The sequence below is a fragment of the Fundulus heteroclitus genome, chromosome 11, assembly GCF_011125445.2.
Source record: "Fundulus heteroclitus isolate FHET01 chromosome 11, MU-UCD_Fhet_4.1, whole genome shotgun sequence".
Lineage (NCBI taxonomy): Eukaryota > Metazoa > Chordata > Actinopteri > Cyprinodontiformes > Fundulidae > Fundulus > Fundulus heteroclitus.
This window is the reverse complement of record NC_046371.1, coordinates 3,836,666-3,890,963: the sequence shown is the minus strand read 5'-3', so window position 1 is coordinate 3,890,963 and position 54,298 is coordinate 3,836,666. Positions and strand designations below refer to the sequence as shown.

The 54,298-nt window shown below is 39.4% G+C and overlaps 3 protein-coding genes across 6 annotated transcripts; 2 read left to right on the top strand and 1 right to left on the bottom strand.

Moving 5' to 3' along the window:
• Positions 1-6,941: 6,941 nt before the first annotated feature.
• On the bottom strand, positions 6,942-37,597 carry LOC105929039 (hepatocyte cell adhesion molecule). 2 transcript variants are annotated; one of them, XM_036142745.1, is made up of 7 exons: positions 37,293-37,597; positions 20,459-20,800; positions 16,972-17,253; positions 11,182-11,275; positions 11,000-11,067; positions 10,842-10,915; positions 6,942-8,556 (listed from the first exon to the last, which is right to left on the bottom strand). In XM_036142745.1, exons 2-7 carry the CDS (start codon positions 20,778-20,780, stop codon positions 8,407-8,409), a joined length of 990 nt encoding a protein of 329 aa, XP_035998638.1. In that variant the 5' UTR covers positions 20,781-20,800; positions 37,293-37,597; the 3' UTR covers positions 6,942-8,406. The 2 variants fall into 2 exon arrangements, with proteins under 2 accessions (XP_035998638.1, XP_012722091.2); XM_012866637.3 differs by lacking the exon at positions 37,293-37,597 and adding an exon at positions 23,548-24,125.
• Positions 25,042-32,573, top strand: styxl1 (serine/threonine/tyrosine interacting-like 1). Of its 2 annotated transcripts, none has more exons than XM_036142746.1 (8): positions 25,042-25,403; positions 25,521-25,582; positions 26,504-26,603; positions 26,674-26,807; positions 28,146-28,300; positions 28,389-28,480; positions 30,894-31,006; positions 32,187-32,573. In XM_036142746.1, exons 1-8 carry the CDS (start codon positions 25,301-25,303, stop codon positions 32,316-32,318), a joined length of 891 nt encoding a protein of 296 aa, XP_035998639.1. In that variant the 5' UTR covers positions 25,042-25,300; the 3' UTR covers positions 32,319-32,573. The 2 variants fall into 2 exon arrangements, with proteins under 2 accessions (XP_035998639.1, XP_035998640.1); XM_036142747.1 differs by having other exon boundaries at positions 25,283-25,399.
• LOC105929041 (ion channel TACAN) lies at positions 33,486-43,237 on the top strand. Of its 2 annotated transcripts, XM_012866639.3 has the most exons (12): positions 33,486-33,852; positions 35,689-35,807; positions 36,647-36,778; positions 36,860-36,919; positions 37,009-37,104; positions 37,239-37,328; positions 39,157-39,222; positions 39,328-39,389; positions 39,831-39,923; positions 40,406-40,470; positions 40,638-40,706; positions 42,289-43,237. In XM_012866639.3, the coding sequence occupies exons 1-12, from the start codon at positions 33,775-33,777 to the stop codon at positions 42,400-42,402; spliced, it is 1,044 nt and encodes a 347-aa protein (XP_012722093.2). In that variant the 5' UTR covers positions 33,486-33,774; the 3' UTR covers positions 42,403-43,237. The 2 variants fall into 2 exon arrangements, with proteins under 2 accessions (XP_012722093.2, XP_035998641.1); XM_036142748.1 differs by lacking the exons at positions 33,486-33,852; positions 35,689-35,807 and having other exon boundaries at positions 36,591-36,778.
• Positions 43,238-54,298: the final 11,061 nt, after the last annotated feature.

Sequence of the window (54,298 nt, the reverse complement as noted above, 5' to 3'; positions counted from 1 at the left end):
AACTCAACAAAAATACGCGATTTAGCAAAACTTTACCGGACAACAATGGCAGAAAGCTAACCTAGTTTAGCAAAAGGTAGCGACATTAGCACCGCTTTGCTGCTAATTCTGGTGCGTTCAATTGATGTCGGGTTTTCTGCGTATCCAAGTTACATTAGCCAGATATTAGGGGGGAAAGCTTTGAAAACTCTGTATTTAATAAAATTAAATCTGTATTTAATTTTGATAAAGAACCTGAGGTTCTTTATCAAAATTAAATACAGATGAATTTCAGCAGTTGAATTATATATATATATATATATATATATATACATATATATATTTCCCAGATGTATTCATTAACACAGAGTGATATACACTATTTTGCTAAAAGTATTTGCTCCTCTGCCGTGACTTGCATGTGAACTTAAGTGACATTCCACTCTTAATCCATAGGGTTCGATATTATGTTGGTCCACCCTTTGCAGCTGTAACAGGTTCAAGTCTTTTGAAAACGCTGTCCACAAGGTTCTTGAGTATTTATGGAACCCCCCCTACACTCGTCACAGTACAGTCAGTTGTAGGGTGCCATTCTCCTGGCAACCCACAAACCCAGTCTTGTCCATCAAAAATAAGTGTCAACCCATATATCATCAGATGGTTTCACTCATTCCTTATTCCTCGTTCCCAGCAGGTCAGGGTGAACAGCACCTTATCTGATCTTCTTACCATAAGTACTGGCGCTCCCAGAGGGGTGTGTCAGCTCACCTGTTCTGTTCATCTTATATACCAAACAACTTTATGTTCAAATTTTCTGATGACAGCTGCTCTCTGCCTCATTTCACATTATACTTAACTAGTTAAGGACAGCGGATTAAAACGTGTGTCCAGTGGTGTGAGGAACACTTTCTGACTCTTAATGTCTGATCTTTGACCTGAAGGCAATTGGAGACCGCTTTCCAGTGATCATCCATAACCAATTAATTGCCCAGGTAGATTCCTACAAATATCTTGTAATACAAATTGACAAAAAACTATCATGGATTGCTCAGGTTGACTATATCTGCAACAGGGCCCAGCAGCTGTAACACATTTTTTGGTGCATGTTGCTCTTTTACCATGCTGTAATAGAGAGCATCTATCTATCTATCTATCTATCTATCTATCTATCTATCTATCTATCTATCTATCTATAATTAGCCAAGTTTATCAATTAAAAACAGATTATCTGGGCTGTTTACTTTTAGTAATTTTCTCACCACGGGCAGCATAAACCTAGCTGGTCAGAATAAGCGTTTAAAGGAATATATTTTATATAAATTGAGTTTATAACAAAAGCAGGAAACAAAAAAATAAATGCAAACCAAAAAAAAAAAAAAAAAAAGTCTAAGTTCAGATAGACGTTTTATTACAGAGGCTCACACAGGAAGTCCTCTACATGCTCTGCCTGAACTTGACGTAGGTCCTCATCTCAGCCATAGAGGATGTTGCGCTGGGGGGGTGTTTAAAGGATGGATGGTAGGATGCTCACTGCGCATGCGCTCATCTCACAGGCCTGCCGTAATCCCCTCTGACACAAACAACCAGAGGATGCAATATGCTGTAATTAAGGAAATAAAGTATCCGTCTAATTACAGTCTTCCACGTGCTTTACCTCCGTCTGAACGTAGCATCCGGGCATAAATGAATGGAATATAAACACATACAAGTCTAGACTTATTTTCTGCGGAAAAAAAAACAACAACAATGGCAATCACTAGGTGATAAAAGTGAGATACAGATAGAGTGCTACATCAGTCTGACCAACATCATGTGTGGATTAACAGTTATAATTAAAAAATCTAAATATTATTTAATATTTTTTGACCTCACATCTCCAAATGAAGCCTCTACATTTACCTGTTTAAAGCGAAACAGGACATATTTGAGTTCTTTATGAGAAATACTTTTAAAGCAACATACATTGTTTCTACATTTCTAGATGGATCAATGCATGAATAATTGATTCACATTTGATGAAAAATATTAAGAGTTTTTTGGCGTTTGATGTGACCCACATTACATTTTGCTGTAAAGCTTTTTCATGCTGTAACGATTTTCTCCTCAGGCCCTTTGGAGCTGTTGCCCAATTTCTTTAATGCAATTTATTTATGTCTTATTTATAATTTATAGCAGTTATAATTATAATTTTTTTTGTATAGTGGGCCGACAGGAAAGGGGTACGAGAGAGGGGGAGAGACATGCGGCAAAGGACCACAGGTCGTATCTGAACCCGGGTCGGCCGCGTTCGAGGACTAAGGCCTCCGTACATGGGTCATGCTAGCCAAACCCCCCCCCACCACCACCACCACCACCACCCAAAGTCCTTTTTGAATAACCATATACGCAAGACCATCTCACCTGCTCTTTCACTCTTCAGGGGGGTCGAGTGAAAGAAAACTCCCAAATCCACTCTGGTCTTGTTTCTTTCTACTGAGGCCTTCCTCTTCTTCTCATGAACATTAACGCGGTTCGCTTCTTACGACTCTCAGCCATGTTCAAAGTTAACGGTGAGAGCAGCCAAGCTACAATGAACGGCTAACACTGAAGCTAACTGCTAAGCTAACTGCTAAGCTAACTAGATACATAAACACTAGAAGTGCGCAGCCAGCAAGCAGAAACTAACAAGGAAAGAGCACGGACACTGGCGTTACGTGAGCGCGTCAGAATGATAGTATGTGGGACAACCAATAGAAAAGGTGATTCCCCCAGAACCTGAGGGACAGAATGGGGGTGAGAGCAGGAACAAAATTATGACCAATCCCTGCCATTCAGACCGAACAGTAGGGGTTGGTTATAGCTTTTACAGGCCTGCAACTCCCACAGAGATACAATTTTTTAACTTCCTTTTTCTAAATACATAATATATTAACTACTCTCAGGATGGACGGACGATTTCACCCAGTATAACAAAAAGTGTTTCTGAACATGATTACCAAATATAGCTTTAATGAATTTAACTTTAATGAAATTAAAACTTAAAACAGCAGCATACAGGCTAGGCACAAATAGAATCTGGCAAACAGCAATAACGACTGTTTACTGAGCAGGAGAGTAGAAGGGAAGGCGATCAGTCCATCTGAATCCCTTAATTATAGCTCCCGTACCTTGATCTTTCATGTGGTCCACAGTCAGAACTCTATCATGGGGAGGAAAGAAGCTTCGGACTGCTGTTAACCCTAGTTTCACAAAAACTAAAAATTCGGGCAGACCACTATGTCCCTTTTAGTCAGAAATGGTTTCCATCTGGATGCTCTATTATAAAGCCCGCGAGAACTTTATCAGCAATGGTTAACCTTGTTCTCCAGTCTCCACAAGGGAACATTGGAGCCTTAGTGGCTGACTGTTGTGTATTTGGTACAGTTTGGTCCAGTGGGCAAATCTATGAAGGGTCCTTATGGTTCCAGAGTTCTTCCTTTTTCTGAATAGGTGCTTTTTGGGTCAAATGATGGTATATCCATCCCTAGATTTACGCCCTAACACAATTCAAACTTGGAAGACCAGAGAGAGAAATTTATCAAAGTCTAGAAAAGTGAAAGAATGTTCTGTATAAAACCTATAGCTATTATGAATGTGCACATATCCTCTAAAACAGCCAACAACCAGCTGTGAAATTAGGCTTCAGGCGCCACCGTGTGGTTACTGTCCAAACAGCTCAAAAAGTCACGTCCACAACTAAATCAAGAAATACTTTTATGATTGTACATCATCCAGAAAAAAATAAAAGTTATTATTATTATTATTATTACATTGTATTGCAGCAAATATTTCTAGCTCAATTCTGAAATAATTACATAAAACATTTTGGTGTATTGCTCCCAATACTTTTAGCCTGTCTTTTTCAAATCTTACATTTACTTGTCTGTTTACTTAACGATTTTCATTAAAAATAAAGTTTCTTTCATAATGTCAATCCCTTTATTTTGTTGTTGGAATGTGCTGAGAGATTTTATTTCCTCCTCCACATCTTGCTGCTTCTCATTGGGTGGCATTACTTTGTCCGTTTAGCCATGTTTTGTCTGCTTCTTCTGTTTATGGAAGGAAAATTGGGAGATTCCAACATGCTTTCAGTAAATCACAGACAACCCAGTGAAGAAAGTTCAAAGGAACTGTCAACACGCCCAGGTGTGACCATCAAAGCAAGCTCACCCTAAAAGCAGACTGCAAGAGGCTGAGAGAAGTTCCTAAAAACCCTAAAATGTCATCACAGGGATCTGCAGCAGCTTCTCACTAAGCTCGACATGAAGTGCTTGACTGTACAATCAGGGAGGGACAGCACTAGTTCAGGTTTTTACCAGAGCGGTGCAAAGAAGAGCATCTAAAAAAACCTGCAAGTATTCAGCTTTAAGTCTAGACAAAGACCCAGACTCCTGCATCTTCAATCAGATGAGTCAAAAGTTAAAAGTATCCCCATGAGAGAGAGCTGATGTCTTGATGACATCAAAACCTGCATGATTGGATTTTCTGCTTTTAAATTCTGACAATACAGAAGTTAGAATCTTTGGACCAGAGTTCTTAAAAAAGTAAACTTCTTAATCAATCACCTAATCTGGATGGCATTAAATTGGCTTCTGGTAATAAAGTAAAAAATCTTGGTGTTATTTTCACCAAGACATGTCTAAATCCCATATTAAACAGGTTTCCAGGGTTTATTCTTTTCACCTCAGGAATATTCCCAAAATTAGAAACATTCTGTCCAGGAGAGATGCTGAAAAACTAGTCCATGCATTTGTTACTTCAAGGCTGGACTATTGTAATTCTTTACTATCAGGAAGTCCACAAAATGTAGTTCAAAGTCTTCAGCTGATCCAAAATGCTGCAGCAAGAGTTCTGATGAAAATCAACAAGAGGGATCATATTTTTCCAATTTTAGCTTCCCTTCATTGGCTTCCTGTTAAATCAAGAATAGAATTTAATATTCTCCTTCCCACGTATAAAGGCCTTAATAATCAAGCTCCATCATATATCAGAGCTCTGATTACCCCGTATGTTCCTAACAGAGCACTTCACTCTCAGACTGCAGGTCTGCTGGTGGTTCCTAGAGTCTCTAAAAGTAGAATGGGAGGCAGATCCTTTAGCTATCAGGCTCCTCTCCTGTGGAACCAACTCCCAGTTTTGGTCTGTGAGGCAGACACCCCGTCTACTTTTAAGACTAATCTTAAAACTTTCCTTTTTGACAAAGCTTCTAGTCAGAGTGGCTCATGTTACCCTGAGCTACCTCTATAGTTATGCTGCTATAGGCTTAGGCTGCTGGAGGACACCAGGGCCTATTTCTCTCTCTGCTGAGTTCTCCTACTGCTCTCCAGTTTGCATTGTTTGTTATTATTTCAGCTTTCAACTTTTTGTTCTCTGTCATTTTTCTCTTCATAGAAGGTACACCTGGTCTGGCGTTCTGTTAGCTGTGACATCATCAGGGGATGCAGATCATCCTCTATCACCATCTAACATAGAAAGTACTCCTGGATCAATGTGAGCTTCTGTGCTTTCTGTGTCTCTGCTCTGTCTTCTCTAACATAGAAAGTACTCCTGGGTCAATGTGAGCTTCTGAGCTTTCTGTGTCTCTGCTCTGTCTTCTCTAAGCCCCAGTGGGTGGAGGCAGATGAGCGTTCACACTGAGCCTGGTTCTGGTTCTGCTGGAGGTTCTCCTCCCTGTTAAAGGGGAGTTTTCCTCTCCACTGTCGCTTCATGCATGCTCAGTATGAGGGATTGCTGCAAAGCCATCAACAATGCAGACGACTGTCCACTGTGGCTCTACGCTCTTTCAGGAGGAGTGAATGCTGCTTGGAGAGACTTGATGCAACCTGCTGGGTTTCCTTAGAGAGGAAACTTTCTCACCAACCTGGAGGATCTGATTGAGTCTGACTTTGGAAAAAGCCTTGAGATGACATGTGTTGTGAATTGGTGCTATATAAATAAAATTTAATTAAGTTGAATAGATGTGTATTAACTCTTCACCTTTCTTCTTTTTGTCCTGTGATTGGTTAGTTTGCCTTGATTGTAAAATAAATGCTTGTTTTCAACTGATATTAACTATTCCCTCAACATTATGCTTGCTGTTTAGGTGTTGTAACACCAGAACAGACGACAGCTTTCAACGCTAAGAACCTCAAAGCTACTAAGAAACATGGAGGTGGAAGTGTTATGGTTTGGGGATGTTTTATTGGAACCTGACCACCTCAGCGTCAGAGTTTTCACCATGAATCTTAATGTGTATCAGAGGCTATCTGTAAAAAATGAAATAAAGCAAAAGGAAACCCCTGGACCAATTCAAAGCCCAAAAAGCTGTGGGGTGACATGAAAGGCGCTGAATATTTAACAAGTGTCCTCATTTTTTCCACCACTGTACATCATTTCACAGATTTCTAAGTCATCAAGTAGGACTAAAATGCACATTTTTATTAACACACAAATTGCTTAAAAGTTTTGAATTTCCTCGTACACAATACGATACGTCACACATGGTAGAGAAGTAGACCCATAGTGTTTCATTAAATGACGAAATGTCACGAACATTCTGACAACTGCATCTACTGACTACATCTTTATGGAAACAGACGGTAGGGATATTAGAACGTGTCAAGTGCAGTTCTGCCCATCATTCAGCAGGAAATCCGCTGAAATGTGTAATTTTAGTCTTCCCACTGTCTGCAGCATAGCTCTTAGGAGTGTTTGCTGCAGTTTTCCACAACACTACCAACACGGTCAACCTGAAGGATGCAAAGGAGACAGAAACATCTGCATAGCAAAAGTATTCATTCCCCTTAAACCTTTTCACATTTTATTCCATTACAATCACAAACTTTGAATCTTTTTTATTTGGATTGTTTTGTAACAGAGCATCACAAAGTAGTGCATAATTGTGACATGGAAGGAAAATAGTTGCATTAAAAAAACAGAGCAACCTTTTTAGTAAGCAGAGTCCCCTTGTGTAATGTAACTGTGGTATGGGTGTAGCTGTTCTCTAAAGGCCTCAGAGGTTCTTCAGAGAACATTAGAGAACAATCAGCATCACAGAAACCCAACAGACAAGTCAGGCGAACAGTTCGGGTCCAGTTTAAAGCAGGTCAGGTTCTAAAACAATCTCTCAAGCTTTGAACATCTCCCAGAACTCTGTCATGTTTGGCATCCGGTTTTCTTTTGTGTTCGTTTTCATCATTTTCTATTTGTTTATTTATGTTCAAATGTTTTTGCCATAAAAAAAGTTAATTTCTCTGTGTTTGGTATTGTTAGAAAGGTGTTGCCATATATACACTTATTCTTTTAGGTTTAGATTCTTAGTTATTTTTGTGTTCTGTTTGGTATATTTTAGTTTATCCTGAAGACCAGTGTTAGCATATTTCCACTCTTTGTAGATTCTTTTGAGTTAATTATAAACCTTTCACCAGTTCTTTGGTTTTGATTGGCTCACCTGCATCCGATGTCATTCTCCACCTTTCCCTCTGAATACAAGTTCTTCTTTTTCCATTAAATGCTGGTTCTCCACCCATTACTCTGCCCATCCTGTTCTCCTCGTGCAAGTTTTCCATTTCAATTATCAAATTTTCCCCATGCTTTTCCCAAGTTCCTGACTGCATGTCGGTCCTACTCTCAATATACAAAACATGACAGGCCAACAGGAGTACGGGGGGAGAATCAGTCAGCAGGACAAATTTTAATTGCACACTCCACAAATCGGGTCTTTATAGGAGCGGCAAGAGGAAAGCCAACGTTGAAAGAAAGCCGAAGCATTTCCTTTGGTCGGATAAGAAGAAAACCAAACTAACTAATACCACACAGGTCACCCTGAACACGCCATCCCCATGGTGACACACAGTGGTGGCAGCATCATGCTGTGGGGAAGCATTTCTTCAGCAGGGACAGAAAAGTTGATGGCAAGATGGGTGGATGGAGCTAAATACACAACTATCCTGGAAGTATACCTGCCAGATGCTGCAGAAGAGTTGAGCTATGGATCATGGAATGGTTTAGATCATGTGCTAAAACGGCCTAGTCAAAGTCCAGCACTAAATTCCATTGAAGATCTGTGGCAAAACCTGTAAATTGATGCTTACAGACAATAAATCTGACTGAGCTTGGGTTATTTAGCAAAGATCAATGAGAAAAACAATGCCCTTTCTAAAAGCTGATAGAAATACGTCAAAAGACCCGCAGCTGTTATTACTCCCACTTTATGATTATTCAATGCTTTGTGTTGGTCTGTCACATAAAATCCCAATAAAACACCCTGAAGGCTTTTAATTGCAACAATTCAAAATGTACTTTTGCAAGGCACTGTACAACAGATCCGGGACAAATTTGAGTTCACAAAGACTCGAGTTACTTTTGCATGAATCCGGGCATCAAAAGGACCGGCTCCTTCGTTTTGCCCGTTGAGCAGTTCATGAAGTTTCAGATACGCTTTGGGAACAGGCTGGGTGGAGATGCATCCGACAGGACAAGAGAATCTGTGTACTTTGGGTAGGTTGTGTAGGATGGAGGGTTGTCCAGTTCAGAGGGAGACCCAATGCTGTTGCTGGAGGAGGAGTCTATGGAGGGATCCTACAAGACAAGAGGTCAGTGGTTCAAACCATTTTACCTCTATCATGTGGAAGGTGTTTAAATATACATTTTTACTTTACTTTCACAGAGGATTATTTACAAGCCTAAACAAGACAAGACTTTCTCACTCTATCGAGTTCTACTGTTCTTCAATTATGCACTGCTTGTCATCATTTCTGCTTATAACTTTTTGTTCTCTCTCTTTTTTTCTTCATAGTAGGTACACCTGGTCTGGCGTTCTGTTAACTGTGACATCATCCAGAGAAGACGGCTCACCCGCTACTACCATCTAATGTAGAACAGATTACTAGATCAATGTGTGCTTCTGTGCTTTTTTGTCTTCTCTAACCCCCAGTCGGTCAAGGCAGATGACCGATCATACTGAGCCCGGTTCTGCCGGTGGTTTTTCTTCCCACTGTCGCTTCATGCTTGCTCAGTATGAGGGATTGCAGCAAAGCCATGTACAATGCAGACAACTCTCCATGTGGCTCTACGCTTCCCCAGGAGTTCCCTTATATGGGACATTTTTGACCAATCTGTATAATATGATTGATTTTGACTTTGTAAAGTGCCTTGAGATGACATGTTTCATGAATTGGCGCTATATAAATAAAATGGAATTGAATTGAATTGAAGACAGTTGAAGTTGACAAAAAGGCAGGAGGTGGAGCTGAAGATGTTTCCCAAAATGGACAGAGTAAGAAATGAGGATGTTAGAGGAAGATGATTTGGACCTGAGCCGAAGATCAGAGGATTTACTGAGAGAGGATGTGTAATATGAACTCTAGGGAGGCCCAGAGGTGTCAAAATAAAACAAGTAAAACATGCCGGAATGGTTATTTAAATGTATATATAAATACATGTTATAGGAAATATTGGATTAACAATTATTTACATATAATTATGGAACTGCTTATTTCGTTGTCTCGTCAGAAGTAATTTATGAAGCCAAAAAGCTATTTCATCAAGTTGTTGTTTCGGGTTTGAGTTGTCAAGATCTCTGTCATGTTTCCACGAGATTATAATTGTTTTTACTCCAAATGTATCCATCCGTTGAGTCCAGTGACTGCTTGTCTGTGCCAGGTCACAGGTGAACCTGGTGCCTCTCTCCTGTAGTCAGAGGACGACCATCCACACACTAACACGTCACTAAAGGTACAATTTAGAGCAATCAATTAACCTGACAGACGTGTTTTTGGACTGTGGGAGGAACCTGGAGCACTGAGTAAGAGAACCCAGGCATGCACACAGAGAGAACGCGCAGACTCCATGCAGAAGGAGCCCAGACCGGGATTCAAACCCAGGACCTTCTTGCTATAAACATCAAACTTGTAATTTTTAATTTACAATTCCATTATTTATTTTATTTTACCCTTAATTTATTTTTTTGAGCGCCATGTTCTCAATCTCATTCAATTAATATTAATTAATAAGTAATAATTAATGTGCAATAACCAAGGTGCAATAATCTGTTTAATACACTGTCCTACAACCCGTGCAATTGCAATTGACTTCTGCTGCTATCACCACCTGAACATAAGTCAGCACACATGTATGTATGTATGTACAAATGTATACAATGTATATGCACATATATACGCGTAGGTACGTATGTATGTAGGCGCATAGATATATGTATATATTTAAGTATATAGATATGTTTATATATATAGAGAGAGACCACTAAGAATGTAAATGAGACATCATATGCCCATTCCTATCTCCTTTTTTGTATTTTTTGGTATTCTTTTTGATCCATTGTATATATGAAAATTCACTGTATATAACTGAATGCACCTTCCCTACTCTGCACCTTCTTGTATGAGCCGATGTGACGAGTGAATTTCTCCATTGTGAGATCAATAAAGACTATCTTATCTTATAATCATATATAATTGAAGCAATTAGAAAAGCTTAAATAAAACACATAAAGACTCCAGATTTTAAATTTTATATTCCATTTGTAAGTTATTTAATAAATAATATTTTAACAAATCTAGATAAATTAATACAATTATTTCTAGTTTATGTATTTATTTTTTTTTGATTATGACCTGTGAATATTTACATGACATTTTTATTCATTAAATTGTGGCAGCTTTGATTCTCGTTAGAAAGCCGCTTCTATTGGCAACAAAAGCAAGATTTTGTTTTTGGGGGGATTTCATACTTTGTTATTTGTTCATTATTTGTTAAATCAGAAAAAGAAAATTTCACAATAAGAGAATCTGTGTTGTTACCGTGTTAAAATCTAAGCACAGGAAATAAACGCAGAGTGGTCGTACCTTCTGTTGCAGGACGTAAAGGGAAGTTACCGCTTTTATCCCGTTTTGCTCCCGGATGTCAGGAAGCATGTCATCTGTAAGGAAAAACACGTCCGACTGTTACTCAGCGGCGCAGTTTGTTTCAGCGTTTCAGTAAATTTCCAAGAGGATTCATTTACCTCTGTGTTTCAGCTGTTTGTGATGCGACTGACCGTAAATCCTTGACTTTTTAGATTTCTGTCTTGACCTTAGATAAAAAAAAAGACATGGCTAAATATGCAATGGTTGTATATTTGCATTGTGAATCTGTTTAAAGGTAACATCGCTTTAGTTGATGCATGATTAAAAAGTAAAGGCTCACTTTTTAGAAGGAGTCCAGCATGCACACACGGTCACCAGCGTGATGAGGATGAAGATCCCCCCAGTGGAAAGCATGATGTAGACAGAGCTTCTTCCTGGTGGGACGTAAGAGTTAACGAAAAAACACATTTACACACGTAAAGCTCGTTTACTATGTTAGTAATTAACCTTAGATCTGTCAATATTATGCTGTGTAGGCAAGGCAAAGCAAGTTTATCTGTAACGCACATTTCAGTACAAGGACAACACAAAGTGGTTAATATGATTGAAATATAGGGAAATAAAAACTGAATAAAAGCAAGTTGGAATAAAATGTAGAAACAAATTAAAACATGGGAAAATGGAAACTAAAAGCAAATATTAATGCTTTTAAAAACAGTTGGACTACAAACTAGAACTAATGATGTTTCAGTAAAACAGTTTAACTAGAACAGTTAAAGTCCTAAACAAATGTGTTTTTAATCTTGATATAAAGGAACTCAGGCTTTCAGCACTTTTCTAGTTTTCTGGGAGTTTGTTCCAGATCAGTGGAGCATAGGAACTAAATGCTGCTTCTCCATGTCTGGTTCTGGTTCTGGTTCTGCAGAGCAGGCTGGAGCCTGAAGACCTGAGTGGTCTGGAGGGTTGATGCCCTGATAACAAGTCTGTGATGGATTTAGGTGCTACTTCAGGGATTTATAGACTAACAGAAGGATTTTAAAGTCTATTCTCTGAGATCCAGGGAGCCATGGAAGGACTTCAGAACCAGGTCCATGTTCTCTACGTTCTTAGTCTTAGTGAGGACTTCAGAACCAGGTCCATGTTCTCTACGTTCTTAGTCTTAGTGGAAGGACTTCAGAACCGGGTCCATGTTCTCTACGTTCTTAGTCTTAGTGAGGACTTCAGAACCGGGTCCATGTTCTCTACGTTCTTAGTCTTAGTGAGGACTTCAGAACCGGGTTCATGTTCTCTACGTTCTTAGTCTTAGTGGAAGGACTTCAGAACCGGGTCCATGTTCTCTACGTTCTTAGTCTTAGTGAGGACTTCAGAACCGGGTCCATGTTCTCTACGTTCTTAGTCTTAGTGGAAGGACTTCAGAACCGGGTCCATGTTCTCTATGTTCTTAGTCTTAGTGAGGACTTCAGAACCGGGTCCATGTTCTCTACGTTCTTAGTCTTAGTGAGGACGCGGGCAGCAGGTTCTGGATCAGCTGCAGCGTTCTGATCCACTTTTTAGGCAGACCTGTGAAAACACCGTTGCAGTGATCAGTTCTACTAAAGATAAACATGGATTAGTTTCTCCAGATCCTGCTGAGTCATCAGTCCTTTAATCCTGGAAATGTTCTCCAGGTTCTAGAAGGTCCCCTTTGTCTTCAGATGGAGGTTCAGGTCTGAGTCCATCACTACACCCAGGTTTCAGGCCTGATCAGTGGTTCCTAGCTGAAGCAACTGAAGCTGTGAGCTAACTCTTGATCTCTCCTCTAACACTGCAGTTTTGTTTTTATTCAATTGTAGAAGATTTTGGCACATCAATGCATTGATTTCTTCTCAGCATTTATTCAGCTCAAGCTGTGTGTCATCTGCATAGTTATGGTAGCTGATGTTGTTTTTATTATCTGAGCTAGAGGGAGCATGTAGATACTTAGTAGGAGGGGACCCAGGATGGACCCTTGGGGAAACCCACATGTGATTTTTTTCGTCTCTGATGTAAAGTTACCTACTGGCACGAAAAAGTGTTTCCATCTGATCTCAAAAACAGGAATGCTTCTGCAGGTGGATGTCGCAGACATTTCCCCCCTAATTCTTTTGACTACATCTAACCAGGGTCAGAGTCACTCCTGGTACCATGAGGCGATACCTGGACCCTGCAGAGGTTGCACAGGTAGTCCCAATCCACCAGGATGGAGGACAGGGTACACCCTGGACAGGTCCCCAGTCCATCACAGGACAACAAAAGGGGTCAGGAGACACCTTGTGGGGTTGATCCAGATTATCCTAATGATGATGCAAAATTTCTGACTTTACAACATCTGAGACTTGTTTTACTATAGAAAATGTATGCATTTAGTCATGGAAAAATATTTCTCGAAAATGTACAACTTTTTGACATTAGAACACAATTTTTTCCACAAATATGTGAAATTCATCTCAAAATGCTTGAGTTTTTTTTATTTTGGAAACAAACTCTTCTGTGGCAAATAACTAATTTTTTTTACAAATGTTCTTTTTTTTCAAATTTATGAGAATAAAGTCATAATTTTAGGTGTACACGAATAAAGAATGTTACAAGAATAAAGTTGTGACATCATGAGAATAAAGACACACAATCAGTTCAAAGTCCTGAGAAGGATAATCTGATGTTAAATGCCGAAAAGATTTAGCATTCAGCATTTAGCATTTCCTTATTGGTGAAATCGATACCAAAGTATAAGCTCCCGTAATACTACTTCTTTACTCTTGCAATTATATAACTTTAGTCTCATAATTTCCAGAAAGCAATAAAATGCGGCGCTACCCTAAAGGGGCTGGCCTGTCACTGGCGCTGTTGTTTTGGGGTTTGCAGGTTGAGAAGTTTGGGAACCCCTGCAGTAAAGAGACACAGGACAGACAACCACGCAAGCTCACACTCACCCAATTTAGTGAGACCAATTAACCTAACTAATTAACACCAGTTAACCTAAGAGTCATGTTTTTGGCCTGTTGGAGGAAGCCGGAGTACCTATAGAGAACCCACACATGCACAGGGAAAACATGCAGACTCTATTCTGAAAGAGCTCAGGGTGGGATTCAAACCGACAGCTGCAGTGCTGCTTCTCCATGGTGTGGTCCTTGTTAATCCAAAAAAAAGGGGAGATTAATGCGACAACCTTTCCAGTGGAGGGCGCCAAAAGCTTTCCAAAGCTGGCTGTGATCATGATTTGAAAACCCTCATTCAGATTTCCAGGTATTTTCCTCCTGAATGTGTGCAATTATGTGGCAAGTTGTACTTCCAAGGAATTTATTATTGAAAAATGGGATTCCTAAATGTTATAAACTCAGATCCGAACATTAAAGGTGAGGTTTTGGCTTTTCAAGGAGTAGGCTCTCATTTTTCAGCTGTGGGGGGGAAAGTGGATATAAATGTGAATGTTATGGGATGCTTATAGATTTTATGTTTAAGTAACAAACCGAGTTTCTATGTGAGAAACTTCCCGTGTGAAAAAATGCCGCACAACTAAATAAAATGATAATTTTCCAATCTCATTTGTTCAATTTTACCTTTAACGTGACGCCTATAACTCAAATGTATAAATTACATTTTCTGACATTTAAAAAGTAATTCAAACATAAAGTCATCCTCCTTTTCAGTACTAGCCCAAAGCCTTGGAGTCTGTCAGTTTTCTGCTCCACGTTTTATGCAGCAGCAACCGCAGCCTCTCAAAGGTTGGACAATCTCCCAGGAAATCCCCAAAGAAGAATCTACAAGTTGTCAGTGAGTAAAACCACACAGTGGATATGGAGCATTATCCTGGATAAAATGAATGCTTGCGTTGAAATATGCAGCTTTATTCTTGCAGCTCTTCCAGCAGGCTGTTGGTTAGGAGATAATTTTGAGTCCGCGTTATAGCAGGAAGCTCATCTTTGTTTCTTACGGGTCCTGACACAGAATTTCAGGCGTAACATCCAGAGAAACCGGGTCCCTACATGAGCCAGGGAAGCTTTGCAGCTGTACAGAAATAAGACATCTAGAGACGGTGCAATGATATCTTGCAGCATCTGCAGCAGACTTTTTCCCCCGTTGCCATCAGAGTGTTGATGTTGAACTCTAAACTGGACTCTGCATCATGTTGCACTGCCAACGTTGCGGAACTTTTATAATCAATTTAAATTTAAAAGTACACAACTGAACGTTTACTGTATTTTTGCACCATTATTATTTTGAACTTTTCAAATTAATGCCTTTTTTGCACCATTATCTTTGCACTATAAACATGGTTGAACATTCTTCTGCACACTTTAAAAAAAGAACTGCTTTTCTCCTGCACTGTACATTCTTAACACTGCTGCACTTTACATATTGTATTGTTATTTTATTTCAATTGCAATCTCGTTACATTGTCATAAGATGTATGCAACAGAATTTTGTTGCATACAAAATGACAATAACGTTAAAGTCTAAGTTGATCTGGCATGAAAGCAGCTCATCTTGAACAATATCAGCCCATACTAGTATCCCACCTCCACCAAGCAGGTGTCCTTTCTTATCATGCTACTGGTCCGTAAATTCAATTCAGTTCAGAAATACTTTACTAATCCCAGAGGGAAATTAAACGCTGTTGGGACTCGTGTTATGTGGTTCCTTCACAGAGTTGCTGTATATAGTGGTGGCTGCAGGCAGGAAGGATAAATAGTCCTTCTCATCTCATCAGTGCATAAAACCTTTGATTCATTTCTGTCTTCAGTAATTATTTTTGTTTTATATTATTGGTCATGGCTGCACACTGGGTAGCGCTGATGCCTTGCAGAAATAAGGTTCTGGGTTCAAGTCCACCCTGGGTCATTCTGTATGGAGTTTGCATGTTCTCCATGTGCATGTGTGGGTCCTCTGGCTCCCACAGTCCAAAAACATGACTGTTAGGTTAATTGGCCTCTCTAAAATTCTCCTTAGGTGTGAGAAAGGTCCTGTTTGTGTCTGTGATAGACTGGCGACCTGTGCAGGGTGAACCCCGCCTCTCGCCAATTGACAGCTGGAGATAGACACCAGCAACCATCATGACCCCAACAGGGATAAGTGTGTACAACGGTACTGGAAGTGACCAGGTTTAGGGTATCTTCACATGTGTTTCATCTCAAATCTTTGGCATCTGATTTCGTCTTTCGCTCTCCACAAATCCCTGCGACCACGGAGGATACTTTCAACAAAATGTTTGATTGATCTGTGATCATCTCCCAGTGCCTTGGCAACTTTACGAGTGCCGCTGAGAGACTATTTTATATTTCCTGACTACAACACTTGCTACCTCCTGTAGCAAATGTTGATTTTTTTTAACTGTGTAGTAACAGCATCCTGCCATTAGATGTCAGTTTTCACGCAAAACCCAGAAATGTCTCCAAAAAGAGAAAAAGTGATGCAGAATGATGAGTTTAAGGTGTAACTAACTCCAACATCAACTTTATTTGCTTAGAAAATGGGCCTATTTTTACATTTCTATGTGAACTGAAATGAAATTATGAAATCCAAATAAATTTTACGAGTGCCGCATAACTCTGAGAGACTATTTTATATTTCGGTGAAGATTCTCAGTCATCCAGGTCATGGTCATTCCAAAAAAAGGTAAAAAACAAAGCAACTGGACTTGTTAACCGTAGTAGAAGAAGTTTCGTTTCCTCTCCAGGAAGCTTTCTCACAAAAAGTCTGGAGTAATGTGGACGATTGGCGGTAATAACGACCGCTCATTACTAAGGGGTGGACCTGTTTCGGTTGAATTTGCATGTTATCTAAGCCATTGCAAGGCCTTTGTTTGTCAATGGTATAAAGCTTGTTACTCCACATTACTTAAAGCTTCCTGGAGAGGAAGCGAAACGTCTTCAACTACAGAAAACAAGTCCAGTTGCTTTGGTTTTTTTTTTTACCTTTTTTTGGAATATTTTATATTTCCTGACTACTCAGAGTCAGTCGGTCTCTTTTTTTAATCCCTTGCATGATTAATTGTGCAAACAGAAGGTTTTTTAAATCGTAGCACTTGCGTACCTGTACAAAACCACCTTCTGGCCATGCCACCGTGTCTGTCGTAGCAGCGTAACTGCAGTGAAACCAGCGCCGGGTTACTTACTGTACACAGCCAGCCTGACCGGCAGGCTCGTCACGCTACCCAGCGGGTTCTCCACCGTGCAGCTGTAGATGTCCTCATCCGCCATCAGCACGCGAGCGATGGTCAGCCACTTCTGATCAGGTGACAACACGAACCTCGTCTCATTGGCCAGGGGCTTCCCACCTTTGAGCCACCTGTACGTGGTCCTGGTGCCGTTTTCATGGGAGCAGTTGAGGATGAAGTTTTCGCTGAGCTCCAGCACTGACGACGCCTCCATGTGGATGTAAGGCCTGGATATAGGCTCTGTGTGAGGGCGAGAACAAACACACCAGCATTCACTCCTGAGATTAGGTATAAAAACGTGAGTAAAGCCAAAGACTACAGCTTGATTCACCCAGAGGTGGGTAGAGTTGCCCATAAGGATGAAGGAATCTTTATTGTCCCCATTAGGCCCCATGTTTTACAGCTCAGACACAAAGAAAAGTGATAATTGTACTCAAGTAAGATTAGCTCCCCTAAAATCCTAATCAAATACTCTAAAGTTTTGGGTTCAAGCCTCTATATCACATGTGTCAAACTCAAGGCCCGCGGACCGAATCTGGCCTTCAAGAGCCTACAAAGGCATATTATATCATTAAGTAGAGACATATATCATTTTAAAGTGTATAAAATGGCTAAAACTGTTCCTCCTGTAGTGAATGATGATTTTTTTTATTGTGTAGTAACAGCTTCCTGCCACTAGATGTCACTTTTCCTGCATTAAAACAACACAAATATGTCCAAAAAGATAAAAAGTGATGCAGAATGATGAGTTTAAAGTGTAACTCACCCAAATATCAACTGTATAAACTGGGTCTAAGGGTGTTAATTTTATGTAACTGCATTTTTTTAATTTTTCTATGTGAACTGGAATGAAATTATGAAATCAAAAGTTTCATCTATACACGTGCATCCGGCCCTTTTAATGACTTCATTGTGCCAAAGTGTCCCAATATAGAAATGAGTTTGACGCCCCTGCTCTATGTGTTCCCATTTACTGTCTTGTTGCATGTGCCAAAGACTCTATCATAACATTTAAAACCAAATTTTTAAAATGTCTCCTTTTTTAGTAGTAGAAATCTCTGCAAATGCATCTTCAAAACCTGCTGGTATTTGACTGCCGCTGTGGGTATTACTGAATTGATGCATCCGGAGAAGCAATTGTTGTCCCATCTGGCATGAAACAAGCTTCTCAGTGAAAAAAACATGATTAATGGAGCCCAGTGAACTCACCGGATTCCCTGCATTGCTTATCCCTCCTACATCAAGACCAGAGACAAAAGCAAATTACCTCAGCGGACGTTCAGGGCTTTTAAATGAGAGGGGAAACTTTAGATTTAATTTCAGTACATCCGTTCAATAATTTGGGATTTCGTATATTAAGTAAGGTTGCAAAAAGCCAACTTTGATTAAACACTCTATTAGCAGCAGAAAATTCTTCCTTCTCCTCTGACATTCCTCCAAACCAGGTTTGTGTCCACATCTGACCCTTTCTGTCTGCTGTTAATGTTTCGTAATTATTTTTAAATGAACATAAAAAGCTGTGATTAACTCTGTCGGTAAAGGCTGCCTCTGACCTTGGTATTAAAGGGGACATGTCATACTTTTTTTTTTTTTTAAATCATTCAGTTGTGGTCCAGCCAGCCACGCCTGTGATCTGACAGGTGATGACAGTCATAAACTTTCTTGTGAAGTTTGAGGGATAATAATAGCGAAGCTGAAACATATCAAATACCAATAAAACCTAAACGGGACATTTAACGCTTTTCAGTTCTTTTCACATTGAAATCATTCCGTTGTGTTAAATATAAACTCCAATGCTTTGGTCTAAATTACTCGTTCATTTCTGCCCCTGTTCTCAGGTTCGTCAAGTTACATCAAGTTCCATTCCACCCTGTTCGGCCTTATTTTTGTATTGAATTGTGGGGTTAATGCACCCAACAACTGAACTTTTTCGTCTATAAACTTGTAGCTTTGGCATCCTTCAGCTTGGACACAATCCCAGTAAAAAAGTAAATAAAAAAATGTATAATTTCTATACAAATAGAAGCCTGGTTTTGTTTTGCTGCAGCTACTCGTTTCAGTGCAGCTTAAAGGTACTTTACAGAAACTATTAAGTCTAATATCCTCGACAGAAGAATCATTGGGGATGGTTTTATTTCTAAACATCTCTGCTTTTTTTTCCCAACAGGAGCATTTTTCTCTCCTACACACCTATGCTGGTCAGATTTGTTGTGATTCTAAATCAGTAAGAGTTCCTGCAAGGGGAGCAAAGATACTCTTAATGTCAGCAGACGTCGCTGGCATCAACAACACACAGCAGACATGCACACAAATTATGGTTATAAAAACATCACATCCTGTAAAATAGGAAGTGGGGTGAAAAATGTTCCTTCAAAGCAATTTAATCAGGATGAGATCCAGACTTTAACTGGGTCGCTCCAGTAACTCAATTTTTTTCTATTTCTACCAATGTGTTTAAATTCTGCAGCTGTTTGGGACCATTCTCCTGCTTTCTGCTCAGTTCAGACCGGCTCACATTTCACTCGTTAATATTGAGAGTTTGAAGCTGAAACGAGGCGTTTGCTGACCATGATGGGTTTATCTTTCTCTGGACATGATGCTGAGATGTCTGGTGGTTCATTCAAGGGCAAATTTGAAACTGATTCTCATTTGATTAGCAGCATCTGGCATTTAGTTTCCTCTTAGATCAGCCAGAGTTTTTTCAGTTTTTCCCACACTGCAAAAACAGAACTAAAAAAAGGGAAATTTACTTCACATTAGTGTATTTGTCCTTGATTTGAGCAGGTAAATAATCTTATCTGCCAATGGGATGAAAAATGTTACCCCTAGAATAAGATAATTAAATATAATGCACTTGAAATAAGTTAATGGAGATGAGTTGTTCCTATTTTAGGTGCAACAATCGTGTTCCATTGGGAGGTAATCCTATTTACATGCTCAAATCAAGGGCAAGTACACTCATTTCAAGACAATTTCACTTATTTTTAATTCCGTATTTGCAGTGCATGACTTCAATAGTAACGGTACACTGCAAAAACAGAACTAGAAATAAGTAAAATATTCTTAAAATGAGTGTATTTGTTGTTGTTTTGAGCAGGCAAATAAGACTATTTGCCAATGGAATAAGATTTTTGTACTTAAAATAGGAACAATTCATCTCCATCTTCTTATTTCAAGTGCAGGATGTCTAATTATCTTATTTTAGGGGTCAAACTACTCATTCAATTGGCAGATAATCCATTTTACCTACTCAAATCAAGGATAAATACACTAACTTTAAGAAAATTTGACTTATTTTTAGATTCATTTTTGCAGTGTAAAACCTGAATAAGTGATCTCTAGCTTTGCTTCCTGGTCCAGGGTGAAGCAGAGACAACTGGATGGTTTAAAATATCCTTGACTATTTCTTTACAGATTGTAAAAGAGAAGCTTTTGATGATCCTACCGTCCACGGTGAGGGTGATGCTGCCCTCTCCAGTAAAAATATCATCAGTGATGGAGATCTCCACCTCATAAGTCCCATCATCAGAGAGCCTGAGGTTGTGGAGAAGCAGGGTCCCGTTCTCAAACACCAGGATGCGGTCTTGATACTCGGGCCGTAGGGTCCCAATGATGTTGGTGCCGACGGACTGGACCACGGTGACCGCCTTTTCCCTCTGGAGCTGCCACTTGATGACGGGCAGGTCGAGGCTGATGCTGCTGTAGCGAACCGACAGAAGGGCCTCGCCTCCCACGGCGCCCCTGATCAGCGTGTTGGGGATGGTCATGTTGACCGCCTGCACCTCGCCTGCAGAACGGCACGGAGAAGATAAGATAAGATAACATAGTCTTTATTGATCTCACAATGGAGAAATTCACTCGTCACAACGGCTCATACAAGAAGGTGCAGAGTAGGGAAGGTGCATTCAGTTATATACAGTGAATCTTCATATATACAATGGATCAAAAAGAATACCAAAAAATACAAAAAAAGGATATAGGAATGGGCATATGGTGTCTTATTTACATTCATAGTGGTCTATATATATATGAACATATATATATATATATATACTTATATATATACATATATCTATGCGCCTACATACATACGTACCTACGCGTATATATGTGCATATACATTGTATACATTTGTACATACATACATACATGTGTACTGAGAAGAGGCTGCAGCATTAGATTTTCACCGGTTTAGCTTCTTTTCATACATGTCTACGGTTTCCTGTCATCTGCAGCTTTCTGTTTCATCTGTTGTTATTTTAAAGATCGCTATAAATAAAAGAGGGTGTGGTCATTCGAAACATTATGCAGAAAAACATTCTGTATTAGTATAGAACCAAAAAAAATTGTATTAAAATAAATAATTAGTAAAAACGATCATTACATAAAGCAACTAATCTCCATTTAGTCGACCCCGTCACCAAACAAACACAGGCACACGTCAATAAACAAGAAGAACGTTAGAAACTGAGTTTACTGAGTGCATATAGATTCTGTATATATATACATTTTATTTTATTGTATTTTTATTTTCATTTTTTGTCTGCACCATCAACACCAAGTCAAATTCCTTGCAAGTGCAAACCTACTTAAACTTGATTCTGATTCTGATTCTGGTTCAGAAAGTTTATTTATTTCGGTTCAGTTCAGGGAATCAAGCCATGTTTTTATACCACAGAGTGACGCGTTTTAAGGATTTATATTTATCACGGATGTTTGTCACAAAAGACAAAAAAAAATTTTTTGTACGGAAATCTTGGTTCTACTGGAAAGACACAAAAGACTGACAAGAAGTGTGACAGCTGTAGTCCTGGTCATGGAGACGTTCATGTGCGATGGTCTCAAACTCCAGCTGTAGTCCACATCTGGCAAATCTCCTACAATCTAAACAGATGTTGGTTTTTCAATCACCTCCAGGCTGTGCTATCCCTGTTGCTTGTGCACCATTAATTTATTACCACAGTTTTTCCTTCCACTAAACTTTCCACTGACATGCCTGTCTGCTGGACAACATCAAGTCAGCAGCCTTCCCTGTAATTATATAACACAGTTTGGTCTCATTATAATTATAGGGAACATAATTTATTAGCCTTGTGTGATATGTAGATTTTGAAGGAAACGGTTTTTGGTTTTTAATAAGCTGTAAGCAACACACTGCAAAAACAGAACTAAAAATAAGTGAACATTTCTTGAAATTAGTGTATTTATCCTTGATTTCAGCAGGTAAACAGGATTATCTGCCAGTGGAATAAGATTTTTGCACTTAAAACAGGAGCAACTCATCTCCATCATCTTATTTCAAGTACTATTTATATAATTATCTTATTCTAGGGGTAAAATTACTCATTCCATTGGCAGATAAGATTATTTACCTGCTCAAATCAAGGACAAATACACTCATTTCAAGAAAACGTCTCTTATTTTTAGTTCAGTTTTTGCAGCGCAATCATGAATCTAAACAAATATAACCACCTGAAATTCATACATTTTTATTCAATAATTGATGTGTGAGCTTCTCTTTTTCAACTGAACCGCTGACATACAGTAGCTCTTTTTTTTTTTAAAAAGATCTTAATTGCATCTTCCAATTAGGATTAAATTTTAGGTCAAATCGCTATACATTGTATAAGGATATCATGCAATAAACACAAATTAGTTACTAATTATTAAAAAGAAGTTGCTTTTTTTAGTCCTGAAGTTGCTTTCAGTAGTTCTCTATTCAGTCAAAAGAGTCACTCTGTGTTTTATGTAGTGTAAATCCTGGGTCAGGGGCTTTAGTTTGCACGTTGTGGCAGGTTTCTGGTCCGTTCAAATTTAAGTTATATTGTCTTTTTAGGGGGTTCTGGTTGGCGTTTAATCATCACCGGATCAGAAACAGTAAGACGGGCTCGCCCAGATTCATCCACAAGCTGTACAGAACCGTGGAGCTGTGTCACTCTGGAGCCCGATCGTATGCCAGAACCTCATTCCTACAGCAACAGCTGTCAGACTTTGAGATGGGGCCCACACGGAGCAACAAAAGTGGGCCTTGTCTGTTCAGATTTCCCTCTTGGCAGTCCATGAAAAGAACACGGGGAGCAATCCAGACACCAGGCTAGCGCTGCAGAAACAGAGCAGCTCAGTGAGCAGGACATGATGGCACACAATCTGACGGCACTGGTTCTGGTACAGGCTGGAGGAGGAAAACAACAACATGCACACAGTCCCCCGACACCGTGAGGACTTAAAGTAATTAACCTGGAGGGAGCGGCACTGAACTGGACGCCTGTTGGCATTTCTTATCGTGTCCGAACGTCGTCAGCAAACTTAAAATTTAACAAACTAAAAAAATTACAAACTAATTAAATAATTATCCCTCTTTTTGCAATCCTTTCTACCTTCTGCCATAAAACTCCTCCTCTGTAGTTGCTGCTTCGGCTAAAGATGTGAAGGTGAACGCGCTCTGGCTCTGCTTTCATGCAACAGAACAGAACTAAGCGATATAAGCATGCATTTAATACATAAATGAGTTTAGCGCTGAACATTTTAACTCACCCGGGTTTAAGAAGCCGAGACATACAAGTGAAAAAATGTGGTAGATCTTTCTGCCTTTGGAATGAGCATCCTTCTCTGTCTGCATCTTGAGGAAAAGGCTTTGTTTTTCTCACAGGCTGCCAGCATGATTTGTGCCTCTGGGCAGGACGGAGGACACAGTCGTTCATTCAGGCCGCGCTGGAACTGAGCACAAGTTGTTCTGAGGAGCTACTGTATGAGCAGCGACACAACTGTGTGTGTGTGTGTGTGTGTGTGTGTGTGTGTGTGTGTGTGTGTGTGTGTGTGTGTGTGAGCGTGCATCTCTGTCTTCAGGGCTCAGCTGGCCTTGTAATATGAAAATAAAGCTGCTTTTATGTCCTATGGACTGCATTTGACTGCTCTGACTGGAACGTGTTGGGTCCATTTAATGGTAAGAGGTCGCACTTAAAGCCCAGCATCCCTAACAAAAATGCATCTCTAAATTTACAGTTAGCTGTAGCAGAGGAATAGAAAACCAACATTGATGATTTGCATAATTCAATTATTAGCTCGTCATCGTGAACTGCATGTTTAGCTTCTCTCTTTGGGGGTCACATTCTGGCACGGTTAAAAGAAGTGGGCCCATTTGAGGGGATATCTGGTTTTTTTTTTATGTGTTTTCTGTGGTTTTATGAGCCCGTGTTGCTGTAAAGACGCGTCTGTAGCCTTTGTTTTGAAGATTTGTGACTCAGATCAAAACTTTGCGATAGGCAAAGCTGAAGGCAGCGATGTGTTTATGTCTGCTGTCTTCTTCCTTTTTCCATCAGGGTGTTTTGTTCGTTAATGTTACAATTCAGGAAAGTTCAGCAGCTGAAATTGGGCCGGATTATGTAATTTAAAGAAAAAGGGAACAGTCAATAGATAGGTGCATATAAATCATCAAGTAATGTGGTTCCCTTTAAGATTATGTCCTTTTTAAAGCACCAGTTTTGTCATGGTAATGGTGGTCTGCTGGGCGTTGAAACAGGAGAACCCCGTTCACGCAAGGGCCTCCACTAATTGTGCAGGCCGAGGCTCTTATTTAAAGGGTTAGTTAGCTTAGTAAGTTCCTGTGTGGTTATTATCCGTGACGGTTTTTACTTTAGCGAGAACATCCAGGATCAACCTGGAGGAAAACTGCATGAGACCTGAGAATGATAGTTAGAGAAAAAGCGATACAGTTAATAGAAGTTAAACCTTTTACTCATGTAAACAAGACGTGGTCACTTTAAGGTTACATCATCACCAGCAGCCAATCAGAGGGAGCTCTGCATTGCTTAGCAACAGGCAGCAATCAAACCAAACTAACTGCCACTGGAAGCCATCCTGCACACTCCCTGGTGTTCTGCCTTCTCTGGACTTGGTTCTGACTGCTGGGTTTGGTTCTGACTGCTGGACTTGGTTCTGACTGCTGGACTTGGTTCTGATTGCTGGACTTGGTTCTGACTGCTGGGTTTGGTTCTGATTGCTGGGCTTGGTTCTGACTGCTAGGCTTGGTTCTGACTGCTGGGTTTGGTTCTGATTGCTGGACTTGGTTCTGACTGCTGGGCTCAGTTCTGACTGCTGGGTTTGGTTCTGACTGCTGGGTTTGGTTCTGATTGCTGGGTTTGGTTCTGACTGCTAGGTTTGGTTCTGACTGCTGGGTTTGGTTCTGATTGCTGGGCTTGGTTCTGACTGCTAGGCTTGGTTCTGACTGCTAGGTTTGGTTCTGACTGCTGGGTTTGGTTCTGACTGCTTCCCTGCCCTCCTGGCTGTCATGGCCGACATCATCCTGTGTGAGCCTATTGAACTCTTCAACCTCCTCAACCAGCGGCGCCGTGTGCCGAGGCTGGCGGAGATCAACTACCTCTGTCTGGTTGGTGAGAGTTTGCCGTCTTTTTTTTAAGGGCTTTTTCTTTTATTCTGGTTATAAAAGGCTGGCGGCTTTGTTGAAGTCTCTGTTATAAGGGACTCTTTCTGTTTCTTTTCTTTTACAGATGCCCAGGAAATCCAGGACTACTACACAGGTCATATCATAACAGCCAGGAATGTGAGAATGGTATGAAAATCAGGTCTCTATCCATCTATCTGACTCCCTGCCTGTAAATCACCAAATGTTGTTGTCTGATGAAGGCCTCCACCCAAAACGTGTTGGTCAGCAATTAAAGTTGCTTCCTGGGACTTCAAGCGTTGCTGGAATCTTCGCTTCCCTCAGCCATCTTTACAAGCCCTAGGAACTATTTTTGACTTTACCAGCTACATAAAACCTTGTTCAGAGCTGCAGAAGTCACACAACTCTTATCAAACACAGGAAACATGTTTAGATTTTCTAATTTAGAGAACAATAATTGCATTTTTGTTGTTAGATTTAATGGATTTTCTTCAAAGGGACATTTAATAGTTTTTTTAATGACATTTATTACACTATATTGTCATTATTTGTAGAAATGTTATGCCTGTGTTGCATGAAAAAAAAAGATATTTAAAAAAAATTGCTCAATTAATTTACAATTTTTTCACCAAAGCCACACAGTTGCAGGCCCCTGGTCTAGATGGGCTGTGCTTCAGCCGTAAGAGAAGACTAACAGAGGTTGCATCAATCTGCTCCAGTTAAACATCCAGTTTGCTCAAATGTTTTTAGTTTCAGATGATGCTGCTGGAGTAAAATATTCATCTATCTTAACGGATGTTTTTACACATCTTTGGGTGCGCTGAAAACGTAACTCAACTAAACCAAAGGTATCCACCTCAGCAAACATGCAATCTAACTTTACATTTCCTTACATCATCAATCTAATTTTTAGTCAGACCATGAACTTTGTACCTTTTTTTTTTTTTTTACCAACGGTGTAATTGATGTATCTAAAGAAGTAAATGTGGATAAAGCTGCCTTTGCTCCTCGCTCACAGTTTACATCCGGAGACCCCCTCTGAATCTAATGAGCCTTTCTTCCACCTGACAAACTGGTAAATGTCTGCAGGAGGCAGACGGGTCGTGCTACTTGCCAGATGCGGTGGAGGTTGGCAGCATGCGGCACATTGTGGTCTATGACAGCGTCACGAGCTGTTTGCAGGAAGAAGGTACGTCTTTGGCTCTGAAGCCTTTTCCACAAACAGCCACAGATATTAATCGCGTTCCCTGGGATTTTAGGAAGGGCAGCCGACTGCGCCCAGTCGCTCGCAAAATCCAGCTTCTGTCCAGTTCAAATACTGAAAGGAGGCTACAGGAGGTTCTCTGCTCTGTACCCGTTTTTACGGACGGAGAAGATCCAATACACCATCACGGTAAAACTCAACACAAGCATCTTTCATTCAGAATCCGTTTCAGTATCTTTTCAGTCCAGATGTATAATCATTTATAAAAGGTATTTCTATTTAACCCTTATTCTAACTTCCCAATATAAAATTATGTGCAATCAATTAGCTTTGTAAGTCACCTGACGTATTTTAAAAGCACAGCTAAATCTAATGGAGAATCTGTTGATGCTCTCCATCCAATCTGATCAACGTTGTGCTATTTCGCAGAGAAGATTGGGCCATAAATTCAGTTTCTAGATGTGAAAAGCTGGTAGAAACATACGCCAAAACCTTGCAGCTGTAACTCCAATGAAAGGAGGATCTACACAGCATCGACCCTTATTAAATATGCATTCAGGCTTACTTTAATTAAAAGAAATATACTGAACAATTCATAATTTTCCTTTCACTCCATATTATGCACTACTTCATGGTGATCTTTTACATAAAATCCCAATAGAATACCCTGAAGCTCCTGTTTATATGACAAAATGTGAAAAAAGTCAAAGGGGTATGAATACTTTTGCAGGTCCTTGTACATAGTAGAGCTGGGCAGTATATTGAGATTTAAAAAATATCAAGAATTTTTAAAAAGAGATACAAGATGAGACGATATCGTTTATATTGAGATGGTCATGCATTCAAGCAGGTTATTTTTCAGCTATTTCTCATATTCATCTTTGTTAAAAAAAAATGTGCCCTTAAGACATTTGGGATAAAGCTTTAAATCAGAGATGTGTTTTTATAATTACGTATTGAAGAGAAAAAGAGAGAGAAAAAAAAGTATGTATTGAAATTCAGCCTAAAAATATTGCAATATTATTTTTGGTCAGCCCTAGTACACCATGTCCACCAGGGCTGCCGACTCCAGAGTTGGAGAGTGACTGTCCTGCAACTTTCAGAGGCATCTCTTGTCCAATACAGCTGAATCAGATCAATACAGCTAAATAACAGCTAAAAGCACCCAAATAACAGCTAAAAAGCAGCTAAATAACAACTAAAAGCAGCTAAATACTACCCGGTCTCTTACCCACTGACTGCTGGAGATAGGCAGCACGACCCTGCACAGAAAGAATATGGATGTATGGAATAATCAACACTAATTACAAATACTTAAATCTAAGATATATAAGAACACACCTATCTGTTAAATGTTGAGCAGCACATGGATGTGGTTCATGACTGTGCAGATTTAACCACTAAAATATCCCAGAATTAAAACAAAAATTTGTTTTTGGTGTTTTGGTCTCTTTTGAAATGAGAAATGATGGTATTTCAGCTGATCCAGTCTTTTACAGTCAATTATTTCGCGTGGACTGATCGCAGGAGCTTGAAAACCTGAAGATGTATCCAGTGGAGATTATAGTGGGACTGCTGTATATGGGAGACCAGAATCAAAGTCAGGACGCAAACACCCTGAAGGACCTGAAAATCAGCGCCACAGTCAGCATCTCACATTTCACTCAGAGTGACTCTGTAGAGTAAGACGGGATCAAATATGCAAACAAGTCAAATTCCTTTTCCAGATTGCTTTTCATTTTTTCAATAAACATATTTGTTAACTTCTAGATCTGGGACGCAGACGATCCTTAACATCCCAGTGGCTGACGAGGTGGAGTCGGATTTATATTCAAACTTCCAAACCATATGTGGCTTTATTAGTGAGTACTCACCCCATTATTGCGTAACAAGTTGAAGTTAAATAGTGTTGTCTTCATAGCGAGCAGAAATGCTTCTATGCATTCTATCCTATGGCTTATCTTACCCTGAGCTACCTCTATAGTTATGCTGCTATAGGCTTAGGCTGCTGGAGGACATCAGGGTCTATTTCTCTCACTCTGCTGAGTTCTCCTACTGCTCTCCAATTTGCATTGTTTGTTGTTATTTCAGCTTTTAACTTTTTGTTCTCTGTCATTTTTCTCTTCATAGAAGGTACACCTGGTCTGGCGTTCTGTTAGCTGTGACATCATCAGGGGATGCAGATCATCCTCTATTACCATCTAACATAGAAAGTACTCCTGGGTCAATGTGAGCTTCTGTGCTTTCTGTGTCTCTGCTCTGTCTTCTCTAACATAGAAAGTACTCCTGGGTCAATGTGAGCTTCTGAGCTTTCTGTGTCTCTGCTCTGTCTTCTCTAAGCCCCAGTGGCTGGAGGCAGATGAGCGTTCACACTGAGCCTGGCTCTGGTTCTGCTGGAGGTTCTCCTCCCTGTTAAAGGGGAGTTTTCCTCTCCACTGTCGCTTCATGCATGCTCAGTATGAGGGATTGCTGCAAAGCCATCAACAATGCAGACGACTGTCCACTGTGGCTCTACGCTCTTTCAGGAGGAGTGAATGCTGCTTGGAGAGACTTGATGCAACCTGCTGGGTTTCCTTAGAGAGGAAACTTTCTCACCAACCTGGAGGATCTGATGGAGTCTGACTTTGGAAAGAGACTTGAGATGACATGTGTTGTGATTGGCAGTATATAAATAAAATTTCATTGAATTGAAATGTTAATTGGCACCCAAAGGTTAAATATTAATTCTGAGGTTATCTATTGGTCCTAAATGTGGAAAAGATAAACCACATTTTTGTGGACAAAGATCTTAAACCTGGTGTCATGGAGTGGTTATGCCAATTCTTTGTAGTAATTGTAAAGCAGACGAAAAATTACAGATAGTTTGAGATATTTTAATACAAAAATAAAATCTGAAAGCGTGGCTCGCTGTTGGATTCAGTTCCTCCCAAGTCTGTACTTTGTAGAAAAACCTTTTTACTATAGTTCCAACTGAAAGGTTTGTCTCTAGCAGCGCTGCACAGCTGGAACATGTTGCTCAGTCATCTTTGAGAAAAGATGCTGGAAGGTGAACCTCCTCCTCACTCTCAAGTCCTTCGCCTCTAACAGGCTCGCTACCAGCTCCTCTAGTTACTCCCCTCCACCATCTCCCCCCCCCGCAGCATGACGCTGCCACCGCCACAATGCCATGGTCAGGATAATGTGCTGCATTTATTTTACATCACATACTGCTTGAAGGTCATAAAGTTCAATCTTCCCATCAGAGCAACTTCTTGCTCATGTTTATTGCATCCTCCACATGGCTTCTGGCAAAATGCAAGCCAGGTTTCTTACGGCTTTTTGCAACAACGTCTTTCTTCTCGCCGTTGCTCCATTAAGGAATTTGTGAAATGCCAGAAACAGAACCGCTGCATTTCTACTGAGGTTAAATTAGAACTCTGTTTGGCTGTTTAATTTTTTTTATGAGTGTCAAAGCAAAGAAAATTGTATAATTTGAGCCACATTCGTAAAAGCCTCATCAAATAAAATCCTTAAAAAGAAAAAAATACATTGACATTTGTTGCTGTGTTATGACAGAATGTGTGAAACTGTAGGGGTATGAATACTTTTGCAAAGGCGTTGTAATTTAGTATTCACAATTAGTGTTTTTATAAGTATAAGGAGAGTTGTGGATTTTAACTTTGGCCTCCAGTGGACTCTTAATGTTATTCTTATTGTTCATCCGACCGGAATAATGAAGCATTACTGAAACAGAACCAATCGGGTCATTAAATGATGTTTGAGTTATAAAGCAGCAGATCTGAATGTTTTTCCTCAGTTAAAGGATTTCCATTACTCTCATTTAATTATTCTCTTTAAATTAAAATATGTCATAACATCACATGACTGCAGTAAGAGGTTGAGTAGACGCAGCTTTGTGTTATTAAGAGTTTAAACTGAGAATAAAGCTGGATTAAGGTGTTTTCCAAAGTATTAAATGTGTTTCACTTCATTGCTCTGGTTGCATTCTGCCCCCTGGAGTCCAAATCTGATGGCCTTTTGCACATTTTTATGTTTGTACTTAAGTTAGGCTTCACTAGTTGTCTATAAATGTGTAGATAATTATAGGGAATTCAATTTGAAATAATTTACTTGGACTTCAGTGCATTTCTAGTTTAATAATCCAAATTTGATTTGAGTTATTGGTCAGGGACATGATTGTTTTCCGTCAGATCACCGACCTTCAGGCTATTTTATTTATTTTTGTCTAAATTACAGTGAGAAACGCAGCTCTCTGTTTCTGCCTGTGTTGTTCAGGTTCTCACACAAATGTCGGATCTCGTGTCCTGATAGTTTCCAGGCAGGGCAGAAGCCGCTGCAGCGCTGTGGCCATCGCCTTCCTCATGCACCACTACAAATACACACTGGAGGCAAGTGGGGCTCATTCAGACCAACAACAACACTAATCATTCAAAAAAACTATAATTTTTTATTCAGAATCAACAGTTTTGTCAATTGTTTCAAATCAATTCATGTGAAAGGATGCTATTTTTATTTGATTTTCTCTTAAGCCCGAGGGTACTCATACTTTATAAGGCATTTCTCAACTTGCGCAATGCCTAAACTGCTAATTTTGTTATCAGCTAACATAAAGGTCCTGAAGGATGATGTGGATGTGAAAATCTGTGAGTAAATTATTCTGGGCCTCAGTAAATGAGATTTAAATGCCCAAAAACATGTATTCCACCTAAACAAAACAGATGTTTACACACAAAACTTCTTACTTTTGCTATAAAGAAGGAAATAACCACAATAAACTGTAACTACAACATATTGGTTACATCTGTAGCCATTTTTCTGTCTACACAATGAACAATTGAGAAGTTATACATGTTTAGATTGTTACAAATCCAGACGGACCCTTGTTGCTCTTGTGTCATTTTGGCCCAATCTGAGACAATTTTTGAAAATTTGAATTTATTCTTGCAATTTAAAATGTGGGATGCTATTATATAGTTGGAAGATACTTTTGTAGTGGAGTCTCAGATGAAGATCTGGACATATGAAATGTGTGTGATGGTCTCAGTTAGTCAGCTAGAAGTGCGTTATTGTTGGTAAAGAGCTCAAACCCCTCAAAAGGGGGCTCGCAGCTTTAAGGGGTTAAAAGAAACCAACAATGAAAAATAAACAAATAAAAAGGTTTTTTTGTCTTTAAAAATGGTAAATGTTTATGGAAATGCAGCCCATTTTTTTTCTTTTTCTGGTTAAAAATTACTCAGGTTACATAGAAAGCATTTTATAAACTTAAATAAACTAATCTTAACTGAATTGGAATCTCTCTTAATTAATGATCTGTATCTAAATTGGATTTATCTTAATTTTTTGTAATGTGCATTGAGAATAAATGTGTTGTGATATAAATGAACAGAACTGAATTATATCTCTACATATCTTTAACTCAAAACACGCAGATCGTGGATTTACTCTGAGAATAGAACCTGCAACTGCTGTTTTTTTCTAAAATGTCAAATTCTTTTAAAAGAAAACACTTGAACTTAGAAAGGTTGCATGCATTGTGGCTCTTAATTTTGTTGCTTTGCCTTTTTTCAGGAGGCCTGGTGGCAAATGATGAAATGTAAACCCACCATGAGGCCCAACACAGGGTTTCTACAGCAGCTGTCTGACTGGGAGCTTCACACCTTGGGAAGGAAACACACAGACTTATCAAAAGCTCCATTTTAACAAAAGATGCAACATGCTGCAGTCAGTCTGTCGTGTATATTTCATGTTTGCCAATTTCTTGGACATTTGCTTTAAAAAAGGCTGTGTGCTAAATTTCCCTAATAAACCCCTGGATGAGGAAGTATGCGTCACCTAAGGTGTAATAATTACATCGTTTTGTACACACACCAACCCAGCTAGTTCATCATTATTTAAAAAAATAATTACCATGTAAAATGTTTTGCATGCCTTCTAAATAAAAATTTCTGTCAGAATATAGTAGCTAAATGGAGTTCATTTAAAGATATTATGACTAAAACTCCATTAAATCCACATTGTGTTTGGTATTTGTTTTTCTCTTTTAATTGGAATTCCAGATATTGTTTGTTTTGGTCTCTGTGATCATAATTGTTTACTTTTTATGAAAACAAATAAATCACAGGTAAAAATATATATTTCTAAAACCCCTGTTTTTAAAGTAGCTTTAATAGGGTGGTTTGTTAAACATTGTGTTACATTGGCTAAAATTGTTAAGTCAGAAATACTTGTGCACCAAGAATTTACAAATAATGAAATCAGATACTTTCACATCCAAAGTTCTAAAAGGGGCATTCCCCAATATATATATATATATATATATATATATATATATATATATATATATATATATATATATATATATATATATATATATATATATATATATATATATACAGGTCTTTTCTAAGCTTTGCAAAATGACTAGTTTGACTCTTTAATTGACTTAAAGCTAATTTCCGTTCAAACAAGTCTGCTTTTGAAAAAATAGAATAGATGTGGTTATTTTATCATGAAAGAGAAAGCAAAAACCAAGGTTATTAAAGATAAAACACTTTGTTTTGTGACTAACAGTTATATTGTAAAAACTAATTATTTTGGTATCATTCATTAACTGTAATGGGGCAGCACAAAGTTCATTCAGGGGGCACAAATCGGCCTTGGGGCGCACGTTTGACACGCCTGAGTACAACCGTTGATTACCACGGCAACTTTGCCACTCACAATATGGCGGACGCGCTGAAGCGGCTACGGCCAACCCACTGATAATAATGAGCTGATACTGATTGGCTGAAAAAGGCATAACGGAATCACAAGAGAGCGATCTGATTGGACGACCTAGTAAAGAAAAGCTCCACAAGTAACCACCATATAGTTCTAAAAAATAGAGTCAGATATGCGCTTAGAAACGACAGAAAGAATAGATATTAAAACAAGTAGATTAGACCGCAAATATTGTAGTAGCAGTTGGCAGTATTTTAAAAACCACGTTTATAATTTTAGCTTTAATCCCGAGCGTCTTTAATGTGAAGCTTTTATTCTGAAGGCGTGTCCAGGAAGTGCCGCCCGTTGGCGGATGTTGCTGTAACAGTTAAAACTATTGCAAATCGTTGCTCGGTTATTTCACAATTCCTAGAGGTTTCCAAGCGTCGGGGCAGAAATGTTGTTCAGTCCGACGGAATTATCCGAGTGTTTTCGGGAGTGGGACGATTTGGAGAAAGATTTTCAACATATTCAGGCTAGTTTCGTTGTTATATTATCCAGCTGTGGTGTATAATAAAGTGTCTGGATAAGCTAACAGACGGTGTGGGTGGGGAGACAGGGGGTGGGATACACCCGCAACAGATTAAGATTAAATAAAAATTAAACATATATATTATATATGTATCTATATAAAAATATATAGATATATAAAGTAGTAATAGTTGTTACATTTAATTGTTATAGACATATACGACGGGCTTTAACATTAATAGGCTGTACCTGCAGTTATATTGCAGTTATATACTGACTTTTGCATTTAAGTGTTTTTATTGTTTTGTTATTGTTGCTGATTGATTTTATTATTATGTTTCTGTTTCGTTGAAGAACTTTGGACGCCTTTATGGGGATCTTATTTAAACAAATCTTAAAGGGCACACATGCTTTTCAGTTCTCCCTTTTCACATTAAAATCATTCAGTTGTCTATATAAAGTAGAACTGCAATGCTTTGTTCTGAATTCCTCTTTAATTTACCCCCACGTTCTCCCTTTTTTTCCCCTGTTCTGAGGTTTTGTCTGAGATCAACTGGTTTTGGTGCCGTCTCTTTAAATCTGAAGGAGGCACTTCACAGGTCACAGAGCGATGCCCATCATGAGTCGTACCATCAGCTCTGAGCATGCGTAATACAGAGCAAAAACTTGAATATTTGAATATTTTACTTATTATGTACTTATCTGTGCACTCCAAATGTGTAGACAGTCTTTTGTCACCTGCTGTTCTGTTTTTTGCAAGAAAAACTATCAACGGCGACCCGGAAGTTATTCTGTTTGCTCAAAGGAGCTGATGGTATGGATCGTGCTACTGGTGCAGATCGGGTAGTAGTATTGATTATTAATTTAAAAAACGAATAAATAAAATTGCATGAATGGTTGGCGAACATCAGCCAAAAACAAGTGGAATACAACTTCCAGTCCAGTAGATGTCGCTGCGGATGTGTTGACGCCCGCTGCCTTGTGTCACAAGCATTTCCGGCCGCGGGATACTGCGACGAGTCATTCATAAACAAAACATGGAGGAGACTGAGAAAATTCGCCCGGCTCCATCACATGTCAAGTCAGATTTAAAAACACAAGGAGATAAAAATGAAATTGATATGACGCACGCAATTTGTAAACACTGTTACACTGTAATGAAATACTGTGGGAACAGAAAAACAAGAGCCGCCAGCACCACAAGCACTGAAAAAACAAACAACATTTGATTGCAATGCATGGCGATGCATCGGAATAATTCAAGTATCGTGATGCATCGTGATAGAATCGCATCGTGACTTCTTTGGCAATACCCACCCCTATCGGGTAGTAACAGTCCTCCACACCGTTTGGCCATTTTTGTCGAATGATGGGGGGCGGTGTAATGAATTTAATGGGTTTTTCCCCATTAAAAAGAAAAAAAAATAATTTAATGGGTTAATACACCCAACAACAACTGACTATTTTCACTTATCTGCTTGTAGTCCCGGCATCTTTCAGCTTGGACTACAAAATCACAGCGGAAAAGGAAAATGATGGATTTGCGAAATTGGTTAACGGGAAGTCCATAACCTTGTTTAGCAGCTTTGCATCAAATACTGTGTCATAATTGTTCAAGAAAAACACAATACAGAAAACTGAACCGCTTGAAAAATATGACCCAAAAAGTATAAAGATATCTAAATACAGCACTGCATAAAACATTCTGCACTCCTACAGACTCCAAATACACAATGAAATTGTATTTAGGGCTATAAAAGATGGACTTTGGATGGTGTTTCGTATTAAAGTGTTGTACAGCTCTGCCCTGAATACCTCTTTAATCTCTTTTCACCTGCAGGAAGCCCATCGTCTGTATAAGCAGAAGCTTGAAGAAGTGACCAGACTGCAGAACAGCTGCTCCAGTGCTATAGCACGGCAGAGGAAGAAGCTGAGAGAACTCGCTTTGTCACTAAAGCGGTGAAATGGATTTAACTCATCAATCAGAACTGTATTTTCCGGAGTATAAGTCGCATCTATTAAGAAATTTATTTCACACAATCCCAAGACTAAAAACTAACATTTAATCTGGTAAACCAATTTATTAAATCACACAGCTGCATCCACAACCGGCTGAATAACGAGGAACATACCTGGGAGGATTAATTGGGAAAATTAGCAACTCCAAGCAGCAAAGTTTTATCCAGCTTATTTCAGCGTAACGACCCATTTCACTGAAAGCTGTCAAAATTACGCTGAAATCAGACCGTGAGCGTAGCGGTGCTACGTGCTAAGCTAACAGTATGACGCGGATGTTTCAGAGCAACATAAATCTCAGGGCATCAGTGAAGTTGTAACCCGCCCCGAACAACAGAGCTGTAAGCTAGCGCTAGCTGCTATTAGCTTCACAGACAGCACAGTAACAGGTTCTGTCTTGGTTTGTTTCCTTAGAGCTGCACCACACAATGCTCTGCTGCGTGAATACAGACTGAAACAGCAAAACAACATATGTACATGTGTTCAGTCTTTGTTGTCTATAAGTTAATGTTTTAATTAATTTTTAAGTGGTGCAGGAGCAGGATATAGTTTTCACAAGCCTAGAGCGCCCTCTTGTGGCTATAGACAGTAATATTTACTCCTTGGTTCATGTTGGTCAGCATGATTTAAATTTATATTTAAATTTGATATATAAGTCGCACCTGAATATAAATCGCAGGATCGGCCAGACTATGAAAAAAAAGTGCGACTTATAGCCTGAAAAATCCGATAAGTGCTACTAATTTTTGTTTTAATGGGAGTCAACATTTTCTCACAATCAGATGCAAAGAAAACCTTTCGACATCAAACCTAAAGCCAGAAGAGAGGGAGTCCATCGCGGAAATGGAAGAGTCCATCAAGGAAAAAACGAGTGCTTTCTTCGAGATGGAAGGGTTTCTGCCAAAGAAGAACGGGTATGAACGTGTTGCCTGATGTTAACTTTCAAACGCTGAGGATCTCCACGTTGTGACTGATTCATGCTCCCTCCTGTTTAGACTGTATCTCACTCTGGTCCTGGGGAACGTTAATGTGACCCTCCTGAACAAGCAGGCAAAGTAAGTCACATTTATTTTACTGCAACACCTGAACAGACGCTTTAAAGCCATTTCACCGATCCTGTCCTTCTGTTTGCCCCCCCGCACAGGTTTGCATATAAAGATGAATACGAGAAGTTTAAGCTGATCCTGACCGTCATCCTCTTCCTGTTTTCCTTCACGTGTCGCTTTTTGTTCAGCTACAGGTGATAACTCCTTGTCGACGTTGGTTGAAGTTGTTTTTTTAAGCAGTCAGTGGGAAGTGAATGAATAAAGGAGCAGGAGAGGCAGCTGTGTTTTTTTTTTTTTTGCGATCTCATCATTTCTGCTCCTGTCTCAGAGTCCTGGACGCTCTGTTCAACTTCCTGCTGGTGTGGTATTACTGCACACTCACCATCCGGGAGAGCATCCTCATCAGCAACGGCTCAAGGTCTGTACCTGGGTGTGTCTTTGCACGTTGGAAAAGAGACTCCCCGAGCGACGGAAGATCATTAATACTTTCAGCCTCTGATTCACAGGCTCCCTGAAATGAGAAAAGCAACGCTTGTTTAAATCTGCTTCATTTGCCCGTCTGTTAATGTGTCCATGAGGATTTTACAAAAGCAGTTTCATATTTTCTGGGTCATTACAGTTTAGGGTTGGGTGTCGTTAAGGATTTATTGATTCTACCTCTCTTAACATTCTGGTATTTTATTGGTACCATTAATGATACTTATACCAAGGGTTAAAAAAACAAATCATGATCACTGACTGGTTCATTTTTTTTAAACATTTGGAACGAAATAACGAACTTTTATAGGAAATAAGCTATAAAAACATTATATAAATAACTTTATATATTAACAAAAGGCTTATTAAAAACACTAAATGTGCTCAAAACAAAAAAACAAAAAAATTAACACAATGAAATAATTTCATGTATTAAATAATATTTGACCTGTATCCAAATTATATAATTTTAATCAAAAGATAGCAGAGGCACCCACAATGCATGAGGTGAATACATTAAAATACAGGGAGGAATCTATTTAAATGCAACAGTTTCAGAAAAAAAAAATTACCATTACATGTTAAAGATTGAATGGTACCTTAATAATACCGTTAAGAGGACCGATAAGGATTAAGCTTCTCAGTCCGCAAGTAGTATCCAACGTTTTGATACCGGGTTTCGGTACCCACCCCTAGAAACAATACATATTTACAATAAATATCTGAACCAAGATGTGCCAGTGGTGTCACAAATGTGAGTCTTATTATCTATAATCTGCAAAGCTGCAAAACCCAGTTAGTATGAAAGAATTACAGTAAAATACAGTAATTTATCATAATTCTTAAGCTCTATGCCTGTTTAAATGCATTTCATGTCATATTGATTAGCATATTAGCATGTAACGGTGCTACATGCTAAGCTAACAGTATGACACAAATGTTTAAAAGCAACATAGAAAGGTCAGTAAAGCTCTTGAACGTGCATCAGAGAAGTTGTTAACCGTCCTGACAACATAAGCTAATGCTAGCTGTTATTAGCTTCACCGACAGACCAACCACGCAACGCTCTGCTGCGTGAATTCAGACTGAAACAGCAAAACAACAAACGTGTTCAGTGTTTGTTATCCATAACCTAATATTTTAATAAATTTTTAAGTGTTACGGGAGCAGCTTATAGTTTTCACAAGCCTATAGCGCCCTCCTGCGGCTATAGGCGGTAATGTTTACTCCTTGGTTCATGTTGGTCAGTATAAATTACCATTTAAAAACGTTATATACATCACACATGACTATAAGTTGCAGGATCAGACAAACTATGAAAAAAAGTGTGACTTATAGTCCGAAAAATTTGGTAAATTACCTTTACATTTTAGAACATTGCTCGTTTCTTTTCGCATTTTTGGCCAAATTTAACAGGCAAGCAGCATGTTGCAGACCCCTGGTCTAGATTAAAGCTTAATCATGTGTTTGAATGGCCTAGTCAAAGTCCACATCTAGATCTAACCAATAATCTGTGGCAAGGCTTGAAAATTTATGTTTACAGATCCTCTCCATCCAATCTGACCGATCTAGAGCTATTTGGTAAAGTTTAGATCAACCTCTGTCAAGCTTCATCGATCATAAAAAATATGTCAAAGTTTGTTGTTGGCATCGAATAAAAAAATGCAAAAATGCGTATGCGGGGAACGCAAACGTTTTCACAGCTCTGAGCATCTATTAGGATTACATCTCAGAGCTCAACATCCTGTAATGCCATTTTCCTGTTTCAGGATCAAAGGCTGGTGGGTTTTCCATCACTACGTGTCCACCTTCCTGTCAGGAGTCATGCTCACTTGGTAAGACCTATTCTGCACATCCAGTTCATAATTTAATAAAACACACATGTTGTTCGGTTTTACCTCATCTGCCCCAATCTCACCTGATGTGATCTTTGTTCTCAGGCCTGATGGCGCCCTCTACCAGATGTTTAGAAACCAGTTTCTGTCCTACAATCTCTATCAAAGTAAGAGATTTGCCTTGATGCCAGTTTCACGCCACAGTATGGGTTAAAACATCTAGATCTGATGATTTTATGTTTGTCAGCAGGTGATGTTTTGGTTTATAGCAGCATGTACCTGTGTCTGTCATCCTCAAATACTGTATGATAGCGTAAACGTACGACTTTCTGTTTAAATTGTCCTTTTTTCAAGCTTATAACATGCAGTTTGTCTCCATAATAAAGGGAATGACATAATGAATGTCTAGAGTGTTTAATATCTTTTATAGCGTATTTTAATATTTTACATGCTTAAAGTATTAACAGGTAACAAGATTTTTAAAGTGAGTATTACAAGTTGCAATGAAAACCGGTAAAAGGATAGTTTTTCACTGTTATATCAGTGGCAGTGAGACGTTAGCTAACAGCTGAGCGATTTAACGTGCTTCTTTCGTTTCCGGTTTGTAGGTTTTGTCCAGTTCCTGCAGTACTACTACCAGAGCGGCTGTTTGTACAGACTCAGAGCGCTGGGAGAAAGACACAACATGGACCTGACAGTCGGTGAGCGCAGGCAGCACTTTAAATAAACGTCACATGAAACAACACAAAGAAGTTGTTTTATTTTATATTTGTATCGCGTAGGGATGCACAATATATCGGCATTAACTTCGGTATCGGCCGATGTTGGTCAGTTTTTAATTTATAAACTGGGCCAACATTAACAAACAATGTTTATTTACATGTTGTTATATATAATATAAAATATAAATAAATCGGTTAATAGGTAAATATTGTTTATCAGCCATAGTAGCGATATGAATATCGGATGTGAATATCGGCTCAGATTTCCAAATCGGTGCATCCCTAGCTCAGACCTTATTTCCACTTACTCAACATACTGTTATCTTGCTTTATAGTTTTACAAAAAAAATCATAATCATATTGTGTTAGAACAGGTTTCTTATCTGAGCAGACTGTAAAATGTTTAAAACTCAAATTTTAATGTCAGTTCAGTGAGTCTCCTTTGCTCTCTGGGTGTTTAGAGGGCTTCCAGTCCTGGATGTGGAGAGGCCTGACCTTCCTCCTTCCCTTCCTCTTCTTTGGTCACGTATGTAGCCTCCGTCATGTTTGAGTCACTGATGTTGATCTTATCTCCCTAAAAACATAGAAGATTGTGTGCCTGAACTGACGAGAAGGAAGTAAATCAAATTAATGTTTTTTGAAGTGGTCTTAATAAGCTTGATTTTTTTTTTTTTTTTTTTTGCTTGGTTGCAGTTTTGGCAGCTGTACAACAGCATGACGCTCTTCGGGATGTTCCAGCTCCCAGAGTGTAAAGAGTGGCAGGTCAGTTTTCCATAAAACTTTTCCTTGTCAGTAATTTGGAAAAGTTGACTGTGGAGAGATGGAAGAAAAATTAACATTAATCCACAAATACAGCCTTGGAAAAATATTTACATCCCTTGATGTTTCCCCATTGTGTCACATTGTAAGAAGCCATAAGAAGTCCTGTTGTTAGCTGGTCACGTGTCATGTAGGGGTCGCTGCAATCATGTGGAAGAAGGTGCTGGCTTACAAACAGCCACCAAAATACTCAGCACTAGAATCTGCAGAATGATCCGCGTTTGTTCAGCAGGTCACATCATACAGCCAGAGCTACAATGGAATGGTTTAGATCAATCATATTTGTGTGTCAGAATGGCCTAGTCAAAGTTCAGACCTAAATCCAAACTCCAATCTGACTGAGCTGGAGCCGAATGAATGTCCAAGGCTGATAGAGACCTGCAGTGAAAGCTGCCCAGCACACTAATTAAATGTTTGTAAGAAATACTGAAAACCATTTAAAGTATCCTTCAGAGTAGTTACGTTTATTAGTTTACATGATAATGAAATGTAAAAACAACACAGTACAAGTAATATCCAAGGACAAACACTACTTTTATAGATGCCTACAAGCCAGAAACCACTTTAATAAATAAATATCACAAATCAAAACGGGGAAAGACTATAACTTGATCTCTATTCTATGAAGCATATGAAAAAACAACAACAATAAAAAGCTGGTCTCACGAATATATGGAAGTATGCAAACCTCCAAAGGTCATTCTACATTATCCATCAAACAAAAATGGGAAAAGGAGTCTGAGAACAGACAGTCAGAGTCTGGCAATGGCCAATCATTTCTTTTGGGATTGTCCAAAAATTCAACCATAGTGGAGGGAAGTAACTAAAGAAATATGTAAGACGATGGGAGTGAAATTGGACTACTCTTTTATTACTTAATATCTGGGTAAAATACCAGAATCTGTCCCTCACAAACATAGATACCTGCTAAAGATCCTTTTGGTATGGAGTAAAAAAGCTATAACCTGAAGATGGGTCCAAAATGACCCCCCAACGTTGCACTAGTGGAAAAAATCTATTTTATGGAGAGACTAACTTTTATTTTAAGACTGGAATTGGAGAAATGTATTAAACCCTGTGAAAAATGGATTATGTGCGCTTTGAACCTGGAATAGTATGACTGTACACGTTGATTTATGGAAATGAACGAGCTGTGACCCTATACTGTTAGACCCATGGATGGGTTATGTTTCTTTTCTGTTTTTTCTTCCTTCCTGTTCAAAATTCAAAATCCAAAATAAAAAGTTATATAAAGACAAAAGAAGGATAAATATGAAGGCACAGTAGAAGCCAGGACTGGTTCATATGGACCAAACCTGATAAAAACACTATGTGTTGCAATTCAGACATGTACATAAAGCACTGAGTAATAATAATATAGCATATATTTTCACAAATTTGCATTACTTTACATTGGTGTGACATCTAGAATCCAAATCAAATACATAAACTTTGGTTTTTACATGTGATTAAAGCTTGTTTTAGTGATCCTGCGGGTAAACTGATCTACAACGTACGTTTCTAGGTTTTGATGTGCGGCTGCTCCTACATGGTGCTCTTCATGGGAAACCTGTACACAACGCTGAGGGTGGTTTACCAGAAATATGTCAACAACATGGAGAAGTCCAAGACTGCGTGAGCGCGCTGGAGCCAGAACAGATCGTCGCCACGGTGGCCTCTCGTTCACTGAACAGAAAATATGTCAGAGTTACTAGTTTCTTTCGTCCCTGTGGACCATTTACTCGCCCTGCTACTCCAAAGGGATTTCAGGTTCCTGCATTTCATGTTTGGCTAAATTGAAATGAAATCAGCTTTTTTATTATATTGCTTTTTTTTTTTAAATCAAGCTACTTTATAGCTTTCTTGTTGATTCAGTAGGATTGTCTATTTCGGAGAATGTGAAAGTTTGAATCAATAAGGCATTCCTCAAATGACGTCAGATTTCTAAATTTAGATGCGTGCGTGGCGGCCATCTTGTGGTCGTACGAGCAGAGCGGTAACGCTTGAATAGTTTCCTTGTTTGAGTCTAATAGTGAACAGATCAATCAATCAATCAATCAATCAAATTTTATTTGTCAATTACAATTTGCATTGCAATCGAATCTGTCCTGAATATCGCCTCAGCAGACAATAATATGACAACAATTAAACAAGCTGCTGCGTTGGCAGGAGTGACTAGATATGGTGATTGTGATCAGATGAAGGGAGTTTTTTTTCTCCATTGATTTTCCAAAACCCCGAAGGATTGCAGAGAAATGTCAGTGTTTCATACGAAGTTGTAACCGAGAGGACTTTACTGTGGAATCTGACCAAAGACTCCTAAATGTTGGAGGCAACACTTGAACATCCAGACCTGAAACCAGCGACTGCAGCATCTGTGCAGGTGGGGGACGTTTATTTGGCTTTTTCTCAGCTGCTTTAAAGGTATACTATGCAACCGGGGTTGATTTTCCAGCGAGGCTCCCCCCAGAGGGCGAAAGTAAAAGTGCACTGTCATAAAGATGCTCAGCTGTTCTGGTTTCTCCATCAAGCCAGGCGCGGTTGTTTTGAGCTTAGCAGACAGGCGAACGCAACGAAAAGTCGCTGTTTTCTCGCTGGTTCCGCCATGATAACTGCACAAATATCGCCACTGCGCTAGCAACGAGCATGCCTTTCACTGGGGGCGTGTAGCAGTTCTCGCCGTAAAGCAAGACCGACTCTTGCGGTCTTGCACCAGACTACTGAGCCTGTGAGTGCGGGCCGAGGGCTCCTGCAAAAGTGCGGTATTTCCCCCACAGACCACCAGGGCGGCCGAGAAAACCTTTGTTCAACCTGAAATTACTCATTTAATCATCCAAAACGGTATGGAACATATTAATTAACTGAAAAATGTTGCATAGTATGCCTTTAATGCTTCATAAAATCTATGAGAGGCGTTCATGTGAGCTTCAGTGCTGCATTTAGTCCGCTTATTATCAGCAACTTTGGGCTTGTTTTTCTCTAAAGTCACTTGTAACTTTAATGAGTCGCTGGGTGTGGTTTCTTGGGTTTGTTTCTGAACGCTTTTTTGGACTTCGCTTTTTTCTGGATATTGTGTCACGCAGCAAAAGAGCGGGACTCGGCTTCCCACCCCGATGACAGCCATTTTACGAGCAGGAAAAGTCCCAATGTGAAATAAAACAAGCTAAATACGTGCATTTGTGATGAGTAGCAGCGGCGTGGTGGTTCTCTTGCTGCTTCTTTTCATGGATCAAGTCGATGTTTCTCCCACAGTGATCTTGTTTGTATGTGCAGGTGAGATGAAATCTGAGTGTCTGATTACAATTTTGAAGTCTATTTTCTGCAATTAGCTCTATAATAATTTAAAACATAGGCCTGTAATAATACATATGTATTTTTTTCTTCGTATCAGCTGTAATTCTTCGAGGATTCAGCAGGTTTCTTCCTCGAGTTTGATCCGTTGTGAGAGAGGAGAGGACAGCCTCTTCTACCTTTCTGCTAATGCCGCTTTCTTTACGCTACATTTCTACCACCGTTTCAGCTGTTCTCTGCTGGGTTTCTCCACTGAAGCAGGTTTAAATGAGGCTCCTGGGACGTCGTCATTTTCCAAAATGATCAGTATTGCGGTTGTTGCCATTGTAGTTTGCGCTCTTCCTGTCCGACCTGCCAGGAAACTCTAGAAAAATGTGACGTCATTTGAGAACTGCCCCACCAATCACTGATGAGGACAGCGTTACTTGAATAATATTTATTTACAACTTGTGACTCTTTGCTCAGGAGCTGCTCTGTCTCTGCTTTATGAGAAAGAAATCTACAGAATAAAACACTCCTCTGAACTCTTTAGTCTTTGTTGTTTTGAAATGACGCAGCTGCTTTGAAGGGGGCCTTTAATGATAAATCCACATTTTTGCACATTTTTGTATGTCCATTTGGGTCACCGCTGCTTCTGGAACCAGTCCAAGCGCTAAAGAAACATCCAACTGTATTATGGCAATAAGTAAATGTTTTGTTGGAGTCTGGAAAACAAGCAGTTTCCAAATCTGATTATTACGTCACAATCGCCTAGCAAAGTAAACTAACTGCAACATACAAAAATGTAACATCTTACATGGAAGTTATGAATATTACTGGAATAAATCACAGTTTAACATTGTCATCATATAATTCCCTGACACAACTACAGCTGAAAACTAACTGTTAGCATGATGCTTATTTGCATTGAAAATCCCATAGGGACGCTACCACTATTAGCCTCTTATTTGTTTCTCAGATTCTCATGACTTCGAACAACCTAAATGCCTCCCAGAAGTATCGTACACAAACCAACACATTATAAAGACTTAACACTCACAGACAGATGTTTCCATGCAGTTGAGAAGATGCAACAATAGCTTTACACTGCAGAACGTGGCTTTCAGCACGGCTCTGGAGCAGGTGGCGCTGTAGGAAAAAGGCTTAGACTTAGACAACTTTATTGTCATTTTGTATGCACAAAGTGCGTACAGAAAAAAAATTAGTTTGTATGCTGCCCTCACGATGTGTTGCTCTTACAAAGCTAGACAGCTAGCTAACACTTGGGTTGAAAATAATCCAGTCCTTGTTAGTTTTCTTGTTTTATTTTGCAACTCTTTGGCTGGTTTGTTTTCTTTTCTTACTTTTCTTGTAAAACTATAACAAAACACAAAAGTACACATCAAATACAGATACAGAAAACAACTAGACTACAGCAAACAAATAGCTCCCAATTCAATGCAATTAGCTAACAATGTAGCTTTAAATATCGATTGAGAAACGTAGACATTCCTACAAAATATTCCACAATACTAAAATGAAGATAAATAAAATGAACTTACAGACAAATAGTGTCCAAGGAACAAACGTGTCCGAAGTTGTCTGAAGGACTAACAAAAACAGCAACCGTGCAGCTGGACGAGTTCTGCTTGACTGCCCAAAATTATACATGCAAACTATGTCCACTAGGTGTCAGTAAGGTTCCATATTTTAACTTACAATTTCCCATGCAATTCTTAACAAACATAATGATGGAGTCAGCACAGTTTGCATGCACTAAATTTCAGGATAAAGATGCAGCAGCAATTTATGTAAACAATTTAAATGTAAACAATGTAGACAATGCAGGGGAAATTGACAGTGTGCGGTTCACGGTATACAGGAGAGTATTATTAAAATCGTGCAATATACAAATGTGGTACAGAGTTCATTTGTGGCTTCAGCAGTTCAGAGTCCATTTTTGGACTAGAAAAGGTTTCAGAATAGAAAAAAGGCTACTTTCTATTCAGAAACTGTTGCTGCTGCCCTGCTGGTTGAGTCGGAGGCTCCACTTCTTCAGGTTCTGGTTCTGACTCAGGGTCAAGGATGTACTGTTGTACCATTGTGTATTGACAGAGCCATAAAAACAGCTCCTTCTGACAGAAGGTCAAAATACCTATAGGTGGAATATCATTATCTGACAATGATTTTGTTTTAAAAAAAATGTTTTGTATAGCCAATAGACCTATACTAAATGTTTAAAAGAAGTCATAACAGGTCACCTTTAACAACAGGCGCCACCTGCCTTATCATCGCTCCTGTACAGCTAAATAACGTATGAATACTGTCTATAACAGGAATCACCAGCCATTTTCAAACTGAGAGCTACTTCACCTGTACTGACCTTTGAACAACAAGAGTCCAAGCTCACCTTAACTTTAGGTCACATAATTGTGTTTTAAATGCTTTTGTCATTTTTAAATCTGTGTCAATATATGTATGATTTAAAAAGAAAAGCAACTGAATGAAATAGTATTTTAAATGCAGCTCACTGGAGGGTTGTTCTATTTCTTTGAGCAGGATTGTGGGCACCACATATGGTCCTAATAATGTTTTTTTCCTCATGGTCATAACAAAATCTTATTTCTAAACTTCAGCTTTATCATTTTAATTTAATATAACTCTTAATACATTTTCATCAGTGCAGCAACATCTTGCGCTACATAAATCGGCCACTAGGTGGAAGCAGGCATCCATAACAGCTGCCTTGGGTCACTGTTGAGTTTCTTCTTCGTGTAAAACCATCAAAGTTGTCTCTTTATTTATTTAAAGTCTATTTTTTTCAGATAACTCTGACAGTTTTTGTTAAAGGACCAGAGAGGATTGTAATATAGTGACATTTTCACTGTTATTTGAATTTACGCCTGTTTGTTCTAATCTGTCTGCATCAAAACTGAAGTATATGTATAATCTGGTGCTTTTAAAGTCAGTCTTTTTTCCAGGTGTTTAGTTAGTTGTGGATTTTCTCTGGATTTTTCTACATAGGGTCAAAATGAAACAAGCAGGTTTAAATATAGCTCCATATATCTCCAGCGGGATACATGGTCAGAGACACACGGCATCCTCCCGGCTCTTTTAACAGTCCCCTAGTTTTCATCACAGCTGAGAAGATCAGAGGTGACATGCATTTAATGTGTGTTTGGGATCAAATTGTGGGGATTGAATGCCTAACTATGTCCAAGTTACATCTGTCCAGCTGTTCAATTTAGGTGGAGTTGATGAATTTCAAAACTGTTCCCCTTCCTTCATTATTTCATCCAGTTTTAGTCCAGCGAAGCAGCCCCACAGTGCGAGGCTACCACAACCTTACGGGATCTTTGAAAGCCTCACCCTGATCTCTTGAATCATATTTTGTGCCACTGTGGCCAAACTGCTGAATCCTCACCTGCTGAAACCTTTACCCAGAAGACATCTGTGCGCATAAAGGTGTTGATTTTAGAATAAACTCTACCGATTCGAAGCAGAGCAGACAAATATCCGGCAGGAATCAAACCAGCATCTCCAACATGTGGTTGGAGTGCAACTTTTATCCAAATATTAGTGGGTATACACATAAAAAAATAATAAAGCTTTGATGTATAATTTTGACCCTGTGAAGGTTAGAGGAAATCCACAGTAAATCTGAACTTGAAGTTAAAATTCTTGTTTAAAAAAAAATAATTAAAAGATGTTTGCTGAATATTCATCCTAGAGTTGAAAGAAATTGTAAATAACCAGGATGAGTGGATGTAAACCTTTCAATGTACGGCACAAAACCCTTCATTTCTCCCCACATACACACAATATGATGATTTATCTCATTTTATATAAAGACGTTCAAACAGTTTTGTTATTTTAAACAACAGATAACTGAAAATACTTGATTTAACGATTTTTCTTAATTGCTACAAGCCTACAATCTGGTTTTTGTTCACTCACAGAAGAACCCAAACTGATCTGTTTGATTAATTTTAACATAAATACACGAAAACAAGACCCGGCAACGGGTTCTGACCTCGTTAACAAAAACTGAAGGGAAAGGACAGTGAATGCATTTGATGGGGTTTATGACTAGAAGGCAGCAGCGAGACATAAAGAGGTACACGCACAGAACATCTGAGGGAATAATACCTGAAAAATTTAAAATAGGAACCCGCTTCGGTTCCAATTTATCACAGCAGAGCTTCCCCCACCCGAGCAGCGCGGCTTGGATGTGCTGCAGGGCCAGAGCGAGTGGGAGTAGGCGAGGACGAGGAGCAAAGTGAATGGGCTAGTACCAGTACAGGAGGAGGAGGAGGAGGAGGAGGAAGGCCCCCTTTCATCTGTCTCATTAAAGCCTGAGCAGTGGGGGCCGTCATGGAGGAGCCCAGGGACATGGGGATCGGGGACTGAGCCTGAGCCTCGCATCAGGAGGTAGAAAAAGGAGGAAGAGGAGGAGGAGGGAGGGCAGCCAAAGTAAGTAGACGGGCCTCCATGTCAAACCTTCACCTTCAACTTAACCTGCCTCCCTCGGGGGGCCCAGATAAAGACCTCTTATCTGCGCACACCTTCCCTCCCGGCCGGAGAGCGACTCCAGCAGCTGCCGGGGGAGGCTGAGGGCGCTTCCACGGCTGAGTGGGCCTGAACCGTTCTATCAGAGAGAGCGAGGCAGATGTTAGAAGCCTCCATGTGGGACGGAGCGATTAGCGGGGTGGAAGGAAAACAAAGCTGATCCGGCCGTTTCAGACGAAAACCTTCAGACCACTTCAGCTTCTCACGCCGCAGTTCCTGCTCTGGGTTTTCCCTCACGTTTAAGTCCAAACGATCCAGAATCTTGACCTGTTTTTAATGATTGTTGTGTTTTTATGTTTTTGTTTTTTTGAGGAAGATCTCTGTAGTTCTGTAGCTGATGTTCCCCCGTTTCCCCTTAACGAGACGGTGGTTGTTCCCTAACACGTTTATATTCAGCTCCCCGTTGCTCTGACAAGCAAAAGTCACCGCATTCAGTCCCCTGATTATGTAGAGTCCACCTGGATGTTATTTCATCTCCATTTAAACCCAGCTGGCCCATGAAGGAGAACAACCAGCATCATGAAGACCAAGGAACCCAGCAGACAGGTCAGGTGGAAAGTTCTGGTCCAGTTGAAAGCAGATGGTCAGGTTCTACACTGCAACAACGGATCTAAAAATAAGTAAAATTTGTGTTTTTGTCCTAGATTTGAGCAGGTAAATAATGAAATTAGTATTTTGACCCCTAAAATAAGATAATTAGACATCCTGCACTTGAAATAAGATGATGGAGATGAGTTGTTCCTATTTTAAGTGCAAAAATCTTATTCCACTGGCAGATGATTACCTTATTTACCTGCTCAAATCAGACAGATACACTAATTTTAGGAAAATATTAATAATTTTTAGTTCAGTTTTTTCAGTGTGCAGCAAGAGCCCAAGCTTTGCACTGCAAAAATAGACCTAAAAATAAGATTTTTTTTTCTTGAAATGAATGTATTCGTCCTTTATTTGAGCAGGTAAATAGGACTATTTGCCAATGGAATAAGATTTTTGCACTTAAAATAGGAACGATTCATCTTCATCATCTTATTTCAAGTGCAGGATGTCTAATTATCTTATTTTAGGGGTAAAAATACTCATTCCATTGGCAAATAATCTTATTTACCTGCTCAAATCAAATTATACTCATTTCAAGAAAATTCCTACTTACTTTTAGTTCCCTTTTTGCAGTGCGCCCCTCCACGTCCACAGCTCTCTATCCGTCTCTGTGGGGAGGACAGAGTAGCTGGACTACACTGCTCCGTTTATAACAAAATAAATGTAACTTTTATATTGAATTAACTTACTAGGTTTGTCTAATTATCTTATTTTAGGGGTAAAAATACTCATTCCATTGGCAAATAATCTTATTTACCTGCTCAAATAAAGGACAAATACATTAATTTCAAGAAAATTTTACAAATTTTTAGATCTCTTTTTGCAGTTTGAACATCTCCCAGGGTTCTGTTCACTCCATCATCTGAACACGGAGAGGACGCACCACCTGCAGACCTACCAGGTCCACCCGAAATGTGATTCTGGAGGAGCTGACCCTTGGACTAGGCCATTCCAAAACCAAAACCTCCAGTTATCTTTTTAGTCGTTCAGATGTGGACCTGCTGGTGGGCCTTGGATCGTTGTCCTGCAGCAGAACCCGAGTGACGGCTGGGCTTCCCCCTCAGGACTCTCTGCCACAGAGCAGCATTCCTGCTTCCATCACTTACAGCAGGAAGAGCTTCCAAAAAGCTCCAGTTTTGTTTCTTCAGTCCCCAGAATATTTTCCCAAAGGTCCTGAGGATCATTATGATGTCTTTTGGTTTTGTTTTGGGTTGTTTTGGGTCAGCAGCGGTTCTGTTCTTGAAGCTCTATCATGGACTCTATCTGATTGTAGCTCCTAGCTCCTGATCCTGGACCTTTCATGGGTCAACAGTCAGAACTCTATCGTGGGGAGGAAATGAGTTTCGGACCGCTGTACCGATTTCAGACAGCCTTTAACTCCGACGTCATTAAGTGATGGAAACGCAGGTGGATGATTCTAGTGAAATCCGGGCCTACAGCCTTCCTACAATAAACTACAAAGAACACACTTTGTTCTCTTCTGGCATATTTGTTAATTTCTGAGGTGGCCTGTGCTGATATGCTAAATCACGTAAAGGATTGTGGGATTCCTTGTAGATCCTTGTAGGTTCCTAGGCTAAAGGAGCTACGATAGGAAGCATATAGGCTCCTTTTCCCACCTCCTTCCTCACTGACTATTCAGACACATTGCAAAAAGGGAACTAAAAGTAAGTAAGAATTTCTTAAAATTAGTAATTTTTCCTTGATTTGAGGAGCTAAATAAGACTATTTGCCAATGGAATGAATATTTTTACCCCTAAAATAAGATAATTAGACATCCTGCACTTGAAATAAGATGATGGAGATGAGTTGTTCTTATTTGCCAAAGGAATACAATACAAAAATTGTATTCCTTTGGCAAATAGTCTTATTTAGCTCCTCAAATCAAGGAAAAATACACTGATTTCAAGAAAATGTCACTTACTTTTAGTTCCCTTTTTGCAGTGCAGCACTTATGGCAATCGCTGACGCACTTCCACTTCGGCTAGAGTCCTTAGCCAATAAGGGGTATTTGGATGCAATCTCTGTTTTTTTATTGTTGAATCATGACTTCTGACCTTAACTGAGTCAGTTAGATGTTAGATGTTGTTGAATGTCTTCAGATCAGGACATGACGCGTTGCTTTCTTAGATCTCTATGTTGTTGTGACACAGGTTCTGCCTGATTGTGGTAATTCCCAGCTGAGTCAAGATTTTAACAATCTGCTTATTGTTTTTACTTGTGTTGCCTTTGTCTGACGTTAAAACTAGTTTGCTGATCTGAAACATTTATGTGCTACAAACAAAACAAAAAAAAGAGTAAACACATCAGAAACCCAGAATTTGAAGCTGGCCCGCTAACTGTGAGATGCTGCAGGCTCCGTCCTCCTGTTTTTTTTTGTGGAGAAACGTGAGCTGGACGCACATTAAAGTAAACGAGTCAACGACATAACAGATTCTGTTGAAGCAGGAAAAAGATGTTTTGCTCACGCGGCGTTCCGTCTCTGATCTCTCCCCTCCTCGTTAGGAAATTAAGTCCCATGACAGCAGCTCCTTCACCTCACGAAATATGAACTGCGAGACAAATTAAGCATGCATATTTAATGGGACAGGGGCGTGATTGCAGCCTCTTGCTAAATGAGCGAGAGGAAATCCGAGAGCGAGAGCTTCGTGGCCTGCAGAGTTTGAAGGAGAAACAGAATTCCTTTTTTATTCCAGTGCGCCTCTTAGGGAGCAACGCTGGCAGAACTTCCCCCACCCGGCAGGTCCGATCACACCCGGCCTGGTGCCGTGGATTTCTATAACAACCACAGACTGCAGACTGGCTTGGCATGAGCCTTCACAGCCGCTTCAACCCATCAAACAGCATTTTGGAGGAGGCCGAGCGGATTCACAACCTCAAAGCATTTCTTTGTCAGGCTGCAGTCGAAACTTTAAAATTCACCCGGCGTACAACTTAGAAATCATTTATGGAATCCTTTCATGAATGCATTGAACATAAATAATTAGAGCTAAACAGGAAATTAATTGTATTTAATTCAAATGAAAGAGATAATTGGTCTAATTGTTACTACTTGTTTAACAAAATCTGGAAAGGGGATATTAATATCGCATGTTTAGCGTATTTCCTGTTGTTTGTGTTGAAAATATTACTTGCATTCTTGGTTTGTTGATGCACATTAAAGAGAAAAAAAAAACTTTTTTCAAAAGGCAAAACCCCAACAGGCCTGTTTATGTTTTTCTATGTGAGAACAAACTGAAAAGACGTTAACTCAAACTCTGTTGTAAATAAAAAATAAGTATAAAACTCCTGTCGGGCTGCACAATGGGGCGGTTGGTAGCTCTGTTGCCTTGCAACAAAAAGGTCCTGGGTTCAAATCCCATTCTGAGGTTTTTCTGCATGCACTTTGCCCACTGACCCACTAGCGCCCCCTGTGACCCTGCATGGACAGATGGGTACAGATAATTATAGAAAAACTCCTGTCATGGTTTATACCCACTGAAATGAATAATGGAAGAAAACAATTTCAATCCAAACTCCTAAATGGGATGAAAAACTAGAACAAAGCTAGAAACTAATGAAAATTCTAAGCAATAATCATTGCTTTGAATTTTCATAAGTTTTTATTGGGACAACGGAGCAACAACATTTAAGCCATAGAACAGGCAGGTCAGCGCTTATCAAACCATAAATAATAATATGAAGGTTTTAGGCACGCTCAGGGGAACAAAAGCAGTCATAAACATTCGAAATTAAATCAATTATCAGTTTTGCTCAGAGCTGCAGTTCATTTCGCTGATGCCAGCGTTGCAGGAGGGGAAGCAGTCTAGAAATTCTCTGTATTATTATTATTATTATTATTATTATTTAGGGCTGGGCAAGTTAACGCGTTAATTTCGCGTTAATTCATTAGACTATTAACGGCGATATTTATTTTATCGCGCATTAACGCATGTTGCTCACATGCTTTCAGTCAGTATCAGCCAGCACTCACGGCAGCACTCTCCCGCTCCCCCTCCCCTCTCGTACATGGCTCAGCGGCGCCAGCCAATCAGCATGCAGGCTCAGCCTGGCCCGCCCACTCAGCTCTCACACAAACTTAATACACAAACAGCTGAGAGAGAGCGCAGCAGCGAAAAAACATGAACAGGGGAAGTAGCACCGTTTGGCTTTATTTTAATACCGTAAATGAAATCAAGCTGTATGTTTTGTAAAAAGACGGTTCATTTCAGTGGAAACACAGCAAATTTATCTAAGCACGTGAAAAAACATGAAAACGTCGAGCCCCAGAAACGGAGAGAGGAGACGAAACTTCTCTCATTGCCCCGACAGACCCACAGACGTCTCTGACTGAGGCGTTTCAGTCCTCCAGGGAACATCCAGGTAGATCAATGGTCATCTTCAGCAGCAGTTTATGTTAACTTTCAAAGTAGATATTATCTATCATATGTTACTGGAGCCCACACATAACATGTAATTAAGACCTTGAAAGAACCCAGTACATATATTAAAAAGTGTTATTTAAGATAAGATAACATTAGCTAATCCTTTTTTTATCCCACGACGGGGAAATTTATAGGATTAAAGCAACAGGCAGGTGCACACAACACAGACAAAATTACATAAGGATTGAAATATATAAGAGGTGGATTAGCGAAAAAACACTGAACATAACATTATTATTATTATTATTATTTAATTGTAATAATAAAATAAAAACCACAAAACCCAAAAGGTCAACAGTTTCATGATACATCAAGCTTAGGGACTGGCTAATATACAGCAGGTCAAAAAAGGCCATATTTTGGCTGCAGTGCTTGCTGTTCTCTTATGAAGAAAAGATCAACTAGTGCACTAAATTCAATAGATGGGTTGAAAATATCCAGTATAAAATAAGTGCTACAAATGTTACAACACTTTTGTTCATATGGCAGCAGAACATTAAAATAAAAGTGCTCTTTACACTACTTTTGAATTCATTCTTGGAGTTTGTAAATACAATGCGATTAATCGCGATTAAATATTTTAATCGTTGCCCAGCCCTATTATTATTATTATTATTATTATTATTATTATTATTTAACTTGACCTGCATGTGTTCATATGACACTATTTCCAGC

Coding starts and splice junctions, on each gene's coding strand:
- styxl1 (XM_036142746.1), top strand. CDS start 25,301: ATGGCCGACATCATCCTGTGTGAGCCTATTGAACTCTTCAACCTCCTC. Junction 26,604..26,673: donor GAGCTGTTTGCAGGAAGAAG/GTACGTCTTTGG, acceptor CTGGGATTTTAG/GAAGGGCAGCCGACTGCGCC. Junction 26,808..28,145: donor AGATCCAATACACCATCACG/GTAAAACTCAAC, acceptor GACTGATCGCAG/GAGCTTGAAAACCTGAAGAT.
- LOC105929041 (XM_012866639.3), top strand. CDS start 33,775: ATGTTGTTCAGTCCGACGGAATTATCCGAGTGTTTTCGGGAGTGGGAC. Junction 39,390..39,830: donor GTCCTACAATCTCTATCAAA/GTAAGAGATTTG, acceptor TCCGGTTTGTAG/GTTTTGTCCAGTTCCTGCAG. Junction 39,924..40,405: donor CAACATGGACCTGACAGTCG/GTGAGCGCAGGC, acceptor CTGGGTGTTTAG/AGGGCTTCCAGTCCTGGATG.
- LOC105929039 (XM_012866637.3), bottom strand. CDS start 23,632: ATGCAGACAGAGAAGGATGCTCATTCCAAAGGCAGAAAGATCTACCAC. Junction 17,254..20,458: donor CATCACCCTCACCGTGGACG/GTAGGATCATCA, acceptor GCCCTCACACAG/AGCCTATATCCAGGCCTTAC. Junction 11,068..11,181: donor TGCTGGACTCCTTCTAAAAA/GTGAGCCTTTAC, acceptor TTTTTATCTAAG/GTCAAGACAGAAATCTAAAA.